Below are 72,089 nucleotides of genomic sequence, written 5' to 3'. Positions count from 1 at the left end.
CCTCATATCTACTCAGATTTTAGATCAAGTTGTTGATTTGCAAAAGAATTAGAATATCGGATTATTCACAAATTCGATGGTTGATTGCCGGAATTTGTTTGAGTTGTGCGGAGCTTTCGAGCAACACAAGAAGGTGAATTTATCGGTTAAGTTCTTCAACAATAATCATAAATCTAATGAACGATTCCGGATCCAAATCTATCAATGAGATTCTTCCAAAAAAGAGAGAAAAAGAAATTGGGTGTGATGGTTGTATAAGTGTGTTTTTTTTTTTTTTTTTTTAATTTGATGGAACTTATTGGTAAGTTCTCTTTGGTGTTGAAGAAGATCAAAATTTTTTTTTTTTTGCACATCCAATTTTATCTATAGTACATCACATCTAGATGCTTGTTAATGATTTACTTGATTACAAATAAATTGATGTGGCAAAAAAATAAAATAAAAATTTTTAGGCTATATTTTTTTTTTTAATCATCGAGTCTATAGAGGTGTCTGTTGCCCCATCTGAAATTGATCGGATAAATGAAATTTTTGAATACCTCGAGCGCATTAACGAATTAACTAATAATTTGATAGATTTCGTTTCTGAACAAGAAGATAAGAGTCGGGCTCAACCTTTAATCGAGAAAGGAAGGTCTTTGACCTCGAAACAAAAAATAATTCCTAAAGAGATTCAAATAGAAACCATCTTACCCCTAAAGGAACACGAGGGGATAATGAATTTACTCAGAAATTTCAAAAGACTTGTTCGTGTGATCATATGATGGTATGTTAAGTACAAGCTTGGGTATTGTTCAACACGGAATAGATACTCGTCTATATCGATGGAATCAAAGAAGATGTTATAAAATGTATCAGCACTATCCTTACTACATCTTGAGTTTCAAATCACATATTATCAGTCGATATGGGGGTACCTTTTGAACTGATCTCTGATAATGGGTCGTACTTCAAAGCATAAATCATTACTCTATGTTTAAAGTTGAAGATCCGGAAGCACAAATCATTCCCCTACCGTCCTCAGATCAATGGAACGGTTGAAGCAGTTAGTAAGAGTCTCAAGACTATCATCAGGAAAATGTGTCAATCACATCGAGATTGGTCAGAAAAATTATCATTCACGCTATGGACATATCGAACTTCAATTCGATCCTCTAGTGGAGCTACTCCCTACTCCTTAGTGTATGGCATGGAAGCAGTCTTGCCAGTTGAAATGGAAATTTCGTCTCTCAGGATCTTGTTGGAAAATCATTTGTTAGAAACAGATTGGGTTCGTCAGCAGTATGAAGAATTAAACTAGATCGAAGAAAACGAGTTAAAGCCCTATACCATGTGCAAGCTTATCTAAGAAGAGTCACCCGTGCATTTGACAAAAAGGTCAAAGCTCATCATTTACAAGTCAAGGATCAAACTTCAACGAAAATTGAATACTCCTCCTCGATTATAGGAGAAAGTCTGAACCCAATTGGAGAAATTCATTCATTAAGGAAATACTGTCTGGAAAAGTCGTCAGACTTCAAGATCATGATGGAAGTTAACTACCAGAGTCAACCAACCTTGACCGGATCAAATGGTACTACATTTAAGGAGGCCATCTTTGGCCGAATCAATTTTCCTGCTACCCAGTTCATTATCTCCTTTCTCAGCCCTTTGCAGCTTTTTCAAAAAAAAAATTGTGCCTTTTATTTCTTAGCCTGATCACATAACCTAGGGGAGGGAAGGTCTGAACTACGTTTTGGTCTGATCCCAAAAATTTGGGGTACGTAGGCAACCTGAGAAGTTACTTCAGGCCCGACCACATCAAAATAAAAAAATATATTTCCCACACAATAAAAAAAATCAAGAAAAAAAAATTCAAAAGAAAAGAAATATCATTTAAAATGGGGAAGAAAATTGAAAGAAAAAGAAATAATGCCACACAAGGGGCATTTGGGTTTTTGAGCCTCAAAATCCCTTAATTTTTATACCCAGTCCTAAGCCTACCCATGAAAGTCTTCCTAAGTACCGCATGAAAAGTCAAGGAAGATAGCAAAGCATGATTAGACAGTAACTCTAGAAGTTCAGAGGAGAAGAAAAAGATTAAAAAAAATGATGCCTGCTAAGTTGAAAACCAGAAAAAGGCAACTTAGGCAAAAATTAAGGCAAGCTCGCAAGGTTGAAAATCTTAAAGGACAACTTTGGCAACAATCAGAGCCAAGAAAAAAAGAAAAAGCTCGCTAGATCGAAAACCTGAAAAGGCGATCTAGGCAAAAGCTAGAGCAAGCTCGATAGATTGAAAACCTGAAAAGGAGATCTAGGCAAAAGTTAGAGCAACAAAGAAAAACAGAAGAAAATCCAAAGCTGAGAGTGGTCCGAGCTGAAACATCAGAAGTCCGAATAATCAAGTTCAATACTTAGCTTAAATCAGGAATAGACTCAGAAGCCACAAGTATCTTGTCTACGATCGATCTGAAAATTCTTACTTCCCCCAAGTGAACCAAGGGAGATAAGGGTAAATTCTATGATGAAACTCGAAAGGAAATAATTTTGTACTCTTGAGCCTGACTCAAAAACCTTCAATAAAATTAATCAAAATTAAAAGTTGAGTCTTTATTGCGTTTGTGGTAATCAATTATTTCAAACCTTCATACAAGGGGCATTTTCTTTCTTTTTTAATGTAACTTTTCCCCTTTATACTAGTGGCATTTTTTTTTATGATGTGTTCAATTATTTTAAAGGCCATGGTCATTGTCAAACTAGAGGCATTTTGCTTTTGAGTAATGTTAATCCTAAGAGATAATGAGAACCCCAAATTTAAGGTAACCTTCTTGATAACAGTTTTTCAAAAAACTCTTGAGGTTCAAAAGAAATAAAAACTCAGGTTTTAAAACTTTTTGATAAATCCTTGAGGTTCAAACAAAAGCATTTTGGATCTCACATAAGGAGATATGGCATTCTTTCGTTCTCCAGATTATTTTTAGATCTGATCATTTTTTGGAATTGATCATTTCTCTTCCAGATTCATTATCTTCCAGATTTATTCATTCTCCGGTTCGTTCTAATCAGTTTTCTCCAAATTCGTTCATTCTTTCCCAAAATTCATTCATTCCTCTGCCAGTGTTGCTCAGTTGCCGCCAAGGGTTATCTTGGATTTTGCTCAGTTTCCGCCAAGGGTTATCTTGGATTTTGCTCAGTTGTCGCCAAGGGTTAACTTGGATTTTGCTCAGTTGCCGCCAAGGGTTATCTTGGATTTTGCTCAGTTTCCGCCAAGGGTTATCTTGGATTTTGCTCAGATGCCGCCAAGGGTAATCTTGGATTTTGCTCAGTTTCCGCCAAGGGTTAACTTGGATTTTGCTCAGATGCCGCCAAGGGTTATCTTGGATTTTGCTCAGTTTTCGTCAAAAGTTTTCTCGAAATTATGCTCAGTTTATGCTCAGATTATGCTCAAATTATGCTCAGATTTTACTCAAATTTATCTCAGATTTTAAATCACACACTTGCACAGTTGTTATATCAGTCAAGGAGAATTCTTTAAATTCAAGGATCTGATACTGTCAGTGAGAGCTCGCACTCAAGGACCTGACATTTTCTTTTGATTCGGGGAGAGTTTTACCCTCCAGGATCCGAACACCCTGACGAATTGCTAAATCAGGCTGCAAAATGAACTGTCACCAGCTTTGGCATTCAGATATCACACTATATACCAAAATAGATTTGCTATCTAGTTTGCTTCAACCCTCTGCCAAAGAGGGGCATCTGTAGACACCCCATTTTTGCATCTGCCGGATTAATCAAATCGTCAATCTGATCGCAATGATTCCTAATGATGGATGTGTATTCCATTGCTTTATGTTGTTACCAGATGTATTTCAGAAATCCGGATGAGGTATCTCGAATTGACAAAACCTTAGAAACCACGCTACACTAGGAAAATACGACCCCAGAAACATAGAAACCATCATCTTGCAAACCAAAAAGAAGTTTCACGATAAAAATCACTAAAAATTGACCAAATTATCAAAATACCCCTAACCTCAAAACAACCCTAGAGCCTACGTTACGCTTAGGAAAACTCTCAAACACATAAAACAACAAATCGAAACCAAATAAATCATTTCGTCAATTTTAACAGAATTTGACAAAATTACGAAAATGCCCCTCATAAAGTTCACAACCATTTCATACAACAAATTCTATAAATCACACAAATTAATATTTCCATTGAATTCCTTACGAAAAATCGATTCTAAAACATCTTAGAACATTAAAAATCGACTTAAAACGTGAAAAGTCCTCTCCGAGGGCAAAACGGTAATTTCATAATTTTCAAAATTAATAAATAAAATATTAAATAATTAAAGTGAAAAATTAATAAAATTAATTTTAAATTTTAAATTAAAAAAATCGATCAATCGGACTTTCAAGTAAAATTGTTGAGGGTTCGTAAGATATTTCTTTAAGGACCCCTCCATTTGGAGGTCCAAAGAATTAAAGAAATAATGGAGGAGGGGTCTCCAAAAATTAAAAGTAAATCAAGTAAGACTAAAGTCAAGGTATTAAAGTCAATCAAGTGAGACTAAAGTCAAAATTAAAGTCAATTAAGGAAGACTGAAGTCAAAATATTAAAAGTCAATCAATTAAGACTAAAGTCAAAATATTAAAAGTCAATCAAATAAGATCAAAAGTCAAAATCATAATAGAGTTCTAATTAAAAAATAACTCTATCTAATAGAGTTCTAACTAAAAAACAATTCTACCTAAAACAATTCTAATTAAAACACAATTCTACCTAAAACAAGTCTAACTAAAACACAACTCTAATTAAACACTAACTCTATCCAAATCAACCCCTAAAAAAATCTATAAATAGAGGTGCTCACACCCTATTTTCGTATCAAATCATAAACCCTAAGAGAAGTAGGTCTAGAAGCCCCCATAGCCTCCCATAAACCCTAGTTTTGGAGTCCCAACTCCTTACCTAACATCCCTCCTTCAATTTTAGCCTAGAAAACACCCAAAAGCCCTCCAAAAACACCCCCAAATCCGCAATAAACTTGAAGAGTTCAGATCCAAAAATAAGGAGATACCTTGATCTCGGAGATCCGAAATTAAATCCGGAGACAGAACGAAGTAAGGGAGTACGGTACAAGGAGCTATTTTTGTCAGATATGAGGGAACAGAATCCTTGCTATCGAAAATGTATAAAATTTTTCTTTTATTCTTATTTTTATCTAGGTTTTTAGCAATGTGATTTTTTTGGAAAGTTAGTAAAGACCGGCTTTGGCCGGGCGGGGTTGGTGCCTAACACCTTCCAACCCCGTAACGTGATCCCCGGACTCTTTTTCTCTTTCGTAGATTAGTTTGCCTTTTTTAGAGTCAGTTTGGTTCCTAGACCTTAACAACTAGGTGGCGACTCCCAAACCTCAAGGGTCAAAAGTGGATCCGCGCATCCCGCGGATCGAGGGCGCTTTCAGAAATATTCTTCTCAAATTATAGGTTTAGATTTAGCGTAGTGAAAAATCTGAGTTGTAAAGTATTGAGATGAACCATAAACCTCATTTGTTAGTAGAGCTCAGGACCCTAGAAAAGAGCATTTGGTAATGGATGTAGGCAAAGTTGTTGAATCATTATAAACCTTTCTTCTTTTTTACGATTATGTTTTATGTTTTATTTTGAATTAATGACATGAATGTCATGATTTGCATATTAAGTATTTGATAAAATGTCTACATCATTTTTTAGAGTTGTATGTTTTGCCATGAATTATTTAAGTTTAGCTTATGATCTCGATGTATTTACTTGTTTTAGCATAATCTTGAGACCTAGGTTAGCTTCTTGGATAGTGAAATTATTTTGGTAACTTGATCTCATCAATTGACTTACCTAGATAATCTATGAGAAATAAAAGGATTTTTATTTTTATCTATTCATCCCCCCTATAGGTTTAGACACGAGGCAAAGCCGGGAATTTCAATTGGTATCAGAGCAAGTTGCTATAGAAAGGTCTAACAATCTTGAGTTAATCTTACTGGCTTTAAATTATGTCTAAACATGAGAAGTGGAACTCCACTCGCTATGTTATGTTCTATGGTGTTAAGTACGCCTTTTGGAAAAATAAAATGATGATATACATTAATTTCCTAAGTAGGGATGTGTGGAATATGATTGAGGAAGGTTGAGAACCTCATGTTGATACCATAAAAGTAAATGGTATTTCCACTACGATTTTGAGTCCATCAAAGAATTGGTTTGAACAAGATAAAATCAACAATAGTAATAACTTCAAAGTTCTAAATACCATAACTAATACCATTTTCAATTATGAATATCAAAGGATATGCACATGTATATCAGCCACACAAGCTTGAAAATTCTTAGAGACCACACACGAGGGAACTAGTATTGTAAAGAAGTCTAAGCTCCAACTCCTTACAACTCAATTTGAAAATATTAAAATGGACGAGAGTGAAACTGTTCAGAAATTCTATGCATAGTTAAGTGACATATGCAATTCTATGTTTTATATAGGAGAGTTTGTCTCATAGGGTATAATTTGTGCCAAAATCCTTAGATCCCTACCCAAGAGGTTCACTTCTAAAGTCACCTCGATTGAGGAATATCGAGATGTAGAGACTATGACAATTGAGAAACTTATTAGTTCTTTTATCACTTTTGAGCTCCATCTTAAAGGTCCTCCCTCTAAAGGGAAGACATTGGTTTTTAAGACCCCCTCGTTTAAGGAATCCTCTAAACGGTCATCCCATCCCCTATTGAATCTTCCTCCCAAGATAATAGTTAAATTATTAATAAGGAATATGATGAGAGTGGCCTTGATGAAAAGGACTTGACCTTGCTGGCCTCAAGATTTCATAAATTCGTTAAGAGGAAAGGTTCCAATAGCACCAGTAAAAGGACTCAATCTATGGAAAGACGATCAACAAAAGAAAAATTCTTATCCAAATCTAAGGAAGAAACAAAGTATTACAACTGTGGTGGAAAAGGCCATTACTCTACCGTATGTCCCTCTAAGCTAAAATATAAAGGTTTTCGAAAGCCTAAGTCTAAAGGGAATACTATGACTACAAAAGCCACATGGGATGACAACTCAGATGAGTTGGGAGGTGAGTAACAAAGAACCTCAGATTCTAAATATTACAATACCCTTTGGATCCTTATGGCTTTCACCATAACCTCCATCCCTGATGAGGATGAAGTTGAGGAAGAACAAGAATCTAGAAATCAAAATCCTCCTCATGATGCCTCTTCCTTTAATGAAAAAAGAGAAGACGTTGATGACGATGAACTTGACTTCAATTAGTGTTTGACCAACTGTTTATTAATCATGTGAAATTGACTAAGAAACTTGATCAAGAAAAACTTCAAAAAAAAAATAGTGGTATGTTGAATATGAACAAGTCAATGAGGAAAAAGCTCTTTAGGGCTTCAACTAGAAGATATTAAAATTCAACTCAAAATAGCCCTAGAAAGACAATTTAGTTTGCTCTTAATATATAAAAAGGCCACTAATGAGAAGAATGAGATGCTCGCCAACTTGTAATAATTGATAAATCTTTTTAATATGGATAACTCTACAATAACTTATCAAAAATTAGAATTATCAAACTTTCGTGATGAAAATAGAATTCTCAAGTTTGATGTCAATGAGTTGCAGAATAAAAAGTTAGACTTGAGCGTAACTACACTCAAAGAAGTTTAAAGTTTGAAAAGCTTCTAGAAATTCAAAAGTCCTATGAGGATAAAGGGGTTTGGGGGTATGATAGGTATAGTTTCACATCACCTCAATCTCCCACTGTATTTGTTTATGGAGAATCATCTAATATTAAGAAGAACTTCAAGAAAGTCATCACATGCAACTTCTGTAATGGAACGAGTCACATGAAATTTGAATGTATCGAATATAAAATCTTCTACCACAAAAACTCATAGGACCCTATTGGTAAATCTTTATTGGTTGAAAAGAAGAAACATGGTAAAAAGAAGACTCATCTGCAAAGAAAAATTGAAAGTACTAAGAAAGAAGTGTCTCCCAAGTTGAAGGAAGTGAGAATTCGTCTCTTCCCAAACAGAACAACAATATTAGGGAACTCTACAAATAAATTGCTCTCCTGAACCTAAAAACTAGAGAACTTGTTGAGTCAAGTAGAGACAATCAAGGTATAAAAAGGAATCTAAAGAAGAAATCACCTTCAAGATCACCCAAGAAGATTAGGTCCCCTAAGAGGAATTCACTTGTCACGGAGAGAATTGAACCTAATAGGAAAATACCTTCTCCTCCTAAACGTAATCCGCAAAGCAAAAAGACAATTCTATAATGGAAAGCCAAATTGGAGATAGCAAGTGTCTCGTGATCCACATTGCTCTTAAAACTGGAAAGTTTACACGATGGTATCTTAATAGTGACTACTCTTGACATGTGACTGGTAATCTGTGGCGCCCCGCCAAACACTAACACAAAACCCCATGTCAAAACTCGAGGTACTAGGTGGCACCTCAAAATTTTGGCATGGTCTCATCTGTTTATGTTAGCATTCTAAGGCGTTTAACCTGCACCTGATAAACGACATACAATCCTGCATATACATACATAATATAATAACTAGCGGAAGCCTATATACATCTAATATCGTACGATAGATCAAAGTGCAGAAGAAGGAATTTATATACATGATTATACAGGAATTCCTCACTCTAACAAAATTCCTATCACTCAGAACAAAAGCTATATTACTCTCAGACAAATCAACACCATTAGGGGTAATAACCCCAATACTTACCAGGTAATGGACTCTGATCGTCTATTTGACCCACCAGATGGTCCTCACTCGCTGGTTCTATGCCTGCCTCGCCAACTGCAAGTTCTGAAGCTAAAAAAAATAGGAAGGAACGGGTGAGTAACAATGGTTACCCAGCAAGGAAATTTTTGCCAATAACCCCTCCGAGCATTAACGAATAAGCATACTAAATCATTTTAACAATATAAAATTTTACAGAATAAACTATGATTAACTGGTACATATAGCCAGGGATGAGCAACTAAACATTTTAAAACTGACATTACATCAATCAACAGTACTCACTATAGCATTTTTTAATGTACAAATCTAATTGATCAAATGGAAACATTAAACATGCATTTCATTTTATATATCAAAGTAAGGCAACAAATACATAATACACTATGGTGCAATATTGGAATTGGAGAGTTGGGATTCACGACTGGAACGCTCCCAGTCGGGACATAATGTTACAATTCTTCTCTGGCTTTTAATTTCGATTTTGTGGTCGGTCGCTGCACTTACCACACTTGGTTGACCATTTATCCAGCTCAGGCTGACCGTTTGACGTGACCGTAAGCAATGGGTCTCTTTTCGATGTGTTAGAACATTCGACTACTATAGATTGTTAGTGATCACTGACTAATCATCTTCGTCTATGCCTGTCAGGCATGCATGTGATTCCCAAATATACAAACCATTTGTATACGACCACCTTTACATTACAAGTTCACTAGTAAAGATAGAGAGGAATAACTCAGATTCCAGTTGTGACTCCACTCTCATGTGCGTCCCATACCACATAGGAGCTTGGTGGTCCCTACCGTACATCCAAGGATAGTACACCACTCCGGATGATATGACGCACTATCCCTTCAAGCATTCACAAACTCTTTAACAGCTCACAAAATAGCTACATATATATATTATTTTCATTTGAAAATAAAAGAAAAATTAAAAATACAAGGTTGAGAATGGATATCCAGTTTCCTACTATGCAAGTGTGGCCACCCGGCCTAAAATAAATAACATAACGAAAAAATAAACATCACCTCGCGCTAATAGAAATTTAAATAAACATGCAACCAACAATATTATCCCTGGATATCTGTTCACCAACCTACACACAACACAACAACATAAAATGCAGACATCACCCCTCGGGTGTGACTCTGACATTTTACTGTTTCATACCATTTTTCCTTTTTTTAGATTTTTACAATTTTCAATATCTTCAATAAAATATCCATTTCTGATATTCATCAACTCAATATGAGTTCATTGAATATTAAATCACGTTTTCCAACTAAAGAATTTATTTTTTCAATAATATTGAAAAAAAATATAAATTTTTTTTATCAAAACGGGATCCGAGCACTGCACAAGACCCAATTGATGGAAATAAACCGTTAAAATACCCTACCCACGTATAATTTGTTAAAAAATATAATTAAACATATCAAACATACAATTTCTAGCGTGAATTTTCAAATAACAAAAGAATTCTATATTTTGGAAATACATCAAAAAAATTTTGATAAAATCCTAAATGCAATTTTCACAATCTACGATTACTAATAGAAATTGAAAGTTCTTTACAGGCTCTGTGTGAAATGATCGAAGCACGTGTGCGGAAATCGAGAAGAACGGTGCGAAAATTGAGACGGGTCAAACTTCGAGGTGGCTGATTTTTGAAACTAACCCGGTGGTTTTGAAGATCTCGATGTCATCGTCATTTCTCTCTTCTGCGGCGGAAGACGGTTTGACCCCGAAATAGGTGAAATCCGAGGTCAAAGTTTCGAAACCCCCGTATATATATATACGGCTATTTTTTTATGATACGGGTGAAAAAATAAGAAAATGGAAGAAATTTGGTTGGATTTTGTAGATGTCGAGGCTGCAGGCATTTTTCTCTTCTGCGTCGGAAGTCGACGGCGAGTAGTTTGCGACGAATCTGAGTTCGAAGTTACGAAGTCCCCGTATATATATACGGATGTTTTTTGAAAATACGGGGTGAAAAATACGAGAAAACAGAATGAATTTTGGTGGGTTTTGTAGAGAACGAGGCTGCAGACGTTTCTCCCTTCTGCGTCGGTCGTTAACAACAAGTCGTTTGCGAGGGATCTACGTTTGAAGTTAAAAAAAAATATATATATATATATATATATTTAATACGTTGGCTGTTGGACGGGTTGGAGAAGACGAAGTGATAAAAAACAATTTTATTTATATAAAATTTGGGACGAAATCGGTATTTTGCCTATTGTTTTGATCGACGATAACTTGACCATCCGGATTTCAAAGATGACAAATGAATTCTCTATTTCGCCTAATTTTTCATTCCAGATCTAATGGTATAGTTAATTTATAAAAATTCAATCTCTAAAAAAAATTTACATTTTTGGCCTGAGGTGACCCCTAAAATTGATGTTGTTTTCGTTTTTGACAATAATAAGACTTTCTGGTCTCCAAAAATGACAAATAAATAGTTCACGTTCAATAATTTTTAGTTACGAATCAAATGGTGTAATCGAATCTTAATAGTTCTTAGTCTAGCAAAAAATTACTATTTTAGCCTGATCCAACTTGGTAATCGAGAATTTTGTAAATTTTATATTCGGACTCGTATTTAAGCGTGCTTACAGGTTAAAGTATGTTTTTCAATCATTTTGAATCCAATGGTGAGGTTGGATTCCATTAAAAATGATCAGAAACATCATAAAATTTTACCCCTAAGTCCCACTTTCAAGATTTTCTCAAAATTTCACTATTTATTTTTCCTCGAGATACGAATTGAAAATTTGGGGTTTTACATAATCGAAGTTAGTTTAGTAACATGGTTGAGTTTGATGGAGGGTCTATCACCTTTATTGATAGTAACACCACTAGGATTATTAGGCGAGACACAGTTAGTGGACCAGGATTTCCCAAAGTGGAAAATATACTTTGTATTGATGGTTTGAAACATAACCTCCTAAGCATATCCCAAATATGAGACAAAGACTAACTGGTAAGTTTTGACCATGAAGTTTGCGAGATCTCTACCCCCGATGGTAACATTATTATTAGAGGTCTTCACGCTTATGATAACTACTATGTTATCAAAAACATAAGAAAAACCATCATCTGCTGTGTGACCAATATGGCACAAATTGATGAAGTCCAGCTGTGGCATCAATGACTTGGTCATGTTTACTACAAGAACTTGTCTCGTCTAGCTTAGTCAAGAGATGTTTGTGGGGAGGGCCAAATTGGTAAACAAATCCAAAGCACCCACAAAAATAGAACCACTTTTGCTACCTCAAAACCCCTAGCTCTTTTACACATGGACCTTGTAGGTCCCACTAAAGTTAGAAGTCTAGGAGGTAAGCGACACTTCTTAGTGATTGTTGATGATTTCTCCAAATTCAACTAGATCTCTTTTCTGAGAAAAAAGTCGAATATTTTTTATGAGTTCAAAAAGATCATTAAACGAATTCAAAAAGAAAAAGAATTTATAGTAGGTAGAATTAGAAGTGATCAGGTGACGAGTTCGATAATAATCATTCCATACAATTTTGTGATGAAAATGGAATCCAATATGAATTCTCAGCCCCAAAGGCCCCCTAGTAAAATGGAGTTGCTGAGAGGAAAAATCGCATTTTTCAAGAAATGGCCACAGTCATGTTTCATAGTAAAAAACTTCCTTAACGTATGTGGGCTGAAGCTATGAACACTACTTACTACATTATCAATCGAGTCTATCTTTGAATAGGGTTAAACAAAATTACGTATGAATTGTGGAATGACAAAACTCTCAATGTCAAGTATTTCAGAGTCTTTGGAAGTAAATGTTATATCCTAAAAGACCGTGAACACTTAAGAAAGCTTGATTCGAAGAGCGATGAAGCAATCTTCTTGGGATATTCTTCAAATAGTCGTACCTTTCGAATTTTTAAGCAGAGGATCTCCTCTATTTAAGAATTCATAAATGTAGTGATCAGAGATCAACCTATTAAGGATAATGGTTCCTCTGACCTAGAAGTTGAGGACGAGGGAATATTTCCTATGACATCTTCACCTTCTTCAATGTCTTATGTTTCAAAAACATTACCTATTATCAAAGATCATCCCGCTAGTCAAATCCTTGGAGATCCTAACATTGATGTTAAAACCAAATGACAACTTGAGAAGTTGAACAGTCATCTATGTTTCACATCCAAAATAGAGCCTTAAAATATTGATGAAACCCTTATTGATGAATATTGGTTTCAAGCCATGCAAAAGGAACTTTTTCAATTCACTAGAATCAGGTGTGATACTTAGTACCCAGTCCATCTAATAAAAATATCATCAGAACCAAATTGATATACAAAAACAAATCTTATTAGTTTGGTAATGTTTTTCGGAACAAAACTCGTCTAGTAGCTCATGGATACTCTTAGATTGAAGGTGTTGATTTTGATGAAACTTTTGCCACTATCGTAAGACTTGAGTTGATTTGGATTCTGATGTCCATAACATGCTCTATAAAGTTTAAATTATTTTAGATAGATGTCAAGAGTGTTTTTCTGAATGATATTTTAGATGAGGAAGTCTATGTTGAGCAACCCAAGGGTCATTGACCCTAAATATTCTAGTAATGTCTTCAGACTTAGAAAGGCACTCTATGGACTTAAACAAGCCCTTCACTCTTGGTATGAATGGTTGACTCAATTATTGATCAACCACAACTATTCTAAGGGAAGTGTTGATCAAATACTATTTGTTTAAAAGGTCAAGGGTCATACCCTCATTGACCAGATCTATGTGGATGACATTATGTTCGAATCCACTAATGAAGAGATGGCTCATAAGTTTGCCCATTTGATGCAATCTGAATTTGAAATGAGCATGGTGGGTGAGCTCAACTTCTTCCTAGGGTTGTAGGTAAAATAGCTCAAGGATGGTATGTTTGTCTCCCATATGAAGTATGCGTGTGAATGGGTAGATCATTTTGGTTTTCAATCTAGTAGAATTCACCACACCCCGATCAGCACTACACTCAAGCTTTTTAAAGATATTTCTAGAAAAAGTGTGGATCAATACCTTTATAGGAGTATGATAGGTAGCCTTCTCTACTTGACAGCAACAACCAGACATCTCCTACTCTGTTGGCGCCTATGCTCATTTTCAAGCTGATCCTAAGGAATCACATTTAAAACTGTCACACGGATCATTCGTTATGTGGCTAGCACTTCCAAGTATGGCCTCTAGTACCCCTCTGATTCATCTTCAACTATTGCTGGGTACTCCGATGCTAATTGAGCCGGAAACATTGATGATCAGAAATCCACCAGTAACGACTGCTTTTATATCGAAAACTATCTCATTGCTTGGCAAAATAAGAAATAAAACTTCATTTCCTTGTCCACCATTGAGGTCGAGTACATTGTGGTTGGAAGTTGCTATGCACAACTTCTGTAAATGAAGTAAATGTTTCTGGATTATGGGTTATTTCAAGAAATGATGAGTTTTTCTACGATAATACTAGTGCCATCAATACTTGAAAAACCCTATCCAATACTCTCGAACCAAACATATTGATATTAAACATCATTTCATACATGAATTTGTTGAAGATCACGTTATTTCTCTATACTATGTTCCGACCAAGAGTCAACTTGCTGATATTCTCACAAAACCCTTGGATTCGATGCAATTTGAACATCTTCGAAAATCCATTGGGGTGTGCTCATTGTGAGCCCTGATTTGAGATATTGACCGAGTGTTAAATAACACTCTAAAAAATCTTCGATTTTTGGTTTTTCACCGGACATGGGCAAATTTGAGTCTTGAACTCACCTCTTATGCATATTAGTTATATTTGAGGTTCTGACCTCTCTCGCGTGAAAATTTTCACAAATATTTTTCACTCAATTTTCAGGCCTTTTTTGAGCAATTTTGAAACTTGTGGGTATTTATAGATTTTGGTTCATAGACCCCCCTTAGTTTCATTTTAAGCTTTTAGTATCTTTTTTTCTTTCTTTTTCACTCGTTTTTTCTCTCTTGGATTTTCAAAATTTTCGTAAATTGGCAAAAATTTTTACATCTTTCTGGGAATTCATGAGAACGAATTGGGCAAGAAAATCATGTCTTCGGGATCTTAAAAGCAAGAAAACACATGGAAAAATTTTCAAAATTTTTTTGTATGAATCTCGTATGAAGAAGCGCGTATGAAGAAGATTTAGCAATATCTCTGGTATCTCATTCAGTCCTGTGGCCCCCTCTTTTGATGCAAGTCCCACTACCTCAAGTGACCCCGATGATGTTTAGGTCTCACTTGTATTTCTTAGGTAGTCGGGTTTTTGTTTCTTGTGTGTTGTAGTCAGTTATCTGTCTGTTCGAGTCATGTCTGTGTATGATTGACTTTTATTTTGTAATCCAGACAATTATTTATATTCTTAATAGTAAAATCTTTTACTTTTATCTCGTGTGCTTATGATCATTTATTTGCATATCCTCTATATTGTTTTGCAAACGTTTGCATGTTATGACCATAAGTCATTAAGTAATATCCTTATGTGTCGTGTATCAAGCCATGCTTATGTTTTATAGTTATATCATTTTTGGTATGTTTCTATTTGCTTCCACCATGCATCTTGCTCTAATAGTCATAATTATTGCTTACATGTTTCTTTCCCCTTATGTTTATTGGTATATATTCTATCGATATTGAGTTGATTACGCCCTTTGTCAAATACTAATAAAAAGGGGAGGATATTATTTTGACCCGTGTGTACTGTTCCACTTGAATCTTACAGGTAAACTATTCAGGGGGAGCAAAGGAAATAGTACCTAAGGGGGAGCAAAGCAATTAGAATCTTAGATTTTTATTTTTAAATATTTTTGTAAAATTCTAATCGGGTGTAAATGTGTTGGTCATTCTGGGAATGTTTCCCAGTCTATTTGATCTAGATTAGGGTTTATCTCATAATTGACAAATGATGAGATTGTTACTTCTACATTTTTTCAATCTCAAGACTTAAATTATGTGTCAGACTGGTTTACAATTGAAGACATGTGAAGACCCTAGTAGAATCGTTCAACCTCAAACAACTCAACAAAACACTCATAATATGTGTGCATAAAACCTAAAAGGTAATGAGACTGCCTAGACCATTCTCTAATACCTAGATGATTGTTAGGTCAACCCATATTGCTAAATACCTTGACCCATTCATTCATCAGAGCTTTTGGGAGCTTTAAATGGTTATAAAATGTATTTTGCTAATTTAACCACCCTTAGACCTTTGTTCACCCTTGGTGAGTGTTTTGGGATCTTATATAGGTAAAATATACTAAATTCCCAAATCATTTAATCACTGAACTTTCCGATGGCTCAAATTGATTCGAAATGACAAAAAAGATATTTTGGTAATTTTACCCACTTAGACCATGACCCAATCTTTGATGAAATTTTGGGGACCTTCTATTTAGTAAGATCTACAAAATCCCTGAACGGATTGCGAATTGGAACTTTTAAGAGTAAGTTATGATCAAAATGACCTAAAAAGGGCATTTTGATAATTTACTCAATGTCATCGGTTATTCACTAGGGGCCTGAAAGCAAGTGGCTTTCTCTACCAAGGGCGTTGGGTGAGTACTGTAATGGATCAAAAAATTGAAAATATGATCGTTGGAACACCTGGTGCCACCGGTAGGTAATTGTAGTGATTTAAAAGCCTTTAAAACTCAACTCTTGAATTTATTCTTTGGTTAGCTCAAACAAAATAGAAGACTTGCTTCCATCTCTCATCCATTGGAAAGTCTTCTTAAGCCATGGAAGACCCAAACTTATGTTGAACCCATCTTCAACCTAAGTTTTCCCTAGTTTGACTCACTTCATCCCTTTACCTTAACTTTGCACACATATTGGCACACAATAGAGCTCGTAGCATCCTCTTGAAGCAAGGAGTCGAAGTGATGTAGAAGGAATCATCAAGGGCATGAAGAACTGAATCAACACATTGGACGATAAATCAAATTGAGTAAAGTCCTTGTAAGTTTATTTTCATTTTATCTTCATTAGCTAAAGGGTCTTGGTTCCTAGTCTAAACGAAGTTCTTGGGAAGAGTTGAAGACTCTACTCAAGAGAACTAGATTGTCCCTAAAAACTTGTCTATAGGTTTAAATTTAGCCTAGTGAAAAATCTAAGTTGTAAGGTTTTGAGGTAAACCATAAACCTCATTTGTTATTGGAACCCAAGACCCTTGAGTAGGGTACTTGGTAGTAGATGTAGTCAAGTAATCGAACCACTATAAACTTTGATTCTTCTTTACGATTATGCTCTATGCTTTATTTTGAACGAAGGACATGAATGCCATGATTTGCATATCAAATGTTTGATAAAATGCCTACATCATTTTTTAGAGTTATATGTTTTGTCATTAATGATTTAAGTTGAGCTTATGCATCTCTATGTAATTACTTGCTTTTGCATAATCTTGAGACCTAGGTCAGCTTCTTGGGTGGTGAAATTATTCTGGTATCTTAATCTCATCAATTGATTAGGAGAAATAAAATGATTTTTATTTTTACCTATTCCCCCCCCCCCTCTAGGTCTAGACACGGTGCAAAGCCCGAAATTTCAATATGTACCTCTTTGAGTAATAAGAAAATTCATTTTTCTGCAAGATTTCCCCCAAATTGAGATAGAATTTGAGGATCTATATGTTTTTAACCACAATACACCTCCCGACATTTTTCAAATAACATAAGAATTATGGATAAGTAGCAATGATGTAATTGTCAAACTCAAATTAAGTATTACTGCTAGTACTTCAGAAGAGTATGATCAATGGATCCAACAAGCATACGACAGAGCTCATCCTCAGAATTCATGGAGGGTTGATTTCACACTCGAAAAAAGACAAATAAGTTAAGCTAGTAGCCATGCAGCAAATGTCATCCTCCGCCTTTTGTAAAAGATGGATAGGGCTTACTCTCAATTAGTTGAAGAAATAATAATACGAGAAAATCTCCAGAAAAAATTAAGGAAGTCAAGTCTCAACAGATATAAGCTGAGATCCAACGAGATAACGCTAAGGAAGAACTTCATAAAATCAAACATAAGGTTGAAAGACTATTGGAATATAAAGATGAATCACTATTTCGGAAAGAAGAATTGAAAATTTAGAATAATAAACTGGTTAATTTACTATTTGAAGATTTCCAAGTGCAGTATTCAATAATCGAATAGTCGCAATAAAGGTCGATCGATCACGAAATCAACCCTTACCTTTGAGAACTTTGCATGTTTTGTAATTTCTATTTTTATTCTTTCACATGAATCCTTAGTTAAAAAGATAAATATATCTCTTTCTCAAAAAAATAAATAAAAAATAGCTTCATACTTATGATTGATTTTTGCAAAAATTTCGGCTCCGTATTGATGCCTGCTCCGCATTGATGAATTTGTTTTACAAAACCATCTTTTTTAAAACTTTTCGAGTCCCATGCTGATAAACATTTTTAGAAACCTTCCCAACTTTGTGTTGATGAACTCTTTACAAATTATTCTAGTTTCATGTTGATGCCAGCTCCGCATTGATGAACTTGTTTTACAAAACCATCTTTATTTAAAAATTTTCCAGTCATGTGTCGATAAACTTCTTCAAAAAACCTTCTCAGTCCCGTGTTGATGAATTCTTTACAAAATATTTTAGCTCTATGCTGATGAATACCACTCGCAAAAAATTTGAGAGGACTATACAGTTCCATGTTGTTGCCAATTTCGTGATAAAGTAATCTTTTTTTTTAAGAACCTTTCCTAGTCCCATGCTAATGAACTCTTTACAAAAAATTCTACAATTTTGTTGGTTTATACTTTGATCAATTCAAAATAAACCATACCTCACAGAAAATACATAGTATTTATCTTATAATTTTGACTTAATAAATTAATCACATAAATTGAAATCCCATTTAATATAACTGCTCAATATTCTGATCCACAAATATCAGTTTTATTTAGTGGATCGAGATAAATAGAAGACAGTTAAGATGTTAGGAGAACTAGCAAGGGTGGATTAGATCAATCTATACTCCTCCATAGTAGTTTAAATATTTTATTTTATTGTCTTTTTAGATAACTTTATTTTCGAATATCGTTTTTAATTTGGTTATATAAATCTAAATCGATTTTGAATTAAAAGAAATATTGAATCAGCTTTGCCTCTATGGATCGATCATTACTTGCCAATGTTTAAATATTGTGTTCATTATTTTATCATCAATCTACATTGAGCAAATTGGCACCACTTCCGGGGACAACGGTTCAATCCAATAACTTTTATCAAAATTCCAATTCAGATTTCTATGAATTGAAGTTTTATTTTTTAGAAAAATAGATAAAACTTTCGTTAGATTCTTGAATCAAATATGAGAAAAATCATAAAATTTCATTGACTTTTGTTAGAATTTTATCGCGGTGCCTTGGTCAACTTAGGCGGCTTGGTCAAACATTGAGATTCGCATATTAGATTTTGACAAAAATCTTCTTCAGAGTACATGAACTTAATGAACCAATAATTTTTTGTAGATTTTTAACTTTGCTTTGTCTTCAATTTTTAGTCGAAGGAATTGACGAGGAACAACATCATTGGAAATTTTGTTCAACCATCCGGATCTAATTATTTGACGAAAAAACAACAATTTTATTTATTTTTCCTTATCTTTTCTATTTAGATTAAACTTGTAGTAGGTTTGTCTTTTAAAACGTTTAAAATTTTAGATTTTAAATTTTAATTGATTAATCTGAAAATGCTCAGAGTATAATAGATTTAGGAAAGAACAACAATGGGACATAATTGTCTCGAATTCGTACATTGAGATTGGTGTCGGTGGCCCAGGTCGACTCAGTTTGTTCATCCCCCATCTAGAACGGGAGGTAAGACTCGAACCCCTCATGAAACTCGTGCAAGTAGGTTTTTGTACTAATTTTGGGTGAAAATAATTGCACACTTCCGATTACATATAGTAAAAAGGGCACTTTTACAAGGATGGCACAAATAAGATAAGAATCAGATTTCATCACCGAATTCTTGTTCTATTAGGAAATTAATTTACAATAAAACAAAATTATTTAAAATTTGATTAGACTTGACCATAGGTCCCATCGAGCTTGATAGAAAAAATAATTTGAGTTGCACCAATTGCACTTCTTGATTAAGGTTGGTGTCTAAACAAGATCCTGACCCATTGTACTAGGGGGATAATCTATGTCTATTCTAAACGAATAGGTGATTTAAGAGTGCACTTGCTCCGCATTGTAAACCACCTCTCATCTAGGGATTACACTGACCGAATTTGATTTTAAGAACTGGGTTGGAAGCTCAAATTATCATTTTGAAATAGTTAGGAGCTACCTAGTCTATAAGAACCCATAAAACATGTGTGAATTCCTCCTTACTCTGTGTGTGCATCTTTAGTGTATGTTAGGTAAAAGATCTTAGAGAAATCCGCTTGAACCATTTGATCCTAAGATCACAAGATCTGATCCATTTCATAGGATTAGAAGGGAAGTTGATTCCCTACCTATTCCTCAGACACCTGAGATGAACAACCTATTATCCCACCTCAAGTTGTCGATGAAGATCAACGAACTCTGAATGAGTTATTCACCCCTACTGCATCCACCCCCCTTCTTGTATTACCTTGCTTACAACCAACGTTGCACAATTTGAAATTAGGGAAGTTACCATCAATATGCTCTCTAAGTTTCACTGGTTTGAAAGTGAACAACCTTATAACTATCTCAACAAATTCCTGACCTGTGTCAGACCTTTAAAAATAACAACTTAGATGAGGAGAGTGTCAAGTTGAGGTTGTTCCCCATCTTTCTCGAAGACTATGCCACAACATGGTTGAACTCATTAGCTTCTAACTCAATCACCACAAGGGATGAGTTATTAAAGAAATTTATGGCCCAATTATTTCTAATGGAAAAAATAGAACAATTTAAGAATGCCATTAAAAACTTCAAAGGAAGACCCGATGAAGAATTCTCCCAAACTTAGAAAATATTTAACGACCTTCTTGTGAAATGCCCATATCATGGGATTGATAAAGTCCAACTGGTCAACTTTTTTTGTCGAGGTCTCACAACAGCCCAACATACCCTCCTGAAGTTTATGCCTAAAAGAAATTTCATAAATCAAACTCCTAATCAAGCTTACGAGTTCCTCGTGGAACTCACTGAAAATACTCAAAATTGGGGCACCAATTTAGGAGATGTTGATAGAGGTGACTTGATAGCCAATAAACCAGGCATGTATGAGATAAAAAAGTGATCCTAATTTCAAAAATGTAATAACTAGCCTGGTTAGCAGTACATAAAATTTGTATAAAAAGTTTGATGCTTTCAGTATTAAAACTAACCAACAAGAGGCTACCCCAATTTTGCAAGTCACCATAGAGATACCTTCTATATGTTTCCTATGCGAAAGTTTCGATCACTCCATTGAAAGTTGTCATAGTTTACACATAGTAAAGGTAGAACAAACCAATGTTATTAGGTCATATAACACCTTTAGGAAACCCACTCTTAATTCTTATAGCCAAACTTACTACTCCGACAATAGGTTTCACCCGAATTGTGCCTCACAAACAAGATGACCGAACGTCTCGTGCGTCGTGCCCATCTAATATAGGGATGCCATGCGGAAATTTTTTTTCCAACCGTTTGGAATGTTAGGCGGTTGTATTTAATGCTAGGCATAATGAGATGACATTTCAAAAATCGTAGACCTACCAATCAGGGACACGTGGAAATGATAAGAAGTGTGCACATTGGGACCACGAGATTCATTTAATGCGTGATGTCTGATACATCAAGAGTCATATATCTCGGAGATCGTGCATCAGGGATCAAGTATTTGAAACATCAATTGAAGCAATTTCACAAAGGTTCTTGAAAACTCAAGACTCTTTTGACCTTCTGAGAGGGGGCATTGTAGAGGAATAAATCCTTCAACCATAGGAGAAAACACGTGGGTTGAAAAAATGTTCCACAGGTCGGGTACGATCTAGAAGGATAACCACCCAAGAGGATAAGGTTTCTTACCATCTCAGCTATGACTTAAAACAGGTCGGTTTGAGGTCGGATATGAGTGTATCTATATCCATATCCGAATTTTTTATCCGGATTTAAATCCAATTCAAATCATACTAGTTAAGACCATATCCGAATCATTTTATAATAAAATAGCTAAAATTTGACTAAATAGTGACTTCATATCAAGACCTTTCCATCTTGAAGAGAGATCTTAACCACTACAACAAATTGTTGTTAGTTGAAGAAAGATAACTTAAAAATATAAAAATACAACTTTTTAAGTAATATATCATTCAAATCTTAATGGATATAGGAATGGATCCGTATCTGGTCAAGGGACATAAACTCATATCTAAACCAAATTTTAATTCAGATATACTTGATGAAATTAAACCCGCTAAATTTAGATTCAGATCACTCGGATTTTGGATAAAATCCATACCGTTTTAAATCCTATTCTCAGCTAGCCCCCACATCAAGTTGATTTAAAATACAAAACCTCAAATGTAATTTTAACATTTAAATATTCATTAATAACTTACTATTTTGTTAATCAGAGGCAAGTTTTCAAACTATGCGTGAGATAGAGTACCTTTAATAAATATATCCAAACACCAAACGAAAACATAATATTTATATTTATTTTAATATATGGTGCCAACTAGCTCATGTTGGTAAAGTCAATGAGTGATGAATATTTACACCTTTGATAGTATGTTCTAAGTATTTACACCCGATGCCGTTCCCTTAGTTAATTTATTCAAAAGACCATTTTATCAGTTGAAAAATATTAAATATGAAAAATACTCTTTTTGAAATTGTGTAACATTAAAAATGTGGACTTTGGACCTTAACTATTTTACCAAATAATCCTATGGACTTTGGGTTCATAAAAATCAGAGTTCCAACCCCCAAAACCCAGATTTTCCCTTTCTTCCTCTCACAGAAATTGTAAGAAATGACTTGCAAGTCAAACTGATATAACATTTAGAAATTAAATGAATTTCACATCAAGTTGATTCGAATAAGAATTCAATAATGATTTAAAATTGTAAATATTCAATAAGTTATTATTTCACTATTATAAATAATTTTGTAATTTAGTAATACCACCAGAGAAATTGGCGATATTAGGTTTACTCCCTGATCGAAAGTCAATGTTCCTTTTTGTTAATAATTCAACGGTGAAAATTTTGATTTCATTTTTTCAAAATGACCTTCAAATAGTTCAAGTGGTCGACTAGCTGCACACCACCAATTACCTATTTGATTCCATCACTTAAATATACATCTTTACAATGATTGCACTCCAAAAAATAAAGTGTTGCTCTCCTTTCTTTTTCTTTTTCTTCAGCCATGCCCATAAAATGTATTTTTTTTTATGGGTAAGCCGGACTTGACTCCATGACTTTAGAATTGGTTAGCAATCTGTGAAACCAAGCTATTGGGAGTAAGCCCACCTGTAAAACATATTGCTAGTTCACAATTTTGAAAACAAACAACCAAAAAAAAACGCAGCTTCAGATATAGATAAGTACGTGCATAGGATCCGAAATCCTTGTAATCACCATATCTCCATATTGATAATGAAAGGGAGGATTGTTGTTGGCTATTTTAAAGCCAATGTCAAGATTAAGAAGCTCGTAGGCATCGTTGTCAACACTTCAAAGCTGATCAAAGAGAATAGAATTCCAAGGATGAGATCCAAGAATGGTTAAATTTATCAAAACATGCACCACATTTCGACTATTTACCAAAACGGTAAATTGTAGCAATTAATTCTGAAAACGGTAATTTTACCATTTTTAGAATTAATTTTTTTTACCAAAACGATAAAAACAGTAAAATATAATTTTTTTTACCGAAAATACCCTTTTTATTTTTTGACTAAAATTCCGAAAAAATCCTCGCCTCTTTCATATTTCTATTTAGTGTTGGAAAGATTAAAAAGAAGAGAAAGATTTAATTGGATTTTTATTTATTTCTAAGGTTAAAATGGTAAATACATATGTAAAATAAAAAATGGTATTTTTGATAAAAAAAAATTACATTTTACTGTTTTTACCGTTTTGATAAAAAAATATTAATTATGAAAACGGTATAATTACCATTTTCAGAATTAATTACTACAATTTACCATTTTGATAATTAATTTCGAAAACTATAACGTTTTGATAAATTATTCTTAACTTATATCTATCTTGCATTTTGTAGAAGGTAAACTAATCTAAATATCTCAAGGACGTATTACTCAATTACCCTTACAATTTCAAATTAGGTGAGATAAATTACTCTTTAATAATCTATTTAATATTTTATTTTTATTATTAATTATCTTTTCAAACATTATATATATATATATATAGGGTCGGGTCCGTAGACACATATTGCGATTCACATTGCGACACACTGTTTTGTCTTATATGGGCAAAAATATTTGGAATGGGCTGATTTTTTGTGAGGATGATCTCTATGGTGAGGAGATTATCCTTGCCAAAAATCAGCTCATTATGAAACTTCTAGCCCCATGTTTACAAGTTGAAAAATTTTAGACCGTCGAATTTTTGTAAATCAATTGATGGGGTTAGAAGTTTTGGAATGGGATGATTTTTTGTCAGGATAATCCCCTCATTATAGAGATCATCCTCACAAAAAATCAGCCCATTCCTAACATTTTTGCCCATATAAGACAAACGGTGTGTCGCAATGTGAGTCGTGATAGGGGTCGTAATAACGCCATCCATATATATATATATATGGGTGACGTTCCTACGACCCATATTGCAACTCACATTGCGACACCGTTTTTGTCTTATATGGGCAAAAAGGTTTGGAATGGGCTGATTTTTTGTGAGGATGATCTCTGTGATGAGGGGATTGTCCTTGCAAAAAATCATCCCAGTCCAAAACTTCTAACCCCATCAAAATTGATTTACAAAAATTGGACGGTCTAAAATTTTTCAACTTGTAAACATGGGGCTAGAAGTTTCATAATGAGCTGATTTTTGGCAACGATGATCTCCTCACCATAGAGATCATCTTCACAAAAAATCAGTCCATTCCAAACATTTTTGCCCATATAAGACAAAATACTGTGTCGCAATGTGAGTAGCTTTATGTGTCTACGGAACCCGACTATATATATATATGGATGGCATTATTACGACCCCTATTACGACTCACATTGCGATACACCGTTTGTCTTATATGGGCAAAAATATTTGGAATGGGCTGATTTTTTGTGAGGATGATCTCTGTGATGAGGGGATCATCCTGGCAAAAAATCATCACATTCCAAAACTTGTAACCCCATCAAAATTGATTTACAAAAATTGGACGGTCTAAAATTTTTCAACGTGTAAACATAGGGCTAGAAGTTTCATAATGAGCTGATTTTTGGCAAGGATGATCTCCTCACCATAGAGATCATCCTCACAAAAAATCAACCCATTCCAAACATTTTTGCCCATATAAGACAAACGGTGTGTCGCAATGTGAGTCGTAAGAACTCGACCTTATATATATATATATATATATATATATATAGGGAAATGTTCAGCACCCTAAGTTTTACCACACACTTTAACAAACGTTTTTTGTCCTACATGGGTTAGAAGTTTTGGAATGGGCTGATTTTTGGTGAGGATGATCTCTATGATTAGAAGATCATCATCCCCAAAAATCAGCCCATTCCGAAATGTTTAGCCCCATGTTTACATGTTGAAAAATCGTGGACCGTCCATTTTTTGTAAACCATTTTTGATGGGGTTAGAAGTTTTGGAATGAGCTGATTTTTGGTGAGGATGATCTCCTCACCATAGAGATCATCCTCACCAAAAATCAACCCATTCCAAAACTTCTAACCCATGTAGGACAAAACACGTTTGTTAAAATGTGTGGTAAAGCTTAGGGTGCTGAACGGGACCCATATATATATATATATATAGGGTCGGGTTCCGTAGACACATAAAGCTACAACGTTTTTGTCTTATATGATTAAAAATGTTTGGAATGGGTTGATTTTATGTGAGGATGATCTCTATGGTGAGGGGATCATCCTTGCAAAAAATCATCTCATTCCAAAACTTCTAATCCCATCAAAAATGATTTACAAAATTGGACCGTCTAAAATTTTTCAACATGTAAACATGGGGCCAAAAGTTTCATAATGTGCTGATTTTTGGCAGGGATGATCTCCTCGCCAAGATATCATCCTCACAAAAAATCAGCCCATTCCAAACATTTTTGCCCATATAAGACAAAACACGTTGTCTTATACACATAAAGCTATTCATAAAATTACAACGTGTTTTGTCTTATATGGGCAAAAATGTTTGAAATGGGCTGATTTTTTGTGAGGATGATCTCTGTGGTGAGGGGATCATCCTTGCAAAAAATCATTCCATTCCAAAACTTCTAATTCTATCAAAAATGATTTACAAAAATTGGACCGTCTAAAATTTTTCAACGTGTAAACATGGGACTAGAAGTTTCATAAATAATGAACAAGTATTTTACTTTATTTTAATTTAAGTTTCCAGCTAGTCTACTTTATAGGTTGATGAATAATAGTACGAAATGAGCATGTGGACGGTGAAATCATAGATCTAAGCCTATTAAATAAATTAAAAAAATAAAAAAGATCCTAGTTTTAAAATTGATGGGTTCGACCCAAAACTCGGCTGACTCTTCTCACCTCATTCTGTGTATTTTTTAGCTGATTTAGAGCAACTAGGTGTCTCTATTTTAGCATATTTTCACATTTTAGAGATGGTTCTCTCCTCCGAATCTAAACAAATTCCAATACGTCACAACCTATAAATCACTATTGACATCTCCAACTCACTATTTACATAATAAAAAATAAAAATAAAAACTTGCTATTGACAATCCAACTTTATTTGTTATCCAAATTAAATATTAAGAAAAAGAAAAATTATTATTGACAACCCAACTTTACTTGTTCCACCGAAGTTAAATATTAAAAATAAATAAATAAATGCTAGTAGACATAAAATTTTGAACTTTTAACATAAAAAGGATTTTAAAATATGTTAGTGGATTGTTTTGAATATTCTAAAGGACAGTAATGACATTTAAAATGTTGACCGGAAAGAAAAGGAAATTAGAGAAAGCAAATAGTGATATAGAGGTCCTTGGCAAAATTGAAGACTATTGGAGTTTAATTTTGCAAAATGGTCTCCATATTTGAAGATGTAGGGTTTAATTGGAGATGCTATTGCAGGCACCAAAATTTAGAGGAGGCATTTTCAATTTTTATAAATAAAAATGAAGTCCCTAAAGTTATGAATGAGCCTCACAATTAAGTCCATTAATTGAGAACGTGCCCCTTACAAATTTGGGTTTTGGACTTTTGCAAATAAAGTCCATGATCTAAATAAAATCAAGTGATTCACAAATTAAATATTGGGCCCGACACCCAAACAAATAAGTTTGGCCTAATAATAATCCATAGAATCATGGAATGTTAGGGCCTCGAATGATAAAAGGAAAAGATTGGTGATAAAATCTATGGTTCGTACTGTGAAATCTCAGTAGTTACCTTCTAGGAATCAAAATTAGAGTTGGTCGGCCAAAAGTTGCTTAGTGAGATTTGAGGCAACAGGGAGATTAGTTGGTGTTTTGTTCCACCAAATGGGATATCTGGGGGTATTATTGTGCTTTTGGGATAGGGGTTGTATCATCATGGAGGGAACATTTTTAGAGCTTTTTTGACTTCCAATCTTTGTAGGGCTGTGGATAGTGCTTGTTGGTAGAGTTTTTCAAGAGTCTATGGTCCCTCCAAGGACTGGGAAAAAAACTCAAGTTTGGGAGGTGTTAAGTGATGTGAATGCATTCTGAGGAAAGTTGTGGTGTCTTGGGGGAGATTTCAATGTCATCCGTTTTTCATTTGAAAAATTTGGTGGATCAAGGTTAACTACAAAATGAGGAGGTTTAGGGAGTTTGTTCAAAATAATGAGTTGGTTGATTTTCTCTCGTATGGAAGGAAGTTTACTTGGTCGAATAAATAGGGGTGCCCAGTTATAAGTAAACTTAATAGATTCTTGGTGTCATCAAATTGGGAAGATCACTTTTTAGGAGTTTCCCAAGACTCAATGCTTAATTCAACTTTTGATCATTGCCTGATTTTCCAAATAGGACTGATTGGTAGACGTCCGCCTCCATTTAGATTAGATAACATGTGGATGTTGCAAGAGAACTTTAAGGAGCTAATCGAGAGTTGGTGGTTGAGTGCAAGTTTTGAAGGAAGATTCAGGGTGGTTTTCAAGTTGAAGCTAAAATTTATTAAATATAAGTTCACACAATGGAATAGGGAGAGTGGAAGTGAAAAATATTAAGTTTTTGTTGGAGCTGGAAGAGTTGGATAGGAAAGAGGAAGTAAGTCTTTTGTCCCTAGGGGTAGAGTTAGAAGGGGTGCAATTCAGGAAGAATTCGAAAAGAGAGTGGATATGGAAGGTGTGTTGGAGACAAAAATCTAGAATTCAATGGCTCTAGGAAGGAGACAAAAATATAAAATTCTTCTATCGTATGGTTAATGCTCATAGAAGATCCAATTGCATATCCAAGATAAAAATTGAGGGTATTTTGGTAGAGAGGGAGGAGGAAGTAAGGACATGGGTAGTGGATTTTTATGTCGGTTTGTATTCTAAGCTTCACCCAGTGAGGACGAAGCTTGGTGGTTTACATTTTGATTGTATCTCGGAAGCGCAAAGGATTTGGTTTGAGAGACCATTCGAGGAGGAGGAAGTCTTGACATCAATTTTCAATCTATGTTCGAATAAGGCCCCTGGCCTAGATGGGTTTACCTTAGGTTTCTTTAAAACTTGTTAGAACTCAAAATTTTCACGTATCGATTTTTTACTGTATTCCGAATTGCTAACAAGGATTCACATATCTTATCGTGATTCGAATTTATTACTTGTTTTTCTAGGTTAATGGGTTCACTATTTGCCCAAGTTAGTCGAATACAATAATAATGTGAATTAAGGAGATCTAACTAATAAAATTGGAATTCAAATATCTAGTAAAAGATGATGGATCTCTTGTAATGGAATGACATGTCTATGGCATATATTATGACATTAGGGCAGATAGCATTCCCACCTCTTCTAAATGGCCTTGTTCTCAAAGGCGAAACTTTGGAAATCATTGTTAATGTGGATCCCATGATTCCCACTTGTATCTTCAATCAGTGATGGATTGATTCTGGTACTTGACCATTCGTCGGTTAATGATGGTTTGGGGTTGGGTTTGAAAAATGTATTCTTTCATAAAGGATTGGAATTTGGAAGCCTCACTGTACCAAATGGGTGAAGAGTACAATTAATTCAACCTTACAATTGATACAACACCTAGAAGTTATAGGAATTCAGCATCTAGTTGGTTTTTTTGGTAGTGCAGGGAGTATCCACATCTTAGGTACAACTAGTCTAGCTAGGGCAGCACACACCATCCCACCTTGTCACGTGTTACGACATTTAAATAGTCACATTTCTATGAAGGGGCATATAGAGATTCAAAGTCATAACCTAGGGTGCAAGCCCAGTCACTTTCTTACCATCTCAATTAGGACTTAAAACAGATCGGTTTGAGGTTGGATATGAGTATGTCCATATCCATATCTAAATTTTTTATCCGGATCCAAATCCAACTCGAATCATACTAGTTAACACCATATCCGAATCATTTTAAAATAAAGAATAATTTACCAAAACGGTATAGTTTTCAAAATTAATTACCAAAACGATAAACCTGTAACAATTAATTCTGAAAACGGTAGTTTTACCGTTTTCGAGATTAATATTTTTTACCAAAACGGTAAAAATCATTACAAGAGTAATAAACACGATTTGGTAACTATTTTGGAATATGTACTGTCAGGGTAATTTGGAGATCTCTTCTTCATTAGTTGCTAAATTTCTCTTTAACGATTATTTAAAAAAAATAAAAAATACAATTGTTATTATAAAGTTTTAATCTTATCTCATGACCTGATTTTGGTGATTTCCCAACTGAGTCAGCTGTGTTAACAAGTCGAACTGATTATTATGGAGTTGACTCAGAAAATTTGTTCAATCCAGTCAACTTTAAATCCAATCAAGTGGCATGAACTTCTGTTGGCAACCCAGCTGTGTTCCCATGATACACTAATAAACATTGTGCACTAATTTCTTTTTAGTGCCACTTGATTGGACTAACAATCCATAAGAGAGAACATGAACCAACAACAATCATTTACTCCGACGACTTAATGTTAATGTTGTTCTCTCTTAAAATGAGAATTAATCTGCTCGACTTATTTATTAAATTTAGTTGAGGTGCAATAAGTAAAATCTGGGGTGCCAATAGAATTACGTTTCATAATTGATGGCTGATCCCCCAAAACGAGTCAAAAGTTGTTGCTGTTGCTGCCGCGGCTGTTTCTTCTTCGTCTTCTTCTTCTTCTTCAACATCAACAATTTCAGTCATCAATTGCAATTTTCTTTCTGTTTCATAGTCTTCTTAAGAGATTTATATAATAAGCATGGCAGAATCAGTTGCATATGCTTTTCTTAAACCTATATTGGGGCAACTGAGCTCTTCAATTGTAACAGAGTTTGGATTGTTATGGGGTGTTAAGGAGGAGTTAGACAAATTGTCTAGTTTCTTGTCAGCAATTCAATCGGTTCTTCAGGATGCTGAGGAAAAGCAAATTCATTCGAAGCAGGTGAGAGATTGGATGACAAAGCTTAAAGATGTCGCTTACGATGCCGAAGACATATTGGATGAGTTTGCAACTGAAGCTCTACGATCCAAAGTGGAAGCTGAAAATAAAACTACCAAGTGGAAGCAGGTATGCAGTTTCATCGTTTCCTGTTTCGGTTTAAAGTCGCTTCGATTTCGATATGAGATAAGTCATAAGATAAAGGACATCAATGAGAAATTAGAAAGGATTGCAAAGGAAAGGAATGATCTTCATCTTCGTGAAATAGGTGGAGGGTCTCAGCTACCTGAAGTCGGGAAGAGATCGAAAACCATCTCCTTGATACATGAACCAGTTGTTCTCGGTAGAGAAAACGATAAGGAGAATTTAATAAATCTGTTAGTATCTGATGGGTCTGTTGCAAAGGAGCTCTCTGTTATTCCCATAGTCGGTATGGGTGGTGTCGGTAAGACAACCCTTGCTCAGCTTATTTATAACGACAAGAACGTTGAAAAGCATTTTGATCTAAGAGGATGGGTATGTGTGTCTAATGATTTTGATTTGGAAAGACTGTCAAAGGCAATTATAGAGAGTACTTTCAAGACATCATCTAATTATAAGGAATTAACCTCACTCACTGAAGAAATTAAGAAAATAGTGAGTAGGAAAAAATTTCTACTAGTATTAGATGATGTCTGGAATGAAGATTCTAAAAAGTGGGAAGTCCTAAGTGCTCCCTTGCGATGTGGAGCAAAGGGGAGTAAAATTCTTGTCACCACTCGAAGTGAAAATGTTTCACGGATCATGGGCACTATTCATGGTTATCCCTTGGGAATTTTGTCAGATGAAGATTGTTGGTTATTGCTAGGAAAACGAGCATTTCTAACTGAGAGCTGGGATGAGCATCCAGATCTGGTGGTGGTTGGCAAGAAAATTGCAAAAAAGTGCAGGGGTATACCTTTGGCTGCAAAGACACTCGGAGGCGTCTTACAAGGTACGAAACAAGAAAGAAAATGGAAAGACATTTTGAACAGTGAAATATGGAAATTGCCACAAGGAGGAGAAGATGATATCTTAAATTCTCTAAGATTTAGTTATCATCATTTGCCCTCACATCTAAAGCAGTGCTTTCTGTATTGTAGCATATTTCCCAAGGACTATGAATTTAAAAAGGAGAAATTGGTCAAATTGTGGATGGGGGAAGGTTTTATTACATCCAATGTGGGGCAAATGGAAATGGAAGATGTGGGTTGTGATTACTTTGATGATTTGCTATGGAGGTCATTCTTCCAGTGTGAGAAAAATAAATATGATGAATTGGTGTATAAGATGCATGATCTGATTCATGATCTAGCACAATCACTTTCCGAAGGTGAATCTTTTAGATTGGAGGACGAAAAATTAATTCATTTTCCTGAAAAGGCTCGGTATGCTTCTCACATCACTCATACAGCAAATGATCTTACAATATTTGAGCGGTTTCTTAATTGCAAAAGGCTTCACACTTTACTAGTGTTCCGGGAGTTTGGAACTGAAAGTGTCCTCACTAATCTATTCCAACAAATGAAATTCCTTCGTGTGCTGGAATTGGATGGTAAAAGAATGACAAAGTTGCCCGATTCAATTGGCAATTTGAAACACCTACGATACTTTGCCCTTTCATCTTCTTATATAAAAAGATTGCCTGAATCAGTGAGTAGCCTTTATAATCTTCAGACATTAGATCTTAGTGGCTGTCATAGATTGGTTGAGTTACCCAAGGACACAAGAAACCTGATTAACCTACGACATCTTACCTTTCCAACCAAGTATATGAGTTCAACACCAAATGGAATTGGGGGATTAACATGTCTACGGACACTGTCAAAGTTCATTGTTGGTAAAGATAGTGGGCATGAGATAGGACAATTGATGAAATTGATTAACCTCAGAGGTCGATTGCAGATTTCTGGGCTCCAAAATGTGATCAATGCAGAAGAGGTCGTGTGGGATAATAGAGAATATATTGATGAGGAGTTGGATTTATCATGGGAAGGTTATCAGAGTATAAGTATTGCAGAGGAAATACTTGAAAGGTTCCAACCTCACCCTAATCTCAGAATCCTAAATATTGAAGGCTACAATGGTGAAAGATTTCCAAGCTGGATTGGTGATCCGTCTTTCTCCAAACTAGAGGAAGTGGTGATATGGGATTGTAAATCATGTCAAACCCTCCCTCCTCTCTGGCAGCTACCTTCCCTCAAGAGATTTAGTCTATCCGGTGGTGATTTTTTTGTTGATGGAAACCAGTTTAATAAGGCTTTTCCCTCAATGGAAGAGCTTTATATTAGTTCATTCCCAAATTTAGTAGAATGGAGTAGTGGCACTGAAGAAAAGGGTGATTTCCCTTGCCTCCATACACTTCGAATTGTTGATTGCATGAGTTTGATTGCTCTTCCAAGGTTTTTGACATATGTTCGTGAGTTATATTTAAGCAATTGCAATGAGAGGATATTAAGCTCTCTATCTTACTTCAACTCTCTCTCCTCCTTGTGGATAGTTAGTTTTAAAAATCTACAGGGCATACCCTGTAGTTCGTTCAAGAACTTAAAAGCACTCAGACAGGTTGTTATCCATGATTGTGAAGAGTTGGTTACTCTAGATGAGGGTCTACAATACCTAGTAACCCTTCAAAAGTTGCATATTTGGAACCTTGCTCAACTTGCATCCTTGCCAAATGGATTGAAAAACCTCATCTCCCTTAAAGAATTGTCTATCTACAATTGTGAAAGACTAGCAACCTTGCCAAAGGAGGGACTGCCCACCACGCTTCAAACTCTCGAAATTTCCTATTGTCCATTGCTAGCAGAACAGTGCCAGAAGGAGAGTGGCGAATATTGGCCCAAGATATCACACATCCCCAACTTAAGCACGGTATATATGCTCTGTTATTTTTACACTAAAATACCCCTTAATTATCTATGTGCATTTACAATAGGGTTAAAATCACAATTTGAAGTTCGGTCATTTTTTAATTTATAAAAAATAAAAATAAAATAGAAATACAACTTATTTATCAAAATTACCTTTTTTTATTATTTATTTTTTGATTTGCAAATAGTTTGAAATGTTTGTTGTCCCTAGTAAATAAGATAATTTCAACCCATTATTTGGTAACGTGCGAGAGTCACCTCCAACACTTTATGGAATCAACTTTTTGATTTCATAATGAAAATGCATTCATTTACTTAGGAAAAATTAAAATAAAATGTTTTATTTATTTTAAAATATTATGAAATTTTTTCCAATAATGTTGAGTTTTAAATTAAATTATAGCACTTTCCATTCATTAACATTTCAATTTTCAATTTTTTTTTTTTTTTTTTTACATATTTAAACTAAGAATGGGGCTACAGTCTTGAGTTGCATATATCACAAATCTTTTAATTTTTCTAGTGTTGATGTTTCAGTTGTTATACTGGAAGCTAATCATTTTCTCTTCCAGGAGTATGCGAGGTCATCTTTAAGCATTGGTGCAAGTGGTTCTCAATAGGTATGGTTGAAAACACAGATCTGACATGCAGTGTTTAGTTTATAATTCGTTGAGTTGATTTGAAAATTGACCGAGTCAACTCAACCAATTACTTGGATTTCAAGGTGATTCAGACTTGCTAAGTCATCAATTTGACTCAATTTGCATCGGAGATGAGTCTTAAAACTATGGCTATAACCATACTCGCAATGTTTTCAGTACTGAATTCAACAGAAAAAAAATTCATATTTGTTTGGCAGGGATGGTACACCCGGGTTCAATTTTTGTGGATCAATTCATATATGAGTCGTGCTGGGGTGACACAGAATTTACTGTGATTCTAACAATTCTGACGTGGACATGCATACATAATCATAGATGATTTTTACTTGTATCGCAAGAAAACACATCTATGGTTATGTGCACATCCCACGGCAGACTTGTGAGAATCGTAGTAAATTCTTTTTGTCATTTCAGCATTTTCCTAAATATAAATATTGTGTTTTCATTTGGTGTTTGGAAACAATAATAATTAGAACAAAATATTGAATAGATTTATTAGAGGGTACTCTATCTCACGCATAGTTTGAAAACTTGTCTCCCATTGGCAAAATAATAACTTATTAATGAATATATAAATGTTAAAATTACATTTGAGTTTTTGTATTTTAAATCAACTTGATGCGAGGACTACGGATTTTATCCAAAATCCAAGTGATCCGAATCCAAATTTAGCGGGTTTGATTTCATCAAGTATATCCGAATTAAAATTTGGTTCAAATATGGGTTGATGTCCCTTGACCCGAGTTGGATACGGATCTATCTCTATATCCATCAAGATCCAAATGATATATTACTTGAAAAGTTGTATTTTTATATTTTTAAGTCATCTTTCATCAACATACAACAATTGGTTGTAGCAGTCAAGGCTTTTCTTCAATATGGAGAGGTCTTGATATAAAGTCACTATTTAGTCACATTTTAGCTATTTTATTTTAGGCAAATTTACCAAAACATGCACCACATTTCGACTATTTACCAAAACAGTAAATTATAGCAATTAATTTCGAAAATGGTAATTTTACTGTTTTCGGAATTAATATTTTTTACCAAAACGGTAAAAACAGTAAAATGTAAATTTTTTTTACTGAAAATACCCTTTTTTATTTTTTGACTAAAATTATGAAAAAAATTCTCTCCTCTTTTATAGTTCTATTTAGTGTTGGGAAGATTAAAAAGAAAAGAAAGATTTAGTTGGATTTTAATTTATTTCTAAGGTTAAAATGGTAAATACATATGTAAAACAAAAAAGGGTATTTTCTGTAAAAAAAAATTTACATTTTCCTGTTTTTACCATTTTGGTAAAAAATATTAATTCCAAAAACGGTAAAATTACCGTTTTCAGAATTAATTGCTACAGTTTAATGTTTTGATAATTAATGTTGAAAACTGTACTGTTTTGATAAATTATTCTTTTTTTTTAAAGAGCATCTCCAATAATCATTAAGATTCACACTGAATTCATGACATACAATGGTATTAACCAATTTGCAAACTCAATCATTCCAATTCACTTATTTTTCTCTTAAAAATCAATCATCTTCAAGCTCTATAAAACATTATACCTCATCTTCAATCCTTTGGTTTCAAACTCTCGAAGAAAATCCTTGATTTTTCTATAAAAAAATCTATCATTTTCAGCTTTTTTAACTTGTTCAACTTGATTCTCAATCCATAGGCATCAACCTGTAGAATAAAACCCTTGATTATTCAAATGGAAAAGCCAACATCTTCACGTTTTTCAACCCATTCAGCTCATCTTCAATCAATTGACTTCAATCGCTTAAAGCAAACTCTTTTTAAGCCCAAATAATCCATCTTCTTTATTATTGAAAAGGTTACAAGAGATATATATTAGACTTGAAGAAGAGAGATCTTAAGGTTGAAGAAGAGAGAGATATACTTAGGGTGAAAATCAACGGCATTTCTCTAGATGAGGGTATTTATGTCATTAAATATTTTAATTTGAATCAATCGAGTAAAATTTCCAAGTTTTGACTTGATTCGACTCAAAAGACATTTGAGTCGAGTTATGTTTTTTGGGTTTTAAAACTATGGTTAATTATAGTTAAGTGGAGTTCACTCGAGTACCATAGTGGACGAGGACAAGTAGACACTCCACTTACTTGCTCGGTTGATTGTCGTTATTTTTAAAATTTCAGCCAAATACAATTATCATGGATACGATTCACAAGCCATCTTGGGGTGTGATGAATTTTAAAGAGTAATGATATTACCAATTTACAATGCCATAAAGACATGAATAAACACCATAAGTGCTTTTACTATAAAATGATATCATAAATTAATGAGTGGCGATAAACTGACGTGGCCGTGCATAAAATCATAGATCCTTTTCTTCAGGATACATAAGTAAAAGAAAGATTTGTGATCCTGTGTACTTGCCACATCAGTTTTAGCGAGTGAGATCATCTTTAATCTAAATTAATGGATGATACATGTAGTAATATTGCAATCCATTTTAAAACCATGCAAACTTGGTAGGATGGTATCAAAGGATTTCTAAGTAAATTGAATCCTTGGAAGATTTATACCAATCCCTAGATATTTATTTTTTCTCCTTGCCCAGTTGTATTAGAACAGAGCTGTTATTGACACCCCAACTTTTACTTATTACACCCCAATTAAAAATAAAGAAAATCAGTGAATGGTTTAGAATAAGTAAAAGTTGGGGTGCCAATAGAAGCTCACTCATTTTTAGTAAGGATTTCACCTGTACTAAGGGTCCTTGGGATCAATTTGTAGGATCCAAAACCATGATCTGAAGCTTCAAGGTAGTAGATGACAAAATTCTATGACCTTTAAAAAACCAATTCCAAAAAATGTTATTTGAATTTGAATTTTAAATTTAGGAGTTCCATGGAAGTTTGGTAGTTGTTCATTTTCAAAACCTTGGATGATCCTCCAAAAAAATCTTTTTTGGGATCTGAATTCTTCCTTAAAATCTAGAGGGTTGTGGTGTTGAATTGCAAATGTGGTAACTCATTTGAGCAAAACGATCATAGTAAGGCTAAAAATCTTACTAAGTTAGTAAGGAAAGTGTTATTGTAATCATAATTATAAACAACCACTGAAATTTTTTTGAAAGAGTGTTATAATGTTTTTTAATGTTGGGATTATAATTTGATCCAAACCTTTTTGCAATATTTGAATGGTGTATTTTAATCTTTAATTGGAGTGTGATAAATAATTTAACCAATTGAGGTATAATAAGTAAAAGTTAGGGTGCCGATAGTAGCTCCGTATTAGAAACCCTTGCCAATGTTATAATATTCTAAGAAAATAGTTATAGCCACACCAAAATTGTCTAATGCCACACCAAAATGTGTGCAAATCTTTTGTAATTTACATATGAATTGGGGGTGGCGTTAGAAAAGTTGATGTGGCTATAGAATCTCTCAATTCTAAAAAGGGGAAATTAAAAAAAAATTCCTAAATAAAATAATATTTTAATAGAAACGATATTATTTTCAAAATTGCAAAATTCAACCTTGAAGAGGATATTGAAGTGTCGTTGGCGTCAAGAAAGCATATTGTTGTGTAGCTTTTCAAGTTGCATGAAAAACTACAATTCATGTGTAATTTTAAAATGAAGTATTATAATATTATACATTACAATATTTTATTATTATATTTAATATTTAATATATTATATTATTGGATTATAATACTATATATATTAGGGGTGTCAATGAGTCGGGTTTTGGTTGGTACCATGTATTCCCATAATCGAACCCAAACTTGAACATCAATTTCGATTTCAGGTATGAGACACTTGAAATCAGAACCGACCCAACAAATACCCAAGATACCCGTTAATATAAAAGAAATTATTTTAGATTAATTTCTAAGAATCATACTGGTCAAATAGAATCCACATTATTAATCCAACACTATATATCTCTAAATTTCATCCAAAATTTCAAAAAAAAAATATATATATATATATATCAATAAACAATTTATTTTGGGCTTGATCCAAAGTTTTGAGAATGAAAGGCTATTGAACTTCCACTTAAGCTTTAAAAATACAACAGTGAAAAATTACTTCTTTTTTTATTCCAAAGTTCATAGAATTGTGTCTTCTACAATCCTAAATCATCGGATCATGTTTTTATTATGTCATAATTAAGATGAGATTAAGGGGCTTAATAAGGGTGAAATCCTTACTAACTTAATAAGGCTAGTTCGACTCTTCTATTTGTTTGTATTGTTTGAACTTTGAATGGGTGTTTTTATCTTTAAAAAGATTAAAAGGTGAGAAAAATCTAACTTGTAAGCATGTGAATGCAATTATGTTATTCTTTGAAGTTTAAATTTGACAATGCAAAACTATTTCTTTTGAGCTTGATCAAAGCTTTTATAATGGACGGCTACCAAACTCCCAACCTTGAAATTAAAATTCACTGGTTAAAAATAACGTTTTTTGAAGAACTTTTTTTTTTCAAAGTTTATAAATTTTTATCCTCTACAACCCTAAAGCAGTGGATCATGATTTTAGATGCCACAAGGTGATCCCAAAGACCTTTAGTACAGGTGAAACCCTTACTAACTTGGTAAGCTAGTAGGACTAATAAGGGTGAGCACCCCAACTTTTACTTATTCTCAACCATTGACTTATTTATTTTTATTTTAATTGAAATGCAATAAGGAAAAATTGTGATGCCAATAGGAGCTCTGTAATTGAAATACCCATGATTTTTTAAAACAATGAGTAAATCTAGTCTTATTAACTTAGTAAGATTTCAAATCTTACTGAGAGTCATTGAGCTCACCTTATTGCATGCAAAAACATGATTTGATGCAACAAGGATTTAGATTCCAAAATTTTATCTATTTAAGAAAAAGAAAATGTTATTTTTCATTGCTAAATTTTGGAGTTCAGTAACCATCTATTTTCAAAACCTTGATTTAAATATAATATTACCTTTAGATTTTATGATAAAACTTTGATTTAAAATACAATATTACCTTAGCTAATATTTTAAATCACAAAAACACAATTATCAGATATAAAATCATAAAAAGTTATATAAATTAGATTATTTATTTAAATTTTAAAATAATTAAACAAAATTATTTACTTACAATTTAAAGAATATTGGCAATCCGTTGAACCGAACCAAACTAAACCAACTTTAATTCTATTTGGGTTGGTTTGGTTCCAATGGAATTTGGTTCAGTTCTGATTTTTATTTAGTGGAACCAACCTATGTTGGTTCGGTTTCTATTTGACCTCCAACTGAACCAAGTTGCACCCCTAATATGGATATATGGTGATTACAAGGATTTGGTATCCTGTGCGCATACTATGCATTTATGGAGCTTCTAATTGTAGCATCATCACTGAAGCTTTCCTCTTTTCTTTTTTCAAAATTGTGAACTAGCAAATATGTTTTATAGGTGGGCTTACTCCCAATAGTTGTAGGTTCAAGTCGGCCACTTGAACTATTTGAAGGTCATTTTGAAAATAATGAATTCAGAATTTCACCGTTGAACTATCAACAAAAAGAAACATTGACTTTCGATCAAGGAGTAAACCTAATATTACCAATTTCTCTAGTGGTATTACTAGATTACAAAATTACTTAGAATAATGAAATAATAACTTATTGAATATTTACAATTTTAAATCATTATTGAATTCTTATTTGAATCAACTTGATGTGAAATTCATGTAATTTCTAAATGTTGTATCAGTTTGACTTGCAAGTAATTTCTAACGATTTCTGTAAGAGCAAGAAAGGGAAAATCTTGGTTTTGGGGTAGGAACTCGGATTTTTATGAACCTAAAGTCCATAGGATTATTTGGTAAAATAGTTAAGGTCCAAAGTCTGCATTTTTAATGTTACACACTTTTAAATAGAGTGTTTTCATATTTAATATTTTTCAAGTGATAAAATGATCTTTCGAATAAATTAATTAAGTGAAGGGCATCAGGGTGTAAATACTTAGAATGTACTATCAAGGGTGTAAATATTCATCACTCATTGACCTTACCAACATGAGCTAATTGGCACCTTAAATTAAAATAAATATGAGGAAACACATTTATGGTTATGTGCACATTTATGGTTTGTTTAAATCAGTACATAAAACACTAATAACTAATGCCTAAGACGAGATGAGTTTCTGAATGAGATCTGGGTCAACTCTAACCTGATTTGCCTCTCTCAACCCCATAACTTGAACCTCACTTTTTCCACACAAAGCCCAAACCAAACTTAATCCACAACCTACGAACTTACTTGATTTGACCCATCATTCTTTCCCGTGGGTGAATCATACATGCCGAGAAACTTATGACTCAAACCTGACCTGTTTATTATCAAATGACATTTTTGATTTGACACAATCTGACGAATCAATCTTATCCATTACCTATTATTCATAAAAGTAATGTGGCTACACTATGTGAAAAATGCGAAATTTGACGGATTGAAACCATCAAATTCCCACATATTCGACGGTTTCAAAAATCAATGGGTCAAATCCATTGATTATTTTTTGACAACTCTTACTCATGAAATTTTGTGCCTTCGTTTGGTTGAATTTGTTCCATTTTGAAGTAGGGGCCACAATTATTATGATTTTGGTAATTGTTACTTATGAATTTTATAGGTTCTCATCTAAAGGGACTCTTTAAGAAGTAAAAGTTGACGGATCTACAAAACACGCTAGCAAAACATGATAGGCAACATGAGGAAAGGATTACTGAGCTATAAAAGGAGATGCATATGTAGAGAGAAATACAAAGTGAGGTGCAGAAGCAAATAACTCAATTCTTCCGCAACATGTTTCCTGATGGCCATCATCCTAGTTAGGTACTTTAAGAGACACCTAAATACATTTAGTTCCACTATCTTAGACTTCTTTACCTGCTTTTGTCATCCTCCTAGTCAAGGACTTTGAGAGACACCTAGATACATTTAATTTCACTACTTTAGACTTATTTACTTATTTGTTTTTTTTACTTATATAATTTTTTTTTCTTCTTATATTGTTTAACTAATAATTGTTATTTTATTGTTAGCTAATCCCTTTTTAACTCCGTCGACATAAAATTAAACGTTTTACATTGACGGTCCCAAATCCGGATAAAGGAAAAGGGAAAAGGAAGAAATGAGTATTTTACTTGGATATTTTTAGTGAATGCTTGGTTTTCATTTAATTCAACTAATTATTTTATATTTTATAATTTTTGTATACTTGATTATGACCTCATGTGGTTTCTCTTGGAAAGAAAATAGGAATTTGTAGGAATGAGTTTGTGAGTCCCTCAAGAAGTAAGAGGTTTCTCTCTCAAATAAGGTGAATTTCTAAAGAGAGTTACTATTGCCACACCAACCTTTATTAATGCCACACCAACTATGTGCAATTCTTGGTGATTTACATAGGAATTGGTGTGGCATTAGTATAAGTTGGTGTGACAATAGCAGCTCTCATTTCTAAATGACCCCTATGTTCTATATTTAGTTAGACTTTAAATAAATCCCTTAGGATGAACTTTGATACAGTATGCTGGAAAGAACTTTATAGATCCCTTTTTTTCTTTTTTCTTTTTTGAGAAAATGTATCATGTCATGAAGCTAGGAAGTCAATATCTGGATTTTTCTTACATGTTTCAACATAAGCAAGCAGCTTTCCATTCATGTTGTATCCGGCTCCAAATTTTGAATATAAATCTTTGATGATGATGGGTTCATGTTGTGGTTTAAACTATTTTATAGAAAAAATAACTTTTTCTCTTCAAATCATCAAAAAGAAAAAGTTACTTCCTATAGTCAACAGGTCATCTTCCATACAATTAAAAAAAATTAAAAATAAATAAGAAATTAGTCCATGCTAGAACCAAAGACCAAAGCTTTACATTATGCGAGACATTGAACCGGAGGAGGTGGCGGAGATTGGCTAGCTGCGTTGGTAAGCATCCATTTATTATAGTTGAACAATAAGTCTACAATTTGCAATCAAAACAATGAACCAAAAAGAAATCTGTCAGTATGATAATCATTATCTCTAAGTAAGTTATTACAAATAAACAGTTTCTAAGTTTGAAATTCTGAGAAGAGAAACTATCAAAGTAATTGTAATTTACTTAGAGGAAATTATTCGGTGATAAAATGTAAGAACATAGAGGAACTGAGGCTCGGTAAGAGAAGAGGTATGAGATATTTTCATTTATCTAAGTAGAAGATATGGTAATTCACTTCTTGCAATATGTGAGTTTTCCCATTAATTTCCTAAAATGTACTCTTCATAAGACTTGAAATAGAGTTGATTGGAAAAAAAAAATTATTCATGTTGGTTTCCAAAAGAGTTGGTATAAGGTGTGATAAAGATGATTAAGCTCATATTGAACAACAAGAAAAGCCCTTGCAACAAGTATCATTGCATTGAAAGCACCATATTTATAATGCCATACAAATTGAACCAATGTAAATTTGGGACCATTTCTAGGTTTTGATAGTCCGCCCTAAATGTCAGAGAAAACTTGATGAAGATGTCAGACGTTAGATTTATAAACACCCTTCAAAAATAATTAAATATATTGTTAAAGTCTAGTATAAGAAACCTAAATAACAATTTAAAAGATATAGTGCATAAGACAACAGTTAAAAACAGTTAAAGGATTAGAAGAAGTAAAAAATATTTACCGTTTGTTGCCTTCAATATAATTGGATGTTGAGATGTTATAAGCGTATTTCAAAAAACTTACAGAATATTTCACCATCTTAATGAATAATAAGTTTAATTAATTTGAAATTTTTACTGCTTTGTCTAATTGTTTTGTACATGTTTAGTAGGAGATTTTCATGCATGGTGACCTTCCACAAGCAAGATGTGCAATTAAAATGGCTGGCATCTTAAGTACAAATGGCCAGGATTTATAGATTGGTGAAGAGATGATATGTATTTTTTTACCAATTTGTGTTAGTGCTTCTTTTACACAAATAAGGTGTTGAGCATTGCGTTACTCACCTTTGCTCTTGGGTGTCACATGCCCCATGTATCATACCCCAATTCAACCCATGACCCTCTTATAATCATAATTGCGCCTTCCCCATCTGATCAGTCTTTTTGGGTAAATTGTTGTGAACCTAAGGTTGGAAAACAATTTAGCAATCTACATTGAAGATGTTAGAAATCATAATTTATAATTTAGTTTAATTATATTTGGTTGTGGACAGATTGGTCTCTCTCTCAATCAATTAGTAATGGGGAATGATAATTCACTTCTTTTAGAAAAACACTAAGGAACACAAAACAAATAATCAAAATGAAAAAAGGGAAGGTAGCTTAACAAAGACATGGATTTGCAGGATTTGTTGTCTGTCATCCATAAAATTAATTGAACAAAAAAAAAAAAAAAAAGCAAAAGTTGCTAGGAACGGCCGAAATGTCACTCTTCGATTCTATTATCCATGAGGATGAAAAAATAGAGGTGGATATTGATATAATTAGATTTTGAATCTTTTATTTTATTTTATGGGTTATTGAATGTTGGGTATCCAAGAAATAACTTGTTCTTATTATATTAACATTTATAAAATAAAAAAACAAAAAAATAGAGGTGAATTATGAGCACATCTTAAGATTTATGCCATAAAAAGAATGAATGTTTTATCAGAACTTTCTTTTACTTTGTGCCTCAACTATATAAATGTATGGGTTTGAGGTCCCTTATCAAGAGTCTTGGCACTTCAATTGGTTCCTTTCCTAATTGATAAAAGTTGTAGTTCTTGAGAAGGATTTATGTATGGAGAGATGCTCTAAACTATAAGACTTCATGTTCTACAATCCTTGAACCTGTTCAATTCTAGCAACCCCATGACTTTTATTTCTCTAACCCAATGTGACATTGAAGGCTTGATGTTGTCTGGGTGTTTTGACTAAAGAAACATATAATTATAGGAATTGTTTCAACCATTGGTCCCATGTGGACGTAGGTTGAGTCATGGTATGAAGAATAGTAATAAAATTGGATTCAGAAATTGTAGACGGGTGGACATGTTGGGGGTCAGTTCGGTTTAATTTGGATAAACGTGGGAAATTTTTGGGGATAATAAATCACAAACATTAAAGGATTATACACAATGTATTTCTAGGTTTCTTCCCATAAACGCTTAGACTTTAACCTCCCTAAAAGTCATATCTTGTTCTTGAAATTTAAATGTTGAAGATAGAATCTTAAGGTTTCAAATGTTTTATGATTGCGTTGCATTGTCATTTAATAGCCTCAACCAATTTGGCACAAAAATTAAATTGCTTTTGCTTTAGCTCGACACAGTTTTAAAGAATTTAAAAGTAAACTTAATCTATAACTTGAAGCGTAAACGGTCTAGTTAGTTAGAGAATGACTTGGTGCACCTTGATGTACCGCCACCTAGAAATATCTATGATTATATCTATACTCAATAATAAAAGGTTGCAGCGTGAGGATTAATATTTAAATGGGTGATTTAGATATGTTACCTTCAAAACAAAATTTAGACCCTCCCCCTCCCTTTTGATTGATATTCGAGATGTCCCTATATTTTCAAACTGATGACATGCCCCTTTGACCAAGGTTTTGTGTGGACGAATATAAATTGACATAAATACCCTTGTATCCAATCACTATCTAAGGGTTTGTTCTTTATAACATCCAACTCCAACTTCAGGCTTTGTCTTCTAGGAGAAGCATAAGCCTAGAGCCAAGGAAGCTACTTCCAATAGAAACTTGTTTGTTACATGACAACTTATAACTGTTGGATTCTAACAACTTGACCAAATTGCCCTTACATATATAAAAAATTGTCAAATGATATTTTTTGACATATGAGGATCACCATATTCAAATAATATTAATTAAGTAAAATATTATTAATACAAATAATTAGATAAACCTCTAAATATCATATTACCATCTATATTAACAATCAAACAAACACATATTTCCTAATTAAGGTTGAAGATAAATTATTATTATTATTTTTTTTTTCAAATTTTAATTATTTATTATTTTTCTCATTGTTAAAAGAATTAGAAATATAGGTTTTATTATTATTATTATTATTTTATTACCTTTTCTTTTCTTATTACTGTAATAAAATAATAATAGATTTTATTATTATTAATTATTACTTTTAGTTTCATTATTTTTATTTATTTATGTTTATTATATTTTCTTTTCTGATTACTATAATAAAATAGTAATATAAGTTCTTTTATTATTATTATTTAGTTTTTAATTTTTAATTTTTTTATTTTATAATAATATACGTTTAATTATTTTTAATTTTAAAATTATTTATTATTATGTATTCTATTATTATATATTCTTTTCTCATTACTATAATAAAATAGTAATATAAGTTTTTATTATTATTATTATTATTATTATTATTATTTAGTTTTTAATTTATTATTATTATATATTCTTTTCCTTATTCAGCCGCTTGTGAAGTCGAGGACTTCTATAGGAAATGAACAAAGGAGAAGAAAATTGGTTTTCAATGACGTTTAAGATTTCATCTTGGAATGTTAAGGGCTTGAATGGTAGAAGGAAAATGTTGGTGATAAAATATATGATTTGTATTGTAAAACCTAAAATACTTACCTTCCAGGAATCAAAATTAGAGTAGGTCGACTAGAAGTTTCTTAGTGTAGACATCCTAATTTGAACAGGCCCCCACTCAAAAGAATCCAAAAAATCGATTTTTCTAGCAAAATTCGTCAACGAGCTTAAAAAGCCCAAATCATCGAAATTTGATATTTTGATCAATTCATAGGTTCCTAAGACCCCTAAAGGTCTAATGAACCGACGATAAGACTTGGCATACCCCCCACCTTCCCCACCGTTCACCGCTCTACTCTCAAATCCGAAAATACCCCAAGCCCGCTTAAAGCCCATCAACTTTCAATTCCCCAAAAATCATCTCTCACCTCACATAACTTAACTTAACCCTAACTCCTAACCTAAATCCTAAAAACTACTCACCTTTAAACCCATTAAGACCCACCCTAAACTGAACAAATCCAACAACCTAAACTTTCCCTAAAAATCTAAGCCCAACATATCAAAAGCCCACACCCACAGTCCTAATCCACAACCCATTACCCACAAGCCATTATCCTTATCAACCAATCAACCTTTGATGATCAAATGGACACTTGTCTACCCCACAACTCACCTCTTAGAAATCATTCTACCCACTTAACCCATCACTTTTCTCTAACAAAACCACTCCCTACAGTTCATGTCATAAACCTAACCCATCATCTCTTTCTAACATAACTACCAACCCATATCACAACCCACATAACCCTTCATCATTCACACTTAACCCATTCTCACAGGCCATCCGTACACTCCTTCCCCCCAATCAACTCATCTAATCACTACATCTCCATACCTTTTTGAGACATGTCATCATCCCCTTCACCCTCCCAAAACTTAACCACCTAACCCCTTACACAACCTATTATTTCAATCAAACTCCACTCCCCTTATCTCACCTAAAACTCAATCTTATTCTTTAAACTAAACACCACATCATTTCACTTTATCAAACACTCCACCCAAATGGATTGGGGAGGATCCAAACCATTTGGATAAAAAACTATTCATTTACCTTCATTACACAAATACCCCCATCCCAATTCTAAATTTCACACCCCTTACATTCAAATCCCATGTCATTCTCTACTCTTCTATTTTTTTACCCCATTATACCCTCAAAAACAATCCTCAACACCTATAAATACCTCTCCTCACCTTTTAAAATGGGTACTAAGTCTTAAACTAAAAAATCTTCTCTAAACTCTTTTCTACTCTATTTCCATATTCCCACATTATCTTCTAAAAATATTCTCATAATTCACTATGGATTCAAAGAAAAATACATAGAAGAAAAATAAGAAGAAGAAAAGAAAAAAAAGGATCAAGTTAAGACCTCAAGGTGGGTCAAAGGAAGCATTGTACCCCCATCTCTCTTCCTTCTCCATTTTCATCTTCTACCTCCCCCTCATACTTCTTTAATTTTCTTTTTAGAAAAACCCTTAAGATGTGATGTTTCCCCTCTTCTATCTCCGGTAGATTGAACTTCGGCTCGATTAAAAGTATAGTGGTTGTAATCACTGTTAAAACAAAATCGTTTTAATCCTTCAAATCATTTTGAGGCAACCGGTATTTGGGTCCTTCTCAAGTCATGAGAATGGACCTATAACTATATCCAACACTTTTCAAAAACACACGTAGTTCTTAAGGCTAGGTCCATATAATGATCATCTCCTTCAATGAGATGATCTTTATAAGTTAAGCTGATAGCAAATCCCTACTTTGAGTACAAGTCGTCAACACGTGGTACCTGTATTTTATTTGCGTTTTCATCCAAAATGATCGAGTTATTTTTGAGGTTACCACTACTTGGTGGCGAAAGAGGGGTGCCTAACACCTTCTCCTCTCTCTAATCTAGCCGCTTACCTAGATCTGAGGTGGATCAGTGTTCTATCTGTACGAGAGTCACTAAACACTAGAATGACACACTTTTAAAAAAAAATACATTTTGGATGACCATTCACACCCTTTTACAAATATAAAGGGTGGTGACTCCAAACCTTCGTAGAAGTGGTATTCGGAATCGAAAATCATGTATCTACAGTTGTATTTTGTTCCAGCAAATGGGATAGCAAGGGGTATTATTGTGCTTTGGGATAGGGGTTGTGTCGTTGTGGGGGGAACGTTGTTAGAGCTTTTTTGTCTTCCATGCTTTGTAGGGCTGTGGATAGTGATTATCAGTGGATTTTTTAAAGAATTTGTAGACACCCCAATTTGAACGAGCCCATACTCGAAAGGGCCCAAAAATATAGATTTTTTAATAAAAATTGCCAACAGGTCTCAAAAGCCCAAATCAATCGAAACATGGTATTTTGATCGAATCAAGGCCCTTAAGACCCCCTAAGGGTCTAGGGAGCCCACCAAAAGGACTCGGCATACTCCCATCTACCCCGCTCCACTCAAAACATCGATATTTGAACAAAATTGGTCAACGGGTTTCAAAAGCCCAAATCGCTAAAAAGTGATGTCTTAATCGAACCGAGGCCCCTAAGACCTCTCAATGGTCCAAAGGACCCACCAAAGGGGTTTGACCTATCCTCCGCTTGTCCAACCCTCACCGCTCCACCTTTGTATCTAAGAATGCTCGATGAAATTCTCCAACGGGCCTAAAAAGTCCGATTTGCCAACACGTGGCATCTTTGATTAAATTAAAAAATCACAAAAAAATAAATAAAATTAAAAAACGAGACTTGGGACGCCTACCACACCTATCCCTTCACCGCTCCATCTCCGAATTCGAAAAAAACCTAATCCCACCTAAGGCCCATAAACCCTCAATTCTTCAAAATCTATCTTCCTCATCTTAACCCTAACCTAAACCTAATCCCACACCACCTAAAATCTAAAACCAACCTACACCCTCAAAATCCATTCCAAAATAACTCTCAACCAATCCCTAAAACCCAAAACCATTTCTAAAACCCAAGCCCAACATTACAAAACCCACAAATCATTAACCATATCCAATTCATTATCCAACCCACAACCCTAACCCATAAACCACAACCCACATCAACCAAGCACTCTTTTATCATCAAAAGATGACACATGTCATCACCCCATCTAACCTTCCTCACCTAACTACCTACCCCTTTAATTTTATTTAAACCTCATCTACCCACACATCAACCCATCACCTTTTCTTTCAAATCAAACACATCTACCCACATCTCTAACCTATACCTCCCCTAATCTACTCTAATCATTCCCTACAAAATCCACATCTACAACGTAAACCCACACCATCCTCTCAAGTCAAACACTCAACCTCTCCTATCAACCTATCTCAACCCTTCATTCTCACCACTTTGACATATGACATCATCTCCTTCACCCTCTCAAAATATTATCAACCACCTCTTTAAATCCTCCATTCTCTTAAATCAAATACCATTTAATCAAAACTACCATCTTAAACTCACCTCACCAAACACTCCACCCAAATGGGTTGAGTAGGATCCAAACCATTTGGGTCAAAACTCACCCATTTAACCCCCATTCCCTAAATACCCTCCTATCTCTCCCAAATTACATCCACTCCTCTCTCAAACTAATAACCATTATACGACTTCTCTTCATTTTACACCATTATATCCCTAAAATAACTCCTCAACATCTATAAATACCCTCATCCTCTTCCCAATTCTCCCCCCAACTTTTCACTACAAAAATCCTCCCCCCAACTCTCACTACTAACAACCATCACCAATTCTCACCAAGTTTACCAACTCTCTCACACTAATCCTCCACAAGTCTCACTAAAAAAAAAATAAAAGAAATCCCTACTCTCTCTAATCACCTCTTTCCATTCTCATACTCTCATATTCTACTAAGACCTCAAGAAGACTCAAAGAAGGAGAAGGAAAGAAAGAAAATAAAAGAAAATTTTGAAGCTTCAAGGTGGGTTCAAGACAATCCCCCCCTCTCTCTCTCTCTCTACCTTCTCCTCCCCCCTCTTTTATTATCTCCCCTCCTCTTCATTTATTTTAAATGAATTAAGATGAGTGGATCTCAAGGCAAATGATCCATTAGGATCATCTCTTTCAATGAGATGATCCTATGATCGAGCCAAAAATAAATCCCTACTTAGGGTACACATTATCAACACGTGGCACTTTTATTTTTATTCTTGTATTTTTGATTAAAATGACAGAGTTGAGTTGAGGTTACCACTATTTAGTGGGGAGAAAAGGGTGCCTAACACCTTCCCTTTTCTCCAACCAAGCCACTTACCCCGAATCTCAAGATTCGATTAGTTCCTATCCATCGAGAGTCACTAAACGCCAAAAACGCCACATTTTCTAAAAAATGCACATCGGGTGACCATTCACACCCACTTAAAAAAATGAATGGTGGCGACTCCAAACCATCGTAGATGTGATCATCGTAATGGGGAAATCACGTGTCTACAACTTGACGACTCCACTGGGGAGTAAAGGCTCTACCCTCGTGTCAACTCGGTTATTTTGAAAAAAAAAAGAAAGGTTTCAAAATTTTTATTTATTTATTTGCAAGCTAACAATACTTGTTGTATTTGTTGTATTTATTTTTTAGGTAGGTTTCTTTTATTTATTTACTCACTTGAAAAAAAAAACAAAAAAAAATCCGATTTTTACTTTATTTATCCGATTATGTCCTTTTAAGCATGCATATCATCAAACAAATGAAAAAAAAAATTCTTTTTTGGCCCAAGCCAAAAACTAAAGGCAATGTACCTCAAAATGGGTATAAAAAAATAAAAAAAAAAGTCGTTTTTCTTCTTTTTTGGCCAAATGGACAGTCGAACTTAAACTGATCGTAACTTTCTCGTCCGATCTCCGATTAGCTATTAGTGCATATCATTTGGGGTAGAACAAAATTTTCTAACAAATGTGACAAAGGCAGCAATCGATTTTTGAGCTCATTTACTATTGTTTACGCTAGTATTTCTGTTTGACGTCTCGTCGCGATACAAAATGAGTAGGAAAAAAGCATAAAAAAGTTTTTTGGCCCAAGCCAAAAACCAGAGGCAATGTGCCTCAAAATGAGCACACAAAAAAATTAATTAATTAAAAAAAAAAAATTTTACTCAACTTGTTCCTTACATCAGTCTTGGAAACTTTCCTCTTGAAATTTATTTTTGTTTTAAGTTTTAAAGCTTCAAAAGATCAAATGGATCATCTTTTTTAAACTCAGGGCGTACCGCTCGCCACTTTTTGATTGATCAAAATGAAAATTCAAAACGATCATCGGTTGGACCATAAAAAAATAAAAATAAAAAGTGAAGTCCTTTTATAATTAGTTCATTCATAAAATTGAAAAAAAAATGATAAAAGAAAAAAATAAAAATAAAAAATCAATTGGTTGATGCTTAACTATGAATGTGCAACCCTTATGGACTAATTATCTAAAAAGCTATGGCCTCTTTGATCTGGCCAACGGGCCCACTCATCTGGAAAATGCACCGGGCACACCCTAATCCTATTTGCACACACCACTAGTACATTTACTTTACTGTATTGCACGTTTGCATGTCCCTAATAGTCAACGTGGCACTAGTGCGTGGCCCGGTCTCCTCGGAGATGCGACGTCATTCATGAAAACCACAACTCCAATCACGTACCGTAAGGTACATAAAACTGGGGCATCAATACCATTTGATCAGGTGATTCTGAAAGGTATATTGATGCACCCATGTTGGAGCGACCTGAGCCTTTATCCTATTGTAAGCCGCACGGTCACATGTCCCGATTGTCAACGTAGTACTAGTACATGGTCGGTCCCCTCGCGGGATGCGAAAACCATTTATGAAAGGTACAACTCCTGACTCGTACCTATAGGTATATAAAAGATAATCCAAGTACATCAATTGCACTTCTTGGTCAAAACCAGTGCCTAAGCAAGATCCTGTCCTACTGTACCCTACTGTACGAGGGGAATAGACTACGTCTATTCTAGACGAGAAGTACTTAAGTGGGCCCTTGCTCAGCATCGTGCGCCACCTCTCAACTGGAGATCAAATTGGTTGTTTTTGGCTTCAGAGAAGTGAATTGAAGTTTTAGATTATCACCTATACGGTATATCAAACCAAGTCACCACGTACCGTCTGATTGAGTACACTTGAGAGGTATATAGGTGTACTTGGGCAAGAGTGGCCAGATAAAAATGCATTGCACGTAGTAAGCTTATAGTCTAGAAACCTTCCCTGTAAGTCACGACTCGAGCTTATCGTGGGTGTTCTCGAGTTGTTTATTGAATGGAACCTGATGATTGATGTATGTGAATGATGAGATCAAAGTTTATGATTGTCCTCAAGGATCAAAATTTTATTTTCAGAAATTAAAATAGGTACACCGACCTAATAAAGAATCCATTTCTTGCAAAAATTCAATAATGACTCATTAAAATGAAAATCAAATTTTCAAAAAAGAAAAGTAGTTTACAAAAGAAAAATATTTTTCAGAAAATAGGTTTTCCAAAAGGAGTGTTCTCTAGGAAAAAATGTTTTCAAAAAAGAAAAGTGTTTTCAAGAAAGTGTTTTCCATAAGAACAAAGATTTTCAAAAGAAAAGTAATTTTACAAGGACCTTGGAAATGTACTGAACTATTCTCTTGTGTCAACTCAGGATGCTGGCTGCAGGCAATAATGCAATCGACCAATTGGTCAAAACAACCATCATGGGGATGCACACCGTAGAGAAATTCAACTTTGCAAAATTCATGTTGAGATGCGCCCTGTACTTTCACGAGTTTGAGATAGATTGGAATCTTTTGCGCGCTATGACTAAGCGTTGGAACCCTTATCTTCACATCTTCCACATTGGGCATATGCACTTGTGTCCTACTCATGAAGACTATTGTGGCATCATGGGGATATCTACTTCAGGTCTTCTAGTTAGGCCTTCATTGAAGACAGGATATTCGGGTGACCTCGCCACAGGCCTAAACATTTCAAAGGAAGAAGCCAAGGCCTTAGTTCGTAATGGGAGATTGGATTTAGTACCCTTATTGAGTCCATACCACTCTCGTAGTCATCCCATCAATGTAAAACCAGAAGCTTGGAGAGCCACTAGAGACTATCGATTGTGTTTAGGAATCTTAGCCCAATACATGCTGACCTCCAAAAGTGAGGGCTAAACTGTTCCTGAGTCTTTCATAGACATAGCTTCCCAACTCTCTAGAAAAGTCAATCCCGTACCTCTTATTCTAGCTGAAACCTTCTCAGGTTTGGATGCAATAAAAAATGGTGAAGGAAGGGATTTCAAAGGAAGTCCTTACCTACTTTATATGTGGCTTTGCGATCGTCTTAAAATTGTGGACATTCCTTCAACCCTCGAGTATACACCAGAGCACTTTTCCAAGAGAAACATGTTAGTGCATCACAATTCAGTTAAGGCTTGGAGCAAATGGTTGGATTCTCGCCTTACCCGTCATATTGGTTTGAGATGCCCTTGGTGGATGACGGACTACCCTGTTTTAGGTACTAAAGGATCCTATTATGTCCATTTGATTGGACTGAAGGAGACATCTTTTTACCAACCTGCCTTGATCCGAGAATAGTACGGAGTACCTATAGAGTTTACGCTACCTCAATACAAACAATTCTTTTCTCCCGAACCATTGATTGAAAAGTTAGTGCATCTCATTGAGAAGGCTTGGAACAAGCGCATCTTAGGATATCCAGATGGACCAGCACAGTTCAAAGAGTCAGTCGTTAGAACCAAAAGAAGAAAGCCTAATTGTCCCAACAATCCTGATGACGATCAAAACAAATACAAGCGTCCATGTAAAAGAATGTAAGACAGAGTTATTGAAAATTGTTATTCAAGGAAAATCTTATCTGTCAAGCAATTTTCAATAGTTCAAAAAAATTTCTTTTAGTTTCTTTGTGGATAATCAGGCATAAATGAATTGTTTAATGGGTTGGTGTACAAAATTCAAAATGTAATCTTCATTTTCAAAATGTCTTACCGACTCCGTGTCGATGCCAGCTCCGTGCTGATGAAATCGTCTTTAAATTTTATCGACTCCATGTCGATGCCAGCTCCGTACTGATGAAATCATTTTTAAATTTTATCGACTCCGTGTCAATGCCAGCTCCGTGCTGATGAAATCATTTTTAAATTTTACCGACTCTGTGTCGATGCCAGCTCCGTGCTGATGAAATTGTTTTTAAATTTTACCGACTCCGTGTCGATGCCAGCTCCGGCTGATGTAATTCTTTTTCAAAATCTCTTTTACCGGCTCCGTGTCGATGCCAGCTCGGTGCTAATGTAATCATTTTTAATTTTACCGACTCCGTGTCGATGTCAGCTCCGTGCTGATGAAATCATTTTTAAAATTTTACCGACTCCGTGTCGATGCCAGCTCCGTACTGATGAAATCATTTTTAAATTTTACCGACTCCATGTCGATGCCAACTCCGTGCTGATGAAATCAATTTTAAAATTTTATCGACTTCGTGTCGACGCCAGCTCCGTGCTGATGAAATCGTTTCTTAATTTTTACCGACTTCGTGTCGATGCCAGCTCCGTGTTGATGTAATCACTTTTAATTTCACCGACTCCGTGTCGATGCCAGCTCCGTGCTGATTAAATCATTTTTTAATTTTTACCAACTCCGTGTCGATGCCAGCTCCGTGCTGATGTAATCGTTTTTAAATTTTACCAACTCAATGTCGATGTCAGCTCCTTGCTGATGAAATCTTTTTAATTTTACCGACTCCGTGTCGATGCCAACTCCGTGCTGACGAAATCTTTTTAATTTTCACCGGCTCCGTGTCGATGCTAGCTCCGACTGATGTAATTCTTTTTCAAAATATTTTGCCAGTCCCGTGTTGATGCCAACTTCACGTTAATGTCGGCTCCGAACCAAAGAACTCTTTTTTTAAAACTCGTTTGCTTTAAAATAAATAACTTTACCCGACCTAATAAAATGTCAGGCATTTTTCTTTTTGTAAACAAGATAGTAATGCTTTGTCTTCTGTACCCAAAGGTGGCCAAACGAAAGAAGTATAAACACCCTGAGAAACCTCTGTATTTCCTTCGATCTACATCAACTATGAGCAACTCAGAGGACCCACAACCTGCGACAAGTGAACTTGCCGAAGCTAATGCAATGATAGCGAAGCTAGTAGAAACAACAAAAAGACAAGAACAAATGTTGATGGCTGTTTTTAGTAATACTAACTTCCTATAAGCGCAAGCTGCTCAGCACCAAGCATCTGGATCAAATCCGGAACCCCTTGAACAGACACGACCAGATCATCAGACCACCCCACCTCCTACGGTGCCAATGTATCAGGGCCCTCTAGTTTACATCCTACAGAATCAACCACCTCCGGTGGTATTCCCAGATGATGAGTGTGACTTCAGGGTGCCTGAGGCCAAAAATGCCACTAATAACAAAATGGCCCAACAGCTAGAGTCTCTCCAAGAAGAAATGAAACGAATGAAGGGTACAAATACTTTAGGAGGGACAAGATTCAGGGACCTTTGCTTTTATCCTAATGTACAGTTACCGGCCAAGTTCAAATGTCTGGAGTTTGAGAAGTACAGTGGGGTGGGGTGTCCTTTGTCACATCTAAAACTATACTGCGGATCCATGTGCCAATACGGCGAAGATGAAAGGCTACTGGTGTAGTTGTTTCAAAGAAGCTTGATAGGGCCAGCACTCAAATGATTTTCCGGATTGGACCATACGCTTATCAAAAGTTGGCAAGACTTGGCTGAAATGTTCTAGCATAATTATCGGTTCAACACAGATGTAGGTCTGGATCGAAATGATATGGCCAAGATGACTAGAAAGCAAAAGGAAACAGTAAAAGAGTACGCCCAAAGATGGCGGGAGTCTGCTTCACAAGTGACGCCTGCAATGACTGAACAAGAGATGAACACCACGTTCATCTCAACACTAGGGCATGCCTTTTATACTCATCTAGTTGGACACACCACAGGCACCTTCTCAAATTTAGTTCAAGTGGTAGACCGGGTCGAGGACGGGATCCGGACTAGTTTAATATTTGCCTTCACAGCCCTAAGTGCAGCGGTAGGGACATCGGCACAGAAGAAGTTCGTGCCTTTTGTCAAAAATAAAGAGGAAACTCAAGTCAACAATGTACAACCCAACCAACCTCTTTTCATTCAGGCACCAGTTCAGAGGCCGCAGGCACCACAAGTCCCTTGAGCGCCAGTACCTCGAGCTGCTTGGGCTCCAGCACCGTAGAATCCCTTTCAGACAGTTCCTCTACAAGCACAACCAATATCACAGTATGGGCAAAACCAGCAGGCACAACCTAACAGGATAAACAGAGTATTTACTAGATTGCCCATGACACTATCAGAATTACTGCCACTCTTACTCAGAGGCGAATATCTGGTAAAACGTCCACCAAATCCTGAGGTTGCAAAAGGGCCAGGGTACAACCCTAACCTGTTCTGTGAATTCCATATGGGTGTGCTAGGGCACTCCACAGATCAATGCTGGCACCTCAAGCATCAAGTACAGAACCTGATCGATAAAAAGACTCTCATCCTAGATGGGCCTGCCAACCTACCCTAACAACAAAACATCAATCAAAACCCCCTATCTACTCACAATGGAGAGGGGAGTGGGCACAGGGTAAATGTTGTCTGTGGAGAACTCGACTTCAATCCCTCAGATTTAATAGCGCCTATCGGAGCAAAAATCAGGGTCCACTTAACAAAGGAATCAAAAACACCGGCGGTTAACACAGTCAACCACCACACGACAAACTCATCCAAAAATTCACTACCACCTCTCAGATTGTCTGACCTCACCATCCATCCCACTCATCAAACTTCCAATACTGCTACTCGATCGCCTCTCATTATACCATATGCATTGCAAGGTTCTCAATATATGACTCGACCACCCCTTCACATACCATACACCGCATCTTCACGTCCACCACTCATCCTCCCACACACTCCATCAACTACTCTTGCTACCGTTTCATCCAAATCATCGCCACCACCCCTTATTCTCAATGTAAAACCCGAGTCGCCTCCCATGACCATACACTCACGCAAACCATTCCCCTATAACTCTATCTAGGTAGTTCCCTGGAGTGACAAGACAACCATCACCACAACCTCCAGGGTTGAAACCATGAAGAAAGTAATGATGACCGACATTGGGCATATGACAAGGGCAGGGCGATACAAAAAAATATCAAAAAAAGAGGTAAGCATCAGGGAAGAGACTGAAGAAACAACAAAAGGCATGACGGATGAAGAGAAAAGAAAAGAAAAAGGAAATGACAAAATGAGTGAGAGTGAACAGAAAGAAGAGAAGGCGAAAGTGACGGATAAGGAAGCTGCAGACTTCATTAAACTCATTCTCAAGAGCGAGCATAATATAGTGGACAGATTGAACAAACAGCCAGCTCAAATCAGTATCCTGGGTCTGATGCAAAAATCAAGAAAATTACCAAGAGGCATTACTGAGAGTTTTGGGAAAATCGCATGTACCTGCAACTACCTCACCAGCGCAACTAGAACAAATGATTGGCCAGATAATGGCCCCCAATCCCATTATTTTCACTGAAGATGAATTTGTGCTTGGAGGAATGGGGTACGTCAAGCCACTAAACATCATGGTCATATGCAAGGGCATGATGGTTGCTAAGGTGTTGATTGATAATTGCTCAGCGCTTAATGTTTGTCCGCTTGAGACCTTTCGAAAGCTTAACGCTGATTGGTCACATGTCAAGCCCAACAATAAGGTCGTCCGAGGTTTTGATAGTTCGAGAAGGGATTCTCTAGGAGAAGTGGATCTACCTGTCACAATAGGCCCATGTACATTCGAAGTAATGTTTGAAGTCATGGAAATACCGACGACCTTCAACTTACTGCTGGGCAGGCCATGGATCCATATTGCCAGGGCAGTACCGTCCTCTCTACACCAAAGAGTCAAGTTCATCATGGGGCAGAGAATGATATCAGTGCTGGTAGAAAATCTTATCCCGGCTGGAAGAGTTCCGGATGTGCCATTTATCGACATTGAAATGACGAAGGAAAAAACACTCTATCACTCTTATCAATTCGCCGCTGTCAATCATATTGAAAAGGGGCAGGAGAAGGTAAAAGGAAAACTATCAAGAACAAATCTGATAGTTGGTCGGGTCATGAAAAGGGCAGGTTATCGACCCAAGCAAGGGTTGGGACTGGGAGGAAGAGGGAGAGCTACACCGGTTGAAGCCAAAAAATATATTCCTTATTTTGGTCTCGGGTTCAGGCCCACAAAAAGGGATATTGCAGAAATGAATGAAAAGAAAAAAGAGCTTCGACTAGCGAGAAAGTAAAACCGTGAACCAAATATCTGGAACCTGGACAGAGTTCCGCATATCAGCATTAGCTTCCCGAAATCTCATACTAGACCTGACAGCCTATCGGAACCACTACCAGCAAAAATGCCAAAAAGGGTAAATTTCAAACTCGTGCACATTCATGAAGACTCAGTTGTTAAGTCCCAGTCATCCTTCGTAGAAGGCATTGATGTTTTATTCAATGGGGATTCCAATGAAAGTCTATTAGAGACCGCCTTAGAATCAACCAAAGTGGAAACCACCACGAACCAAGAGAAAAAATCACCCTTCCCCACTGGCATCGACTGGGCATCCGTCGTCGTCCCACCGAGTTTGGGAGGGACTATGCCCCCATCTGACAAAAATCAATCGGAGATCATGGTTATCTCCGAACCACCAACCAAATCACCCAACACATCACTTTCACATCTCATCTGCCCCCTCAGAGAAGGGGAAATTCTGAACAATTGGGAGGAATTCTTATTGACCCTTGAGGCTGTTGAGGCCTAAAAAAAAAATGCCGTTAAACGAATCTAGTTTGCCCGAGGATCATAACGAGCCCTCGTCCTTGGGTAAAGACTGTTTTGAGGGCTCCCTATCTTTATTACTGAATTCACATGATTGTTCTTCTTATTTCAAGTATTCGAAAAGCAACAAAAAAATAAATATTCCTCAAAAAGCAAAAAAATAAAAAATTTCTCAAAAGTCAAAAAAATCAAAAAGCTTTCAAAGTTGTAAAAAAATAGATATTTTCCAAAAGCCAAAAAAAGAGTTTTCAAGGGATATGTCTCAATCAAATAAGTACCCAGATAAAATAGAATTTGAAAGGAACGAGTATGATTTCGATCTTGAACTCGACTTTGACCTCATGGGGATCGAAGAAGAGTTTGAGGACGAAATGGAGTACCCGCCTAAAGAAATCAAAGACTTGGTAGAATGTCACAAGAAAGGTGTTCAGCCAAACATTGAGGATACAGATTCAATCAATCTTGGTACTGAAGAAGACCTACGAATTGTCAAGATCGGAGCCTTATTAACGTCACAACAAAAGGAAGCAATGATCAAACTCTTACAAGATTATCAAGATGTCTTCGCATGGTCGTACAGGGATATGTCGGGATTGGACACAGATCTTGTTGTGCACAAGCTACCAATTACCTCCGGAAGCAAGCCGATCAAGCAGAAATTGAGAAGATTAAAGCCAGAATGGACCCTCAAGGTCAAGGACGAAGTCATGAAACAGTTCGAAATCGGATTTCTTGCAGTCTCTACGTACCCTGAGTAGTTGGCTAATGTCGTCCCAGTACCCAAGAAAGATGGGAAGGTACGCATGTGTGTTGACTATCGGGACTTAAACAAGGCTAGTTCGAAAGATGATTTCCCACTTCCACACATCGACACTCTAGTCGATAGTACAGCAGGACATGGCATGTTCTCGTTCATGGACTGCTTTTCAGGCTATAACCAGATAAAAATGGCGGAAGAAGATCAGGACAAGACTGCATTTATCACACCATGGGGTACTTTCCACTACAAAGTCATGCCATTCTGACTGAAGAACGCAGGAGCGACTTACCAACGGGCAATGATCGCATTATTCCATGATATGATCCACAAGAAAATGGAGGTCTACGTAGACGACATGATTGCTAAATCCGACATTGAAGAAGATCATCTGGTGAATCTAAAGAAGTTGTTCGACAGGCTGAGGAAGTACAGTTTAAGGTTAAATCCTGCAAAATGTGTATTCGGGGCAACATCGGGCAAACTACTGGGTTTCATCGTCAGCAGAAGAGGCATCGAGATAGATCCGGCAAAAATCAAGTATATCCTCGAGATGAAAGCACCCGTTTCAAAGAAAGATGTTCGGGCATTTCTGGGGAGGATACAATATATCAGTCGGTTTATATCTCAATTCACGCCTATCTGTGAGCCAGTCTTCAAGCTACTGAGGAAAGACACGCCAAAGAAGTGGAACAAGGACTGTCAGGAAGCGTTCGACAAGATTAAGCAATATCTACTCAATCCACCAGTCCTAGTCCCTCCTACTCTAGGGCGACCTTTGCTGATGTACATCTCGGTACAAGAAACGTTAATGGGGTGTGTGCTAGGACAACACGATGAATCAGGACGGAAAGAACAGGCCATCTACTTTCTCAGCAAGAAATTTACTGAATACGAAGTAAAATATTCAACGCTTGAGAAGATTTGCTGCGCATTAGTCTGGGCATCTCAACGACTACGTCACTATTTGCTGAGTTACTCGATTATGCTAATTGCCAGGATGGACCCCCTGAAATACCTATTCGAGAAACCAGCATTAACAGGTCGCACTGCAAAATGGCAACTAGTGTTATCTGAGTTTGACATCACCTATGTCACTCAAAAAGCCATCAAAGGGCAAGCAATCGCCGACCACCTAGCCGAGCACCCGTTGCCTGACTACGAGCCATTAAAAACGAACTTTCCTGATGAAGCCATATTGATCACTGAGGTTGAAGACGATAATGATAAACCAGGCTGGAAAATGTACTTCAACGGAGCAGCCAATCAGAAAGGAAATTGAATAGGGGCAGTTATGATCAAGCCAGATGAATCCCACGTGCCAATCGCAATCAGACTAAAATTTCAATGTTCCAACAATGAGGCTGAATACGAAGCATGCATAGCAGGGTTGAAGGCAGCACTGGATCTCGAGGTAGATGAAATCGATGTTTTCAGAGATTCAAGCTTAGTAGTCTATCAGACGACTGGAGAATGGAAGATCTGAGAGCAAAGACTGGTTCCTTACCACGAGTATATGGAGGAACTAAGCTCGCGCTTTGATAGGATTTCATTCACGTACATGCCGAGAACTAAGAATCAGTTTGCAAATGCACTAGCTACACTTGCCTTTATGATCAACATCTCGGAAGACCTAATCATCGACCCTATTGAGATTGGAATTCAAGATGAGCCAGCCTATTGCTTACCCGTTGAAGTAGAAGAATCTGAAGAAAAGCCATGGTATTCTGACATCAAGGCATATCTTGAAGATCGAACGCTCCCCTCCTATACAACGCCAAATGATAGAAGGACCATTCAGAAGCTAGCAGGATAATTTTTCTTGAGCAGCGGTATTCTGTACAAGAAGTCGCACCATGAGATCTTACTTAGGTGTGTGGCAGAAACAGAAGCGAAACAACTAATTGAGACTGTACATGGGGGAGTCTGTGGGCCCCACATGAACGGTCATATGCTCGCCAAGAAAATCATGAGGATGGGATACTATTGGTCGACAATGGAGAGTGACTGCTATCAACATGTCCGCAAATGTCATCTATGTCAGATCTACGCCAACAAGAATAATGCCCCACCTTCAGAATTACATAATATGACCACTCCTTGGCCCTTTTCACTCTGGGGCATGGACGTCATTGGATAGATCTCGCCAAAAGCTACAAACGGGCATCGTTTCATCCTTGTCGCTATCGATTACTTCACCAAGTGGGTAGAAGTGGCTTCATACGCCAATGTCACTAAGAGCAACGTCATGAAGTTTGTCAAGAATAACATCATTTGCCGGTATGGACTTCCAAGTGGATTGGTAACTGACAATGCCAAGAACTTCAATAACAAAGATATGATCAAAATGTGTGAAGACTTCCAGATCACTCATCACAACTCTGTACCCTACAGACCTAAGATGAATGGAGCAGTCGAGGCAGCTAATAAGAACATCAAGAAAATAATCAAGAAGATGGCAGTTACATACAAAGATTGGCACGACATGTTGCCATTTGCACTACACGCCTACCGAACCTCGTTCAGAACTTCGATTGGGGCAACTCCGTATTCATTGGTCTACGGAATGGAAGCAGTCTTACCCGTAGAGGTTGAGATTCCCTCCCTCGGAATCTTAAAAGAAGTAGAGTTAGATGAAACTGAATGGATTCAAGCTCGGTTTGATCAGCTGAATCTGATTGAAGAGAAACGCCTTACAGCCATTTGTCATGGACAGATCTATCAATGACGAATAGCTCGTGCCTATAACAAGAAAGTTAAGCCTAGAGATTTCTCACTAGGAGACCTGGTCTTAAAAAAGATTCTGCCAATAAAAGAAGACGTCAGAGGAAAGTTCAGACCGAACTATGAGGGACCATTCATTGTACAGAAGGTAATGACGGGAGGACCTCTGATTCTCACAGAAATGGACGGACAAGTCTTCCCGCAACCGATCAATGCTGACACTATTAAGAAATATTATGCTTAAGATCTGACCCTAAGATGACGAAAGGCCATCTTTGCTATCCCAAACAAACTATCACACCCTAGTCAACCCTTTTGAGCCATCACATTCATTTCTTAACCTAAGACTGGGGCAAGTCAACAGCTACAAAAAAAAAAAGATCAGAAAGAAATAGAAAAATCAAAAGCATCAAAAGTACTCCTGGCTCGCATGAGGATAAACTGTGAATGGCTAAAAATACAAAAAAATCAAGAAAGTCAAAAACTCGAACACTTGATCTTGGATCGATCCAAATCTCCAGCCTAAACAAGTTCAAGAGACGTTGAGAGGAGACATAGATCACTTTTCCGAAACAAAAATAGATGAACCCCATGTTTATTCCACTTTAGATAAACTAAGACCCAGACCTTAACCTTTTTGTAACCTTCCACTACCATAAGCCTAAGCCAATATTTCATCCTGCTTAAAGTCTTTTTTTATCAGGAAATGTTCTAGGGCAACATAATGATAGTGGCAGCACCAATGATCTTGCAACTTGGTCCGGACCTCAAAGTCTTGTTAGTCGTTGGAAGACTCGAGAGGAGAATCCAGATTGGATATTCAAAAGAAAAGAGTACTCGAAGTGTAGAGTAGTCGATCTCGTCGCTTAACTTGAGTTGCCGAACCACGAATAGTCGAGAGAGGAATCTAGATCTATTACTCAAGAAAAAGTGCCACTACAAGAGTAGAGTCGTCGATCTTGCAACTCAACTTGAGTTACCAAGCCACAAAGACACGGAGACTCCGAGCAGAATTGTAATGGAAAATCTAGAAAAATACAAGCATGGTCTAAAAAGGCATAGTGAAAACCTGAAAGGGCGCTATGAGTAAAAGAATCAGACTATGGCAAGATCAAAGCCACTAACACGATGAAAATCCCAAAAGGGACGTCGATGCGTAAAAAATGTGAAAACCGGGTCTGATGAAAATCGTAATTGGCATCAGAGGCAATAAATGTTAACAAAAAAAAAAACAACTTCTTGCCCGCAAGAGTATAAACTGTGAACGGCAAAATCTTTCAAAAATCCCGAGACCCAAACAGATAATAGTCTTCCAATACCAGGGCACTGGGAATGACTCTAAAGGAATCAAAAGAGTAATTGACGTTTATATCCTTTGTGGTTGGCAAAAACACCAAGATTGTCGCAACCAAAGATTTTACAAACTCTGAATTTATCGTACTCATTTGATAAAGATATTTCATAAAATTTCAAAAAAGAAAAACTACTATTTTGGCCAATGATGAAGATTCTAGGACTTATTCAAACTTCAAGTTTTCAAAGCATTAGATACACCTGAGGCCAAGTAAGTACAAAACCTATTTTCTTTGCATTAATCTTTCAACATTTTGTAATAAAAAGAAAAACACAAAAAGAGTAAATACAACGCAGTCGATCAAACGTCATGAAAAAAAGAGTCAAGGCGTTCCTCTAAAGCACGGATCCGGGCAGCCTGACTCATCATCACTTTTCCAACGTCTAAGCATTACAACTCACTAGACAAGACGCGAAGGCATCGAAGCAGGGACCCCAAGCAAGCCCCTTCTGAGATCACTCTCCGGGCCTACTAAGGTAAATAACCATTGATCATCGAACTCGCAGTTGCAGCAATGGAAGAGTTTATAAGAATGACCCAACTAGGGAAACCCTTATGTAAGCGTGGCCTTGACGATGCTTATGAGATTCTAAGTGAAGATGAGTACATGCAAACATTCCCGAGGGAAATTGGGCCAAAACCACTTAGATTGAAATCAGAAGCTTCTCGAGAAACGGCCATTGTTATCATGAATCATATTAACCTTGTTGAGATCCTTATGGATGTGAATCAGTAGTCCACTGTATTTTCTAGCATTGTTTCAAGAGCAATGACTCTTGAGGTTGTATCAACAGGCGTAGCAGAAAACTACAATGGAGCCCTTCAAGTGATGACAGCAGAATTTCAAGTCCCTTCACCTCTGATTCTGACTTGAGAAAATTTCTTTGTAAGGTATTGTAAACAACATGCCGGGGGGATTTGAATGGTGGTCGATGTTTCCTTGGATCATTTGTGTCCTAGCCCGATATCGAGATGTCGAAGAAGGCCATCATGGTGGTTAATCCAAGAAATGCCAAATGGTCACTCCAAGGTCATATAGTTCAAACATGTTGAAGTGGATGACAAAGCAGTTCACAGTACATATAGAACACTAGTTAACTCTGACCATAGATTGGGAACAAAGTGATGGGTTGCTACCTTAAATTGACAGTGCGAATGCCTTGCAAGTGTTATGACTAGTAACATGCCAGCTAAAGATATTGGTGTGATAAATGAATCAAGAAGGGCGAAAGAGTATGTTGATACTGCAAGAGAGTAGCACCGATGCAACAGGTCTTGGTCGATTCGGTTCCAACTGCAAAACTCTCTCTTGGATTTGTGGCAACTACTAAACAACCTCAATGCTTGCACCGTTGAAAGGATCAAAGGTATCAAGGGAGAATGCATGAATTGAGAGGGTTAGATTATGATAGAAACAGAGCAAGATCAACAAAAGAAGGCAACGAAGAGAAAATTAAAAAAAAAATCGCAAAAATTTCAAAAATATTTTGAGTTGCACTCAACTCCAATTTATCAAAACACGATCGAAGAAATAGTCGGATTTCAAAACTTATCAAATTTTCATCAAGTCAAAAATCTCACACGAGCTCCGCGCCATCGAGATCAATGAATTAATAAGGCAAAACTCTGTTAGACCCCGTACTTGAGGTACCATTTTCCACAAAATTTATCAATTAAATCCAAAATTCGAAGTCGTGTTTTACAAAATTCTCTTACCTGTGCAAATAGGGGTTTTGTCTATTCTTTGCAGTTCTTTACACGTAATTCCTGCAAAGAAGGGCAGCTGTAGATACCCTAATTTGAACGGGCCCATACTCGAAAGGGCCCAAAAATACAGATTTTTCAATAAAAATTGCCAACGGGCCTCAAAAGCCCAATTCAATCGAAACATGGTATTTTGATCGAATCAAGGCCTTTAAGACCCCCTAAGGGTCTAGGGAGCCCACCAAAAGGACTCGGCATACTCCCATCTACCCCGCTCTACTCAAAACATCGATTTTTTGACAAAATTGGCCAACGGGTTTCAAAAACCCAAATCACTAAAAAGTGATGTCTTAATCGAACCGAGGCCCCTAAGACCTCTCAATGGTCCAAAGGACCCACTTAAGGGGTTTGACCTATCCTCCGCTTGTCCAACCCTCACCGCTCCGCCTTTGTATCTAAGAATACCCGAATGTTCGATGAAATTCTCCAACGGGCCTAAAAAGTTCGATTTGCCAACTACCTACCCCTTTAATTTTATTTAAACCTCATCTACCTACACATCAACCCATCACCTTTTCTCTCAAATCAAACACATCTACCCACACCTCTAACCTATACCATCCTCTCAAGTCAAACACTCAACCTCTCCCATCAACCTATCTCAACCCTTCATTCTCACCCACTTTGACACATGACATCATCTCCCTCACCATCCCAAAATATCATCAACCACCTCTTTAAATCCTCTATTCTCTTAAACCAAATACCATTTAATCACAACCACCATCTTAAACTCACCTCACCAAACACTCCACCCAAATGGGTTGGGTAGGATCCAAACCATTTGGATCAAAACTCACCCATTTAACCCCCCTTCCCTAAATACCCTCCTATCTCTCCCAAATTACATCCACTCCTCTCTCAAACTCATAACCATTCTACCACTTCTCTTCATTTTATCCCATTATATCCCTAAAATAACTCCTCAACATCTATAAATACCTTCATCCTCTTCCCAATTCTCCCCCCAACTCTCACTACTAACGACCATCACCAATTCTCACCAAGTTTACCAACTCTCTCTCACTAATCCTCCACAAGTCTCACTAAAAATAAATAAATAAAAGAAATCCCTACTCTCTCTAATCACCTCTTCCCATTCTCATACTCTCATATTCTACTATGAACTCAAGAAGACTCAAAGAAGGAGAAGGAAATAAAGAAAAGAAAAGAAAATTTTGAAGCTTCAAGGTGGGTTCAAGGCAATCCCCCCCTCTCTCTCTTTACCTTCTCCTCCTCCCTCTTCTATTATCCCCCCTCCTCTTCATTTATTTTAAATGAATTAAGATGAGTGGATCTCAAGTAAATGATCCATTAGGATCATCTCTTTCAATGAGATGATCCTATGATCGAGCCAAAAATAAATCTTTACTTAGAGTACACATTATCAACACGTGGCACGTTTGTTTTTATTCTTGTATTTTTTATTAAAATGACCGAGTTGAGTTGAGTTGAGGTTACTACTATTTAGTGGGGAGAAAAGGGTGCCTAAGACCTTCCATTTTCTCCAACTGAGCCGCTTATCCCGAATCTCAAGATTCGATTAGTTCCTATCCATCGAGAGTCACTAAACGCCAAAAACGCCACATTTCCTAAAAAATGCACATCGGGTGACCATTCACACCCACTTACAAAAATGAATGGTGGTGACTCCAAACCATCGTAGATGTGATCATCGTAATGGCGAAATCACGTGTCTACCGAGTCTATGGTCCCTTTAAGGATTGGAAAAAAAAAACTCAATTTTGGGAGGAGTTAAGTGATTTGAATGCATTATGAGGAAAGCCATAGTGTCTCGGGGAAGATTTCAATGTCATCCATTTTTCATTTGAAAAGTTTAGTGGATCAAGGTTAACAACGAAAATGAGGAGGTTTAAGAAGTTTTTTTTTTCCAAAATAACAAGTTGGTTGATTTTCCTTCGTATGGAAGGAAGTTTACTTAGTCAAATAACTAGGGGTCCCCAATTATCTATGTGCGAATCGACCTTTCGTCTACCTTAGGCTTGAGCTCAACTATGTAAATAATACCGGTCTATATTGTCTGACTTTGCACCTTCATAGACTCCTCCACCAAAATGTATCTCTCCAACTTCATATAAAGGTCTTCCAACCTCGTAAGTCATGAGTTTATCAAGCACTCGTGGAGTCCTCGAGGCTACAACTATCATAACGTTATGCAAACCGACATATAATCTGGTTCCTAGAAAGCCAGAACCTTTGCCTTAAATTGGGGTCGTGAATACTCGAATAATTTCCCCGTGCTCTTGTCTTAGGTGAAAAGAATATTTACTTCAACCTTCCGCTTCCTATTGTGGATGTGTTGTGACATGAAGAGTTCCTCGAGCTTGAAGAAATTTCTAACCAAGCCAGAGATGACTCCTTGGAACCATATAATTGCACCCTTTCTCAAAGTAGATGGGAAGATTTTGCACATCAAAGCATCATTTCTATAGTAGAAGACCATCTGATTCTCTTACTAGTGTATGTGTTCCAACGAATCTTTGGTGTTGTTAAACACTTCAAATTTTGAAAGATGGAATATCGTCGGGGGATCGGTTGTCATGATTGCTTTTGAAAATAGGTTCCTCTAGGTTCTCGAATTACATTCTAGGACATGCTACCATTATTCCCTTCTCAAGAATTCTCATCATCTCTTCTGTGTAGAAAATCTTCTATTTTTTCCCTGGTCATAGGTTTCCGAGCTACAACATTTCCCCAAGCAACTGCATCTTTTCTAGTCCATGGTCTGTTATTGATTTATCCGCTACCCATTAGTCAGAGATATCCTTTCCTCAACATCCTACTCTCTCACACCCTTTGTTCCTTCAACTCCCTATCGACGTAAGTCTTCATTTTCTCTCGTCAGCAATTGTATTTTTGCATCCTGTCGTTACAAGTCTATTTGTATTTCTGCCCTCAACTGCACAAATAGTAGATGCATAGCCTACATGGAATCTTGAGGGGTGGCAAGGGCTTGAGGTTCAACTCCTTAGTTTTTATTCCCCTATTGCCTTGTTCTCACCATAATGCTCACTTCTCCTTGTATGTTTTCCACAGACGACACCAAATTGTAGATATAATTTTTTGCACTACTTCGAGATCCGCACTTGTTACTTTGCTAAGGTTGATCTTTGAGTTCCTATGTGTGCCTGCAACAACACCCCTCCGACGCCCAAGTTAAATTTATAATAAAAGTTGGAGAGTTTTTGTGTATCAAATAAAGCGTCCCTATTTAGGGCCTTTCCCCCTGTATTTATAAGAGTGAAACCCTAATTCCCTTGATTTCTATGTTGAGTAGTCCTCATTCTCTTTAGGAATTGTAGTCTGAATGAGTATGTACCTAATTTGGAATGTGTCTATGTTAATTCCTTAATTTAGGGACGTCTTCATTCAATCAAGGATGATCCCTAGTGTAGACACCCTAATTTGAACGGGCCCTCACTCGAAAGGGCCCAAAAATAGTAATTTTTCAATAAATTTGGCCAACGGGCCTTGAAGGCCCAAAGCATTAAAATCTGGCATTTTTGACAAATCGAAACGCCTAAAACCTCCCAACTGGGTTGTGAGCCCACCAAAAGGCCTCAGCATGTTCCCATCTACCCCCGTTCCATTCAAAATACCAATTTTCCAAAAAAAAAAAAGGCCAACGGGCCTCTAAGGCCCAAAACATTAAAAAATGACAGTTTTGATCGAGCTAAGGCTCCTAAGACTTCCCAATGGTCTAGGGGACCCACCAAGGGGGTTTGAACTATCCTACAACTCCCCAACCCTCACCATTCCGCTCTTGCATCCAAAATACCTGATTTTCAATCAAATCCTTCAACGGGCCTAAAAGGCCCGATTTGCCAACACATGGCATTTTTGATCGAATCGACAATTACGAAAATCTCAAAAAAATTAATAAATTAAAAAATGTGAGACTTGAGATGCCTACCCCTCTTCTACTTCCACCAATCCACCTCCGAATCCGCAAACACCCTAAACACTCCAAAGCCCACAAACCCTCAACCCTTTTCTAAATTAATTTTGCACCTTACCCCTAACCTAAAAATCAATCCCACATCATCTAAAATCTAAAACCAACCTACCTTTTCAAAATCATTTCTAAAATAACCCCAATCAATTCTTAAAACCCAAAACCACTTCCAAAACCCAAGCCCAACACCTCAAAACCCATAAAATCCTACCCATATCCAATTCATTATCTAACCCACAACCCTAACCCATCAACCACTACCCATATCAACCAATCACAATCTTCACATCAAAAGATGACACATGTCATCATCCTTATTCACCTCCCTCATCTAATCACCTATCCTCATCATCATTCTCTAAACAATTAATCTAAACCACCTCAACCCATACCTTACCCTAACCTACCTTATCTCCATTCTCTAACATCAACAACTACCTACACCACAACTCATACCCTACATACCCTAATCTTTCATCATTCTCTAACACCATCAACCACCCACATCACAATCCATATCTCTACCTATCACCTTCCTTAAAATACTCCAATAAAATCATCTCAACCCATACCCCCTCTCATCATCAACCAACTAACCCATACTCTTTTCTCTAATCAAACAACTACCATCACCAATCAACACACCCCATCACCTCCCTTTCTCATCATATTTTGCCATATGTCTTCATCCCCTTAACCCTCATAAAAACTAATCTACCAACCTCTTACATAACCTATTCTCCTAAATCTACACACCTCACCTCTTCAACCAACCTAACACTCTTTTTCTAAACAACCCTCTTACACCACATTCCTTCTATCAACCATCACTCATCTCACCCCACCAAATACTCTACCCAAATGGATTTGGGTAGGATCTAAACCATGTAGATCTAAACCTCACCCATTTCCACTCATTACACAACTACCCTCACTTACACTCCAAATTTCATATCCTTCACTTCAAAAACCCATGACATTCTCTATTATCCTAAATATTCACCCCATTATACCCCTAAACATCCTCCCAACACCTATAAATACCCTCCCCCTCCTTTCAAAAATGGTTACCAAGTCTTATTAAAAAAAATCTAATCTCTACTCATCTCTCCTCTACTCTCCTACTCTCACAATAATCTTCTAAAATGATATACATACTCTCTCACATTCCACTAAGGATCCAAGAAGACATAGAAGTTAAAAGAAGAAGAAGAAAAGAAGATTGAAGATACAAAGTGGGTGCAACAAAAATAACCCCCTTTCTCTTTTACACCCTCTCCTCTTTACTTTGTTCGAATGGACTTAGGATGAATGGACCTCGAGGCTAAAGATCTATAAGGGTCATTTCCATCAATGAAATGACCTTATGATCAAGCCAAGAATAAAATCCCTACCTAGGGTACAAATGCACACACGTGGCACTTTATTTTTCACTTCTTAAAATCAAAATAATCGAGTTCTTTGAAGTTACCACCACTTGACAAGGAGAAAAGGGTGCTTAACACCTTCCCTTTTCTCCAACCAAGCCGCTTACCCTAATCTCAAAGTTTGATTACCCCTTATCCATCATGAGTCACTAAAATGCCAAAAATGTCATTTTTTGGAAAATGTACATCGGGTGACCATTCACACCCACTTACAACATGAATGGTGACGACTCCAATTCTTAGTAGATGTGGCTGTCTTAATGGAGAAATCAACGTATCTACAGTTGGCGACTCCACTGGAGAATAATGGCTCATCCCTCGTGGGTAACTCTGTCATTTGAAAAAAAAAACATATTTTTATTTTTACTAATGTTGTTTGTTGTTTGTTGTTTGTTGTGTGTCAAGTGTTTTGCTTTTATTTTCATTCCTATTTTAGCAATGTAATATTTACTTACATTCTTGTTCATGATATTTGTATGGGGGTCGATGAATAAATAATAAATGAGAATGCACGTGTGCACTTGTGAGCATAGCCTCACTTCCAAGCCACCCACCCTCAATATACTTAGCCCCAATGCTTAGTAGTTCTATGGCTTGAGATCGTTATTTCAAGTATCGGGAATGAACACATCAAGTTCGATCACCAACCAACGACGTATGTACTTCGGTATGCAACAAGGTTTGAAGATTGGATAGTCGTGAAACCACCTACAAACCATATGCATGTGCCCGATTAGACGAGGCTAGGACATAAGTTTTAATTTCATATCGACCCCCGAGGCAATGTTGTATGTAATTATTGTAGACGGGCCTTGAAGCCCAAGTTGTAAGCCCAAAAGAGGTAATTAGATCGTAGGTCCATTTTACTCTCTTTTTATATCCCTTTAGGTAAAGGGGAAGGAAGGCATGTTGCATCATGTTCAAAAAAAAAAACAGTGAGTGAGGGACCAAAACAGCAATAAGGAGAAGCACAATGAAAATAGGAAATAAGAACCAGTTTCTGTCACCTGGATTTCTTTTTGGTCCGTGGCCATGACACGGATAGACGTGGATGTTCCTCATCCGTGTTCGGAACACGGTTGAATCAAAGTGTGCCTTATCCGTGTTGGAAGCACGGTTGAAGGAATAAACATCCGCGTCCGTGTTTTAGGCACGGTTGAAATAGTGAATGTCTCATCCATGCCCAAAACACGGATAATAGAATAAGGATTACATCCGTGCCATGAACACGGACCAGAATGAACTCGAGTCCACAAAATGAACTCGATAGTCTATTTTTGAAGAGGCCCATTTATTATTGAGCAAACATTGAGGGCACCTTTAGAAAAGTCCCAAGTTTTGGACAAATTTAAGTAAAGTGGATTTTTGTTAATCAATGTTTTAAAAAAAAAACATAAAAAATAATAATAATAAAACAAAACAAAATAGAAAAAAAGGGGGGAGAAACTTGCGGACTTTCCCAAATCAAAACGATTCTGTGAACTGGGTCCCCACTCGTATCCATCTA

General features: G+C 36.0%; 1 protein-coding gene across 1 annotated transcript; it reads left to right on the top strand.

Annotated features, from left to right (window-relative positions):
- Nucleotides 1-30,275: 30,275 nt before the first annotated feature.
- LOC147396510 (putative disease resistance protein RGA4) lies at nucleotides 30,276-35,104 on the top strand. The gene is made up of 2 exons (XM_086451341.1): nucleotides 30,276-33,466; nucleotides 34,038-35,104. Exons 1-2 carry the CDS (start codon nucleotides 30,395-30,397, stop codon nucleotides 34,083-34,085), a joined length of 3,120 nt encoding a protein of 1,039 aa, XP_086307467.1. The 5' UTR covers nucleotides 30,276-30,394; the 3' UTR covers nucleotides 34,086-35,104.
- The last annotated feature ends 36,985 nt before the right edge of the window (nucleotides 35,105-72,089 follow it).

This window comes from Akebia trifoliata, chromosome 8 (genome assembly GCF_017979445.1).
Source record: "Akebia trifoliata isolate Shusen 1 chromosome 8, ASM1797944v1, whole genome shotgun sequence".
NCBI classification, from domain to species: Eukaryota; Viridiplantae; Streptophyta; class Magnoliopsida; order Ranunculales; family Lardizabalaceae; genus Akebia; species Akebia trifoliata.
Note: the sequence above shows the minus strand (reverse complement) of the source record. Positions and strands in the feature narration are given on the sequence as shown.

Excerpts from the sequence above, each read along its gene's own strand:
- LOC147396510 (XM_086451341.1), top strand. The coding sequence starts at position 30,395 with ATGGCAGAATCAGTTGCATATGCTTTTCTTAAACCTATATTGGGGCAA. Across the intron at positions 33,467-34,037 it reads ACATCCCCAACTTAAGCACG|GAGTATGCGAGGTCATCTTT; the intron begins GTATATATGCTC and ends TTTCTCTTCCAG.